A 60,948-nucleotide genomic window follows, 5' to 3' on the forward strand; every position below is an offset into this window, starting at 1 on the left:
TGTTATGGCTATGGTGCTCAATATTGCTAGCTGTTAGCCACAAGACTCCTAACTAGCTAGCTTGGTACACCGTTTACACAAGCTGATATTTGCTAGAGACTCTCGTCCCATACAGCCCCGATAAAATAACTACTCCCCGCAGTACCAGCTTTCCTCAGGGAAGCTAAGAGCTCATGGGAAAAAACCCTCACTAGCAGGATTCTTGCTAAGTGTACCCCAAACCTGGACTTATACAATATGGAGGAATCCAGGTTTGGCAACCCTCCCATGGTCGAGCCGTCACTGGCTCACCACCTCAGCCCCTTGCTCCGTGTCACTAACGACACCAGCACCTCACTCCCTGGGAAGGCGGAACGCTTTACTTCCTCTGCTTTTCAAAGAAGACGTACAAGGCCTAAGCCCAAGCAATTAGAGCTCTCAAAGTGACATTTTTATTGTTGTCATATCAGGCTGAGTTACTGGAGGAAGTGGGGAAGCAAGTGGACTTGGACACCCTAGACCCAGATGCTTGGTAGATTACAGACCTGAGCTGCCGTGCCTCCAGTAGTGCCATCCAAGGCTGTGGTCTAGCCTTGAGCCTAGCAGTAGTGGGAGAAAGGGCTGAGCTTATGCAGCTTAACAGACAAAGAAAAAGTGGACCTCCTGGATGCCCCAGTGACACCAAAGGAGTTGATCGGGCCCACTGTCGCCGCCATGCGGCAGAAGTGTGACATGCGCAGGGAAGTAGTCTTACGATGCAGCCGCAGCAAGGATCCGCCCCTCTGTCCCTCCTAAAGGAGGTAAGAAGGGTCAACCATCCTAGGGCGCAGCCCTGGCAGCTGAGGAGGATAGTGTGCAGGGCCTACGGCTCTCTGCCCTACCCTCTCTCTGCGGGTTTAACAGTTGCTACTCCTTTCCCTCTCCGAGTTTCACAGCAGTGGGTAGGCAGGGCTGTTTTAAGACAAAACCCTATTCTCTCTGCAGCAGCTCACTTTTGTGACCGTGCTCATATGAGGAAATGGAGGAGACACACTTTTTGTTTCCCCCCAAGTGCCTCCCTCAGGCTCTCCCCCCGGGGCTTTCACAGTCAAGCCAGTTATGGTGTGCGCCACTCCGGTTTTCCCACCATATGGCACTGCTACTCTGTATGACAGGCAGGGGAACCCTAACCATTCCGCTCCCCCGTTCTACAGGAGGACAGGTTTCCAGGTTTCACTGGTAAACCCTCTCAGCCCTTTTTAGGATTCTGAGGGTGTCACAACCTGATCTGTTTCACCTGTCTTTGTGATTGTCTCCACCCCCCTCCAGGTGTTGCCCATCTTCCCCATTATCCCCAGTGTACTTATACCTGTGTTCTCTGTTTGTCTGTTGCCAGTTCGTTTTGTTTCGTCAAGCCTACCAGCGGTTTACCTCTGCCTGCCCTGACCCTGACCCTGAGACTGCCTGCCGTTCTGTACCTTTTGGACGCTGATCTGGATTACTGACCTCTGCCTGCCCTTGACCTGTCATTTGCCTGCCCCCTGTTTTTTGTAATAAACTTTTGTTACTTCAACACTGTCTGCATCTGGGACTTCTCCTGAAACGTGATAGAGGGGCTTTTTTTTCTCTACTTGGCAAAGACAACTTGTCTCTGTAATGGAGAACACTCTCATATCAAACAGTATAGTTATTCCTTAGTTTACTTTCTGGATCTTAGGGAAAGGGGCGGCACACTCACAGGCATCAGAGCCTCAGACAGCTATCTGGTACTCCCGAGTCCACAAAGCTTTGGCTTTACCTCATCGATTTGGCTTTACCTCATCGATTGGTTCACGCAACAGGGCCACTTCCTGCTCTACCTCCCCATCTTACGGGAGCGAGTGGCTGAGGAACCGTCATTGCTCTTGACAACCCTCCTCCATGGAGCAGGGCCAAGTCTTACCAGTGATGTAGCTGTCCTACTGCCCACGATTAGGAATACTGTGCTGCAGGTGTTTCCTTCTTCCTTCAAGCTACATTGCCTGGTGTCTTGCATCATGGTGCTGGCTGCTCTGTCCCGAGAGAGCCCGCTTCCCACATCCATCCAGACTGAATTACTGCAGCCTGGTAGAAGTGACAACCCTATAGGGCCCTCGGTGACCTGATCCCAAAACCCGGTGACCACACCGTTTGGGGTGGAAGAGCTGACACTCCCAGGAGAAGTGGGTGATGCCGTATGCTTTCCCTCCTCATGTTTGAGCGCTTCGATGACCAGTGATTTTCCGGTCGGCAGTTACGACCCTGCTTACGACCAGTCTTGGCAGCTATCTTCATGCAGGGCCTATACCCTTTTGTGACAGTGCAAATGAAGCAATTCTCCATCCTCACCCGGATGCTTTAGCCTTCGGGGCATAGCCGGTAAAGAACAAAACAAGGTAAAGAGAGACCTGCGACTCTTGGAAAAGAGCGCCAGACCCTTATACACGCTCTCTGCTTTCACAGTTGGTGCATTTTTGTCGTGGAGAAGTGGTGTGACTACACAGACCATTCCTCCCTACACTCCATTGTCCATGGACCTATGCTCCTTGCATGATTTTTGGGATGGAGAGAAGGTTCATATTTGCTAAGGTCCTTTAGCCGCTTTCTCGGCTTGCCAAGGCCCCGACAATGATACAGTTTATCCATAACTGGTTATCAGCCAGTCCTGGCAACGTGGCATCAGAGTGGGGGGGTACTGTCACGACTTCCTCCGATGTTGCCTCCTCTCCTTGTTCGGGCAGGCTTCGGCGTTCGTCGTCACCGGCCTTCTAGACACTGCCGCTCCTCATCTCATCTTTCCATTTGTTTTGTCTTGTTTATTACACAGACCTGGTTCATATCCCCTCATTAGTATCTTATAAGTGTTCCCTCTGCCCTCCTGTCTTTTTGTGTGATTAGTTATTGTGGAGGTGACTCTAGCTCGGTGGAGCTACTTTGTATTTTGTATCGCCGGGATATTCACCCGTGTGCCTTGCTTTTCTCCAGTGCGCCGTATTTACCGCACTGGAGTGTTTTACGCATTGCTGCGTACCGCTGTGTTCCTGAATAAACCATATATTCTGTGAATTACCCTCCTGCGCCTGACTCCGTCCAAAATCACCCACTACAGAATCACACACCCGAATCATGGAGTCAGCAGGAGCGGAGAACATGCCTGGAGTTGTGGAGCGGGTCCGGGAGCACTCCAACATGCTAGCCAGCTTGGGAGAAGCTATGGATCGGGTTCTCCAGGTCGTCCAATGCCTGGAGAGGAGAGGACCTGACCCTTCGGGACCAGTTGAGCGACCGGATCAAGCCACCGACCGAGGGAGTATGACGGGACAACGGTCCATTGCCAGGGATTCCTCCTGCAGCTGGACCTCTATTTTTCGACCATCAGCCCGGCTCCATCGGAGCGGGAGAAGGTGTCCGCCCTCGTCTCCTGCCTCTCGGGGAAAGCCCTGGAGTGGGGCAACGCGGTCTGGAGTGAAGGAGGAGACGCGTTGGACAACTACAGGGTGTTCGCTCGCCTATTCCGGGCAGTCTTCGATCACCCCCCCAAAGGAAGAGAGGCGGGCGAGCGGCTAGTCCACCTGAGGCAGGGGATGAGGACCGCTTAGGACTTTGCCCTGGAGTTTCGAACTATAGCGGCTGGGTCCGGGTGGAACGAGCGGGCCCTCATCGACCACTTCCGGTGCAGCCTGCGAGAGGACGTCCGAAGGGAGCTAGCCTGCTGGGATACCACATTGACTTTCGACCAGCTGGTGGACATGGCCATCCGGTTGGACAACCTGCTAGCTTCAAGAGGACATCCTGGAAGTGGCCTGCCCATTTTGTTGTGGAAATGAATCACTATACTTTATTAAAAATCAAAGTTCTTCCAGAGTTTTTGTAGAATCAAGATTTGACTTTATTTCAATTCAACAAAGCCCGTGCTGGTCTGCAGAGTAGGCCCCTTTTTTCTCTCTCTCTCCCCCAGCTATATAGTCCCATTCACATCTCTTCTAGCTCAAAATCCCTCCTTCTTCAGTTTCCCGCTCTTTATCGCTCCACCCACTTACTTTGTCTATGATGGAGGCTAAATTTGACTTTCATTCAGTTCAGAATCAATAGTAATACAATCAATCAATCCCTTATCTTGCAAAAACACTCATGTTTAGTTTAAACTCTGTTCAACCCCGGCTCTCCCTCCACTTTGTTTGAGGAGAGGGGCAAAAGGCCACAGTCTGGTTCCAGTCTCTGATAAGGTAGGACAGCCATGAATTTAAGTAAGAGCGAGCAATTCGACCCTAGGTCAGATTCCCACTTCACACACACACACACAATGAAATAACCCAATTAAGTTCCTGCCTAGCAACAAAAGATTCTAACTATATGTTCGTGATTAACTCAGTTTTATCTCATAGTCCACTAAAAAATCTCCCTCAGTTTCACCCCCCTTCAACCCGGATTCCATTTCGATGGAGCTGGGTGGTGCAGTGATCTGGGAGAGCAGAGGACGACAGCTCCAGTGTCACTCTTGTGGCAGGAGAGGACATTCTGCTACACGCTGTCGTCAGGTTTCTTCTGGGTCTGGAGGCGGCAGGCAGGGCACTCTTGCGTAGCGCAAACCCACACTCGTTCAGAGCCCTCTGCTGCACACTGCACCATACATGTCAACTTCCCTGATTAACCAGTAGTTCCCCAGTGTAAGGCGCTGGTCGGTTCAGGTGCAGCTGGGAACTTTATGGACAGAACTTTAGCTAATAGTCTCTGTATTACTTTGGTTCCCTACCCATTCCATTACCCATCAAAGCACTTGACAGTCGACCATTAGGGTCAGGTTTTGTTAGGGATGTTACAGCACCAGTCACGATGATCATGCAGGAGACCCATAGGGAGCAAGTCACCTTCTATATTATTGAGTCCCATGATTTCCCTGTGGTGTTGGGTCTTCCCTGGCTCGCACTACATGACCCCACCTTTTCATGGCCGCAGAGGGTTCTCACGGGGTGGTCGCGAGAGTGTCACGGTAGGTGCCTAGCTGTTTCCATTGGTGCAACCACGGTGGAAAGTCCAGACACTACCTCCAACGTGCGCATTCCCCCCCGAATACCTCGATTTGGCGTACGCGTTCTCCAAAACGCAGGCGACCAAATTACCACCCCATCGGGTGGGGGATTGCGCGATAAACCTCCAGGTAGACGCTGTGCCTCCCAGGAGTCATGTATATCCCCTGTCGCAGGCTGAAACTGAGGCTATGGAGACATACGTCTCCGAGTCCCTGTATCAGGGGTTCATAAGCCTCTCCACTTCGCCCGCCTCCTCGAGTTTCTTTTTCGTGAAGAAGAAAGACCGAGGTCTGCGCCCTTGCATTGGGGCCTCCTGTAGCTCAGTTGGTAGAGCATGGCGCTTGCAATGCCAGGGATGTGGGTTCGATTCCCACAGGGGGCCAGTATGAAAAATGTATGCACTCACTAACTGTAAGTTGCTCTGGATAAGAGTGTCTGCTAAATGATTAAAATGTTAAAAAAATTACCGGGCACTTAATCAAACCACCATTCGCTATAGCTACCCTCTACCCCTCATCTCCTCTGTTATCGAATCAATGCATGGGGCGTGCTTCTTCAAAAAATTTGATCTCTGGAGTGTGTACAACCTGGTGCGTGTTCGGGAAGGGGACGAGTGGAAGACAGCATTCAGTACAGCCACGGGGCATTATGAATACCTGGTGATGCAGGTTGATGAATGCTCCATCAGTCTTCCAGTCCTTTGTGAACGAGGTGTTTCGGGACTGGGTCGTGGTGTGGTGGTCTACATCGATGACATTCTGGTGTATTCCTCTACGCATGCCGAGCATGTGTCCCTGGTTCGCAAAGTGCTGGGCTGACTGTTGGAGAATGACCTATATGCCAAGGCAGAAAAGTGTGTGTTCTTCCAACAGTCCGTCTCCTTCCTTGGATACCACATCACCACCTCAGGTGTGGAGATGTAGGGAGACTGCATTTCAGCCGTGTATAATTGGCCGACTCCAACCACGGTAAAGGAGGTGCAGCGCTTTATTGGCTTTGCCAACTACTATCTGAGGTTTATCCAGGGCTTTGGCAAGGTCGCAGCTCCCATCCCCTCCCTTTTGAAGGGTGGGCCGTCCTGGCTCTGCTGGTCTGCTGAGGCTGACAAAGCTTTCAGTAACCTGAGGACTCTGTTCACCTCAGTCCAGGTACTGGCTCATCCCGATCCATCATTACCATTCGTAGTGGAGGTGGATGCATCCGAGGTAGGGATAGGTGCTGTCCTTTCCCAATGCTCGGGCACGCCACCCAAGCTCCGCCCCTGTGCCTTCTTCTCGAAGAAGCTCAGCCCAGCGGAGCAGAACCACGACGTTGGTGATCGGGAGCTGTTGACTGTTGTCAGAGCCCTGACAGCGTGGTGGCACTAGCTCGAGGGGGCGAAACACCCTTTCCTCGTCTGGACTGACTACCGTAACCTGGAGTACATCCGGGCAGCAAGGAGACTGAACCCTCAACAGGCCAGGTGGGCCTTGTTCTTCACCCGGTTTGATTTCACGCTGTCATACATACCAGGCACTAAGACCGTGAAGGCAGACGCACTGTCATTTCTGTACGACACAGAGGAGAGGCCCATAGATAACACCCCCATACTTCCGGCCTCCTGCATTGTGGCGCCAGTAGTGTGGGCGGTGGATGCGGACATAGAGCGGACGTTACGCACAGAGTCATCTCCACCTCAGTGCCCAGCTGGGCTGTGGTAGGTGCTGTCTCTTGATCGTCTTATCTATTGGGCACACACGTCCCCTCCTCTGGTCACCCAGGTATCAGCGGTACAGTGCGCTGCCTGACCGGGAAGTACTGGTGGCCTACCATGGCTAAGGACGTGAGGATATATGTCTCCTCCTGCTCGGTGTGCGCCCAGAGTAAGGCACCTAGGCACCTCCCAGTGGATAAGTTACATCCCTTGCCAGTTCCACAATGGCCATGGTCCCACTTGTCAATTGACTTCCGTACGGATCTTCCCCTCTCTCAGGGTAACACCATCATCCTGGTCGTTTTGGACCACTTTTCTAAAGCCTGCTGCCTCCTTCCTCTGCCCGGGTCTCCCCACGGCCCTGCAAACTGCGGAAGCCCTGTTTACTCATGTCTTCCGACACTACGGGGTGCCAGAGGATATAGTGTCTGTCCGGGGTCCCCAGTTTACATTCTTGGAACGTCTGGGGGTCTCGTCAGCCTGACCTCTGGGTTCCACCCCGAGACTATTGGGCAGGTGGAACGCGTGAATCAGGATGTGGGTAGGATCCTGCGGTCCTACTGCCAGGACCAGCCGGGGGAGTGGTTGGCGTTCTTGCCATGGGCCGAATATGCCCAGATCTCTCTCCGCCACTCCTCCACTAACCTAGCTCAATGTCTTTTAGGTTATCAGCCAGTCCTGGCAACGTGGCATCAGAGTGGGGGGGTACTGTCACGACTTCCTCCGATGTTGCCTCCTCTCCTTGTTCGGGCAGGCTTCGGCGTTCGTTGTCACCGGCCTTCTAGACACTGCCGCTCCTCATCCATCTTTCCAAAGTACAAAACAACAAAACTAACTCTGGTAACTTTGAGGCTGATACGCTGACACAACATACGGTTCATGGCTAACGATCCGGCAGGGAATGGATGTAAGGTCAGAGCTTATGAAGTGGAGAGGTGATGATCAGGACCAGGTGTGCAGATAGCTGATGAGATGCAGGTGCGGGTAATAGAGAGATCTCCTGCCTAGCTTCGTCGCCCGGCAACCAGACAGGGTGCGTTCAGGAACCTCAGGAAACAGACTCCAGGACAGAAAACAGGCAACACAGGCAGAAACAGACTCAGGAAGCGGGATTCATGACAGTCTTTGTGTGTGATTAGCTATTGTGGAGGTGACTTTAGCTTGGTGGAGCTACTTTGTATTTTGTATCGGCGGGATATTGAGCAGTGTGCCTTACTTTTCTCCAGTGCACCGTATTTACCGCACTGGAGTGTTTTACGCATTGCTGCGTACCGCTGTGTTCCTGAATAAACCATATATTCTGTGAATTACCCTCCTGCGCCTGACTCCGTCCAAAATCACCCACTACAGAATCACCCACCCGAATCATGGAGTCAGCAGGAGCGGAGAACATGCCTGGAGTTGTGGAGCGGGTCCGGGAGCACTCCAACATGCTAGCCAGCTTGGGAGAAGCTATGGATCGGGTTCTCCAGGTCGTCCAATGCCTGGAGAGGAGAGGACCTGACCCTTCGGGACCAGTTGAGCGACCGGATCAAGCCACCGACCGAGGGAGTATGACGGGACAACGGTCCATTGCCCTGGCCGTGAGAGGCCTGTTGTCTTTAGTTGGTTTGGTCAGGGCGTGAGTTTCTATGTTATATTTTCTATGTTGCAGTTCTAGGTTGTGTGTCTATGTTTGGCCGGGTGTGATTCCCAATCAGAGACAGCTGTCGCTCGTTGTCTCTGATTGGGGTTCATACTTAAGTAGCCTGTTTGCCTAACATAGTTGTGGAATCTTGTATGTGTATAGCCTGGGGACTTCACGTTACGTTGTTTCTTGTTTTGTTTATGTTTATTGAGTTCAATAAACATGTATGCTTTTCACGCTGCACCTTGGTCTGACCCGTCTCTTAACGATCGTGACAGCATTGCTGCGTATCGCTGTGTTCCTGAAAAAACCTTATATTCTGTGAATTACCCTCCTGCGCTTGACTCCGTCCAAAATATCACCCACTACAATAACTGTTGTGTAGTCTCTAAGGGGGGCACGTCGCTTACGCCCAGTAACTAAGCTTTTAGCTGGTCCTGGGACATGTCTATTGTGCTTAAAATCATTTCACAACAGCTATTAGCCGCTGAAAAGTGTGGAGACGCAATATTCCTCCTTCTTTCGCTTTACTACTACCCTTGGCGTCCCTAAGTGTATGTGTGAACTGTGTTCTTCTAGCCACTGTTCGCGCCCGCAGTCTGCCCAAGCGTTTTTCAGGTTAATGTACCTAACCCTATCTTTGGCCCTGTCGACATTTTACCATTGTCACAACACGACGTAAATATACACCTGACCTTTACTCCCTAAGGAAACGATCCGCACAGGGTTGATCACTGTTTTCTCTTGTTCTTTCTCATTGATGTAATTATGCAAAAACCATGATGTAATGATACAAAAATATCTACACAAAACACAAAGTATTCAAAGACATGTTTTTATTTCATTATACTTATCAACAAAAAAAGCTAGGTAGTTGGCCATCTTAATATGTTCATCTGTCTTGTAAAGCTAGCTGGCTGCTATGGGAGACCATCGACATGGTGATGACCTCTTTGGCTTTAATTGAATTTTGTCTGCTGAATGTCTCATAGTTTGTTGTCTAAAATAGTGGTTTTACCATAACTTTAGACTACATTTGACATATTACACTTTCCTTTGAGGTTGTTGTCTTTTTACACTACAGAAAATAGACATGAGGCAGAATCTGAGCCCAGTTGTCAAAAGCTGAGGTGTATGCGGCGGTGAAGTCAGGCGCAGGACACAGAGGGTCAGTAACGACTGTTTTACTTTCCAAAGTAAAATACGCACAAAACAAAACATTTAAGTCATTTTAGCAGACGCTCTTATCCAGAGCGACTTACAGTTAGTGAATAAATATTTTTTTTATACTGGCCCCCCGTGGGAATCGAACCCACAACCCTGGCGTTGCAAACACCATGCTCTATCAACTGAGCTACATCCCTGCCAGCCATTCCCTCCCCTACCCTGGACCAATTGTGCGCCGCCCATGAGTCTCCCGGTCGCGGCCGGCTGCGACAGAGCCTGGATTCGAACCAGGATCTCTAGTGGCACAGTTAGCACTGCGATGCAGTGCCTTAGACCACTGCGCCACTCAGGAGCCCCAAACACAAGAGGAGAAAAGTATGCGGAGTGCGTAATAAACAAGATAGTAAATGCCGAACATACATCCAAGAGACGCGGACAATTATAAACACAAAGGCAAACATAAAACAAGGGAACTTATATGGTACATAATCAATACAGAATACGAAACAGGTGTACCAACTAGACAATACAAGACAAACATCGAAACATAGAGCGGCAGTAGCTAGTACTCCGGGGACGACGAACGCCGAAGCCTGCCCGAGCAAGGAGGAGGAGCAGCCTTGGCGGCATCCGTGACAGTACCACCCACTTGACGCGCGGCTCCAGCCGTGCGCCGACCCCGGCCTCGGGGACGGCCAGGAGGACGCGGAGCAGGGCGCGTGGGATGACTCCGGTGGAACTCCGTCAGGAGGGAGGGATCTAAAATGTAACCTCCTAGGCACCCAGCACCGTTGCTCCCTCCCACTCCACGAGATACTGCAGACCCCCCATCCGACGTCTCGAATCCACGATGGACCGGACTGAGTACGCCGGAGCCCCCTCGATGTCCATTGGGGGCGGAGGAGTCTCCCGTATCTCCTTGTCCTGGAGTGGACCAGCTACCACCGGCCTGAGGAGAGACACATGGAACGAGGGGTTAATGTGATAATCATTAGGCAGTTGTAACCTGTAACATACCTCGTTCAATCTCCTCAGGACTTTAAATGGCCCAACAAACCGCCGACCCAGCTTCCGGCAGGGCAGGCGAAGGGGCAGGTTTCGAGTCGAGAGCCAGACTCGATCTCCAGGTGCGTACACTGGACCCTCACTGCGGTGGAGATCGGCGCTCGCCTTCTGCCTCCGGATAGCCCGCTGCAGATGTACATGCGCAGCATTCCATGTCTCCTCCGAGCGCCGAAACCACTCATCCACTGCAGGAGCATCGATCTGGCTCTGATGCCATGGTGCCAGAACCGGCTGATACCCCAACACACACTGGAAAGGGGTCAGATTCATAGAGGAATGGCGAAGGGAGTTCTGGGCGATCTCTGCCCAGGGGATATACCCCGACCACTCCTCCTGCCGGTCCTGGCAATAAGATCTCAGAAACCTACCCACATCCTGGTTCACTCTCTCCACCTGCCCATTACTCTCAGGGTGGAAACCCGAGGTAAGGCTAACCGAGACCCCCAAGCGTTCCATGAACGCCCTCCAGACTCTAGAGGTAATTGGGGACCCCGATCAGACACTATATCCTCGGGTACCCCGTAGTGCCGGAAGACGTGGGTAAACAAAGCCTCAGCAGTCTGTAGGGCAGTAGGGAGACCCGGCATTGGGATGAGGCGACAGGCCTTAGAGAAACGATCCACAACGACCAGAATAGTGGTATTCCCATGGGAAGGGGGAAGGTCCGTGACAAAGTCTACCGATAGGTGAGACCACGGCCGTTTTGGAACGGGTAGGGGTTGTAACCCACACCACCGGTGCCACCAGACAAGACTCCGGCAGTATGGGAGTGGCCTCAATGGACCTCTCCTCTGTGTCATATCGCCGGGACAGGGCGTCTGCCTTAACGTTCTGGGACCCTGGGATGTAAGTGAGTTTAAACACAAACCGGGCCAGAAACATGGCCCACCTAGCCTGACGAGGGTTCAGTCTCCTAGCTGCCCGGATGTACTCCAGGTTACGATGGTCAGTCAGAATGAGAAAAGGGTGTTGAGCCCCCTCAAGCCAATGCCTCCACACCTTTAGGGCTTGAACCACGGCTAGCAGCTCCCTGTCCCCCACGTCATATTTACGTTCCGCCGGGCTGAGCTTCTTCGAGTAAAAAGCGCGGGGCCGGAGTTTAGGAGGCGTGCCTGAGCGTTGAGACAGTACAGCCCCAATACCGGCCTCTGACGCGTCCACCTCCACCTGGAACGCTAAAGCGGGGTCCGGATGCGCCAGCACCGGAACCGAGGTGAACAGGTCCTTCAGTTGTCCAAACGCCCTGTCCGCCTCAGCCGACCACTGCAAACGCACCAGGCCCCCCTTCAGCAGGGAGGTGATGGGAGCTGCTACCTGTCCAAAACCCCGGATAAACCTCCGGTAGTAATTGGCAAAACCCAAAAACCGCTGCACCTCCTTAACCGTGGTTGGAGTCTGCCAATTACGCACGGCTGAAACGCGGTCAATCTCCATCTCCACCCCTGACGCGGACAACCGATGGCCCAGGAAGGAGATGGACTCCTGGAAAAACAGACATTTCTCTGCCTTGACATACAAGTCATGCTCCAACAGCCTACCCAACACTCGGCGCACCAGGGCTACATGCTCAGCTCGTGTAGAAGAGTATACTAGAATGTCGCCTATATACACCACTACACCCTGCCCATGCAAATCCCGGAAGATCTCGTCCACAAAGGATTGGAAGACTGAAGGAGCATTCATTAACCCGTATGGCATGACGAGATACTCATAGTGACCCGAGGTGGTACTAAATGCTGTCTTCCATTCATCTCCCTCCCTAATGCGCACCAAGTTGTAGGCGCTCCTGAGATCCAGTTTTTTGAAGAAACGCACTCCGTGTAATGATTCCGTCATACTCGCAATCAGAGGGAGAAGATAACTGTATTTAACAGTGATCTGATTGAGACTACGGTAATCAATACACGTGCGCAACCCTCCATCCTTCTTCTTCACAAAAAAGAAACTCGAGGACGCAGGAGAAGTGGATGGCCGTATGTATTCCTGTCTCAGAGACTCGGCTATGTATGTCTCCATAGCCGCCGTCTCCTCTTGAGACAGAGGATACACATGACTACGCGGAAGTGTAGCACCTGCCTGGAGGTCTATCGCACAATCCCCCTTTCTATGAGGTGGCAGTCGCGTCGCCCTCGTTTTACTGAACACGTGTGCCAAATCATCATACTCAGGAGGAATGTGCAGTGCGGGCATTTGGTTCGGACTTTCCACCGTGGTCGCCCCTACGGAAACACCTAGACACCGCCCGACACACTGGTCAGACCACTCCTTGAGAGCCCTCTGTTGCCACGAAATGGTGGGGTCATGGCAGATTAACCAAGGTAGTCCCAGCACCACGGGATACGCAGGAGAGTCGATCAGATACAACTGAATGATCTCCTCATGACCCCCCTGCGTCTTCATCTTTAGTGGTGCTGTGACCTCCCTAATCAACCCAGATCCCAACGGACGGCTATCTAGGGCATGAATAGGAAAGGGCACATCTACTGGTAGGAGGGGAATCCCTAACTTAACACAAAAATTACGATCAATAAAATTCCCAGCTGCGCCTGAATCGACTAGCGCCTTATGCTGGGAATGAGATGCAACCTGGGGAAATACTACTTGTATACACAGGTGAACAACAGAGAGCCCTGGGTGAGTTGGGCGCCTACTCACCTGGAATGACTCCCCAGTGTGTGACCTGTTGCCTCGATCCCCTGGAGACCCTCCCCAGCACCGAACCGCAGTGTGTCCTCTACGGCCACAGTTGGTGCAGAGGACGGCCTCCCACCGGATCTCTCTCCTCCTCTCTCTAGCGCCAGCACCCCCGAGCTCCATAGGACTCGGCTCGGAGGTGCTGGGGGATGGAATGGACGGCCCCAACTCCGGACGTCCGCGGGTAGCCAGCAGGGTATCCAGACGGATCGACATATCCACCAACTGTTCGAAATTTAGATTGGTGTCCCTGCAGGCCAACTCTCGTCGAACGTCCTCTCGCAGGCTGCACCGATAGTGGTCGATGAGGGCCCTCTCATTCCACCCCGCATCCGCCACTAGAGTCCGAAAGTCCAGGGCGAACTCTTGTGCGCTCCTCTTCCCCTGTCGGAGGTGGAACAGACGCTCCCCCGCCGCTTTACCCTCTGTGGGATGATCGAAAACAGCCCTGAAGCGGCGGGAGAACTCCGCGTAGCTGATGGTGGCGGCGTCTATTCCCCTCCATTCGGCATTGGCCCACTCCAAAGCCTTGCCGGATAGACAGGAGATGAGGGCGGAAACGCTCTCGTATCCCGAGGGCGCCGGGTGTATGGTTGTCAGGTAGAGTTCCACTTGAAGTAGGAAACTCTGACACCTGGCTGCGGTGCCATCATATGCCCTCGGGAGTGAGAGCCAAATCCCACTGGACTCCGGAGATGGTACGATGGGGCTGGCCGATGGTGGTGGTAATGTAGGAGGAGGTGTGGGCAAGCCTCCTCTTTCCCATCGGCGCAGAGTGTCCATCACGTCTTGCATGGCGGAGCCGCGTCTATGGATCATAGCGTCCTGGCTGCTGACCCGATCCTCCAGTGACTCGGTCACCGCCGCTGCTCCTGCTGACTCCATGGGTGGTGTGTTATTCTGTCAAAAGCTGAGGTGTATGCGGCGGTGAAGTCAGGCGCAGGACACAGAGGATCAGTAACGACTGTTTTACTTTCCAAAGTAAAATACGCACAAAACAAAACCTCCAAACACAAGAGGAGAAAAGTACGCGGAGTGCGTAATAAACAAGATAGTAAATGCCGAACATACATCCAAGAGACGCGGACAATAACACACAAAGGCAAACATAAAACAAGGGAACTTATATGGTACATAATCAATACAGAATACGAAACAGGTGTACCAACTAGACAATACAAGACAAACATCGAAACATCGAGCGGCAGTAGCTAGTACTCCGGGGACGACAAACGCCGAAGCCTGCCCGAGCTCGGCGGCATCCGTGACACCAGTTCGGTTTCTCACCCTGCTTCTTGACGTGTGCACTCATTTACTCCCCCCAAGGATTTAAAAGCAGGGGGTTAATAACTACTTGGAGTGTCAAATTAAATGAAATAAAAGTGTATTGGTCGCGTACACGTCAGTATAAACAATGTAACTAAAATGCAATGTAGAGTAGTAGAAATATTAGAATGAGCAATGTCGAGAATACATTATTTACATTCACAGTACAACACTACATGACAAAATTGATAGAATTACAGGAAATTTGCTTCCGGACCAGAGTCCGGAATATAAATATATATTTATGTGAACGGTGTGTATAAATCGTATGAACAGTATGTGAATAGAAAATGTGTGTACAGCAGTAGTTATATAGGATTAGCCATGACTAGAATACAGTATATACATATAAAGTGGGTAGAACAGTATGTCAACATTATTAAAGTGACCAGTGTTCAATGATGTACATAGGGCAGCAGTCTCTAAGGTGCAGGGTAGAGTACCGGGTAGTAGCCTGCTAGTGACAGTGTCTAAGGTTCAAGGCAGGGTACTGGGAGCAGGCCAGCTAGTGATGACTGTTTAACAGTCTGATGGAGATAAACAGATTCTATCAGTCTCTCGGTCCCAGCTTTTATACACCTGTACTGTCTCCGCCTTCTACATTGAACAAAAATATGCAACAATTTCAACGTTTTTACTGAGTTACAGTTCATATACTGAAATCAGTCAATTGAAATAAATTAATTAGGCCTTAATCTATGGATTTCACATGACTGGGAATACAGATATGCATCTGTTGGTCACAGATACCTTTAAAAAAAAGTAGGGGCGTGGATTAGAAAACCAGTCAATATCTGGTGTGACCACCATTTGCCTCATGCAGCGCGACACATCTCCTTCGCATAGAGTTGATCAGGCTGTTGATTGTGGCCTGTGGAATGGTGTCCCACTCTTCAAAGGCTGTGCGAAGTTGCTATGAACACGCTGCCGTACACGTCGATCCAGATCATCCCAAACATGCAGAATGAGTGACATATCAGATGAGTATGCAGGCCATGGAAGAAGTGGGACATTTTCAGCTTCCAGGAATTGTGTACAGATCCTTGCGACATGGGGCCGTACATTATCATGCTGAAACACGAGGTGATGGCGGCGGATGAATGGCACAACAATGGGCCTCAGGATCTCGTCACGGTATCTCTGTGCATTCAATTTGCCATTGATAAAATGCAAGTGTGTTCCTTGACCGTAGCTTATGCCTGCCCATACAATAACCCCACCTCCACCATGGGGCACTCTGTTCACAATGTTGACATTAGCAAACCACTCGCCCACACGACGCCACACACGCTGTCTGCCATCTGCCCGGTACAGTTGAAACTGAGATTCATCCATGAAGAGCACACTTCTCCAGCATGCCAGTAGCCATTGAAAGTGAGCATTTGCCCACTGAAGTCGGTTACGACGCCAAACTGCTGTCAGGTCATGACGCTGGTGAGGACGACGAGCATGCAGATGAGCTTCCCTGAGATGATTTCTGACAGTTTGTGAAGAAATTATTTGGTTGTGCAAACCCACAGATTAATCAGCTGTCCGGGTGGCTGGTCACAGACGATCCTGCAGGTGAAGAACCCGGATGTGGGCTGGGCTGGCATGGTTACACGTGGTCTGTGGTTGTGAGGCCGGTTGGACGTACTGTCAAATTCTCTCAAATGACGTTGGAGGCGGCTTATGGTAGAAAAATTGACATTTAATTCTCTGGCAACAGCTCTGGTGGACATTCCTGCCGTCAGCATGCCAATTGCATGCTCCCTCAAAACTTGAGACATCTGTGGCATTGTGTTGTGTGACAAAACTGCACATTTTAGAGTGGCCTTTTATAGTCCACAGCACAAGGTGCACCTGTAATGATCATGCTGTTTAATCAGCTTCTTGATATGCCACACCTATCAGGTGGCTGGATTATCTTGGCAAAAGAGAAATGCTCACTAACAGAGGGATGTAAACACATTTGTGCACAACATTTGAGAGAAATACGCTTTTTGTGCGTATGGAACATTTCTGAGATATTTTATTTCAGCTCATTAAACATGGGACCAACACTTTACATGTTGTGTTTATATTTTTGTTCAGTGTAGATGGTAGCGGGGTGAACAAGCCGTGGCTCGGGTGGCTGAGGTCCTCGATGATCTTCTTCACCTTCCTGTGAGACTGGGTGCTGTAGATGTCCAGGAGGGCAGGCAGTGTGCCCCTGATGATGCTTTGGGTGGTCCGCACCTGCGGTTGTGGGCGGGGCATTTGCAGTACCAGGCCGTGATACAGCCCGACAGAATGCTCTCTATGGTGCATCTGTAGAAGTTTGTGATGGTCTTAGGGGTCAAGACAAATTTCTTCAGCCTCCTGAGGTTGAAGAGGCACTGTTACGCCTTTTTCACCACTCTGTCGGTGTGAAGGGACCATTTCAGGTCCTCAGTGACATGCACGCTGAAGAACTTTAAGCTTTTGACCCTCTCCACTACGGCCCGTCGATGTGGATGGGGGCATGCTCTCTCTGCTGTCTTCTGTATTCCACGATGAGCTCCTTCGTTTTGTTGACGTTGAGCGAGAGGTACTGTTCCTGGCACCACTCCACCAGGGCACTCACCTCCTCCCTGTAGACTGTCTCGGCATTGTTGTGTCTTCAGCAAACTTGATGATTGAGTTGGAGACATGCGTGGCCACGCATTCATGGGTGAACAGGGAGTACAGGCAGGGGCTGAGCACGCACCTCTGTGGGGCCCCTGTGTTGAGGGTCAGCATGGCAGTGTCAGTACGACGTGTATGCGGTGGGTGAAGTCAAGAGCAGGACACCGAGCTACTGGCACATACTTTACTGTACACAGTAAATACAAAGTAACAAAACAAACCTCAAAACAGAGAGGAACAACTAACCCGCACACAAAATAGCAACAGCCGAAAATGACGAAAAACAATCACACACAATACACAATGAGAGACAGAGGGTTATAAAGGGAATACAATACAACAATAATTGGAAACAGGTGTAAACAATAAAGACCAGACAAGACAACCACCGAAACATAGATCGGTAGCAGCTAGTACTCCAGGGACGACGAACGCCGAAGCCTGCCCGAGCAAGGAAGATGAGCAGCCTCGGCTGAATCTGTGACAGGCAGAGGTATTGCTGCCTACCTTCACCACCTTGGGTTGGCCCCTCAGGAAGTCTTGGACCCAGTTGCACATGGAGGGGTTCAGACAAAGGTTCCTGAGCTTATTGATGAGCTTAGAGGGCACTATGGTTTTGAAGGCTGTGCTGTAGTCGATGAACAGCATTCTTACATAGGTATTCCTCTTGTCCAGGTGGGTTAGGGCAGTGTGCAGTGCAATGGCCATTGCGACGTCCGTGGATCTGTTGGGGCGGTATGCAAATTGTAGTGGGTCTAGGGTGTCGGGGAAGGTGGAGGTGATATGATCCTTAACTAGCCTCTCAAAGCACTTCATGGTGTCAGAAGTGAATGCTATGAGTAGATAGTCATTTAGTTCAGTTACCTTTGCTATCTTTGGTACAGGAACAATGGTGGACATCTTGAAGCAAGTGGAGACAACAGACTGGGATAGGGGGAGATTGAATATGTCCATAAACACTCCAGCCAGACTTGGCCATGGAAATCGTAAGCACACAGTCCTTGTGAGTGGCGGGGGCCAACGTTGGCTGCTTGTGTTGCTTTCTATGAAGCAGGCAAAGAAGGTATTTCACTTGTCTGGGAGCAAGGTGTCGGTATTTATGACGTGGCTGGCTTCCCCTTTATAATCGGTGATTGTCTGGAGTCCCTGCCACATGCGTCTCATGTCTGAGCCTTGGAATTGCGACTCCACTCTGTCCCTGTACTGTCGTTTTGCCTCTTTGATTGCCTTACAGAGGTCAAAGCTAGTCTGTTTGTTTGCGTCCATGTTCCCAGTCACCTTGCCGTGGTTAAATACAGTGGTTTGCGCCTTTTTCTTTGTGCGAATCCTGCCATCTATTCACGGGTAGGAGCAGGATGGAAGCGTGATCTGATTTGCCGAAGGGAGGACGGGGGAGGGCCTTATAGCCGTCCCGGAAGGGAGAGTAACAATGGTCAAGCGTGTTCTCTCCGCGTGTAGCACAGGAGATGTGTTGGTAGAATTTCGAGTGCATTATCCTCAGATTTCCTTTATTAAAGTCCCCAGCAACAATAAATGCGGTCTCAGGATATATGGTTTCCAGTTTGCACAAAGTCCAGTGTAGTTCCTTGTGAGCCATCGCTGTGTCGGTGTGGCAATGAAGGAGTCAGGCGCAGGAGGGTAAATCACAGAATAACAGGTTTATTCCGTTGACACAGCGGTACGCAGCAACGCGTCAAACCCTCGAGTGCGGAAATATACAGCGTACTGGAAACAACAAGGCACACAGGTGAATATCCCAGCGATACAAAATACACCGAGCTAAACTAACCTCCACAATAAGCAATCACACACAAAAACAAGGGGGCAGAGGGAACACTTATACAGGTACTGATGAGGGGAATTGAAAACCAGGTGTGTGTAATAAACAAGACAAAACAAATGGAATGATGAGATGAGTAGCGGCAGTGGCTAGAAGACCGGTGAAGACGAACACCGAAGCCTGCCTGAACAAGGAGAGGAGGCAGCTTCGGAGGAAGTCGTGACAGTCGGCTCGGAGGGAAATATACACGGCTGTGACAATAACCAAATAACATTTTCTCGGGAGGTAATGCTGTCGGCATTTGATGGTGAAGTATTCCAGATTGGAAGAACAAAATGAATTGAATTCCTGTACGTTACCACAATCACAACATGAGTTGTTAATCATGAGACATACCCCTCCATCTCTGTTTTTCCCAGAGAGTTCTTTCTTCCTGTCCGTGCGAAGAACGGAGACCACCGCTGGCTGTATGGACGGGGACAATATATCCGGAGAGAGCCATGATTTCGGAAAACAGAGTATGTTACAGTCCCTTATGTCTCTCTGAAAGGAGATCCTCTACCATATTACCCAAACCAGTCCTTTCTTTGAAGGTCCATGAGGGAGTGAACAAGTGCACACTTTGGGAAGGATGTAGTGGGAGAAATGGAATTGGCCTCATGTTGCTTGCATGTTTGCTTGCAAGGCCGGAATTCAATCACAGTGTGCATACAACCTTTGTTTCAGATGCAATTATGGCACTGCTGCAACAATAAAGAGTATTCTGGGAACCTTATAACAAGACACCTTATAGCTAGAATCCTTAGTAGAAACAAAATCAAAGCGGACACCCTGCCTCTGTTTTGGTAAAAAGCTGAGGGATAGGCCTGGATAAATGTAACCACTCTCAAATTCATAGACGGAGCCATGGATGCAAGGAATCCATGATATAACATTTTTTGTTGTAACCATGTTTTAAGGCTAAACAGTGTTTGCTTACAATTACATTGTTTACAAATATGGAGTCAAACAAGCTTATATTTTGGGTTATGATGGGGTACGACAGTTGAACTAAGCTCATGAGGCATGTATAAGTTATATTCTTGAAGAAACAATGGGTATATATCAGGGGTATTCAAATCTTACCCTATGAGGTCCGGCGCCTGCTGGTATTCTGTTCTACCTGATCACTAATATCCCAGGTCAAAATTAGTCCTTGATTAGAGGGGAATATTTTTTTTCAAGCAGTGGAACTGGCTTCAAGGTCCAGATTTGAATTTGAGGGGTATATATAATTTATTTATGAGTCCAAAAATGGATGTAGCAACTGCAGATTCTAGCTTTGAAAATTATAATGGCATTGGGTAGTGATGAATGATGTGTTCACCCACTTTCAAAGTAAAACATTTACTAAGCCATTCAATGCTAAATAACAATACATTAGATAGAAATAGATGCTAAATACATTTTTGTTTTGATACGTTTTTTTATAAACAATAATCATTATTAAGCATCTGTACAACATCATGTATTGGATGATATCAGACAATTGCAAAACTATTTGTGTAGTAGAGTAGCTAAATCATTAAGATACAGCAGAGACACTCTCTTTCTGTGGATCAGCTGATCTTCAGAAATCTTTTCATCAAGCTCTGTTTTATATATTTTGTGTTGAAACAGTATATCAGTGGATTGATCATAGGAGGGAGCAGGCTTTACAACACGATAATAACAATACGTAAATCAGTGCTGAATCTAATGCCGATATTACTGGACAGATAAATACAGAACCTGGGTAGAATATAGAGGGCAATGATGATCAGCTGACCACTGCAGGTAGAAAAGGTTTTGAGGCGGCCTTGGGTGCTCGCAATCTTAAGAACTACAACAATAATGCAGTAAGCAGTCGAGGGTGTAGATCAGATTGTATTTGACAGGTAATACTGCAATAATCCAATTGTGATCCGTTACTATATATGCTTTACGCTAACACTTGAAATTTTATTAAAAGTGCATTTAACAGTAGATAACATTTCATACGGTTCGAATGGGCTAAAATGTTAGATCAAAATCAAATTATGACTGACATTTAATTGAGTCGTCAACAAACATCAAAATAATCTAAATCAGGAATGTCAGTGTCTACTGATTTTTTATATTTCCTTACAATTTGAGTCCTATTAAGACCTAGAGTATCAGGTGAGAGGAGTTCCTAACTAACCAGTGGCCTTAAGTGATCAGTCCTAACTAACCAGTGGCCTTAAGTGATCAGTCCTAACTAACCAGTGGCCTTAAGTGATCAGTCCTAACTAACCAGTGGCCTTAAGTGATCAGTCCTAACTAACCAGTGGCCTTAAGTGATCAGTCCTAACTAACCAGTGGCCTTAAGTGATCAGTCCTAACTAACCAGTGGCCTTAAGTGATCAGTCCTAACTAACCAGTGGCCTTAAGTGATCAGTCCTAACTAACCAGTGACCTTAAGTGATCAGTCCTAACTAACCAGTGGCCTTAAGTGATCAGTCCTAACTAACCAGTGACCTTAAGTGATCAGTCAGGTACAAGGCAGGAGTGAAAACCCGCAGACACTTTGCTCTCCATGGAATGAGTTTGACACCTGTGATCTAAATCAACCAAACCTTGACACTCTATTGATGATTCACAGTTGAAACCTGATGTGTTAAATTGAGATGAAACCGCTGATGACTTTGAGCAAATTCAATCAAAACTCAACATTGATGCAACGTGATTACATTGATGATGAAAAACATGGAAACAATGTTGACTCAACCACTTTTGCTTGGAACAAACAAGAGACAAGAAATGGCTTTGGTAACCCTAACCGTTACATATTTGGAGTAATTTCAGTTCTCTTGAAAATATTTTTCAGGCGCCCTCGGATCTCCTTGGTTTTGAGACAATACACAAATGGGTTCACAAGAGAGGGCCCCAGAGTAGAGCCAATGATTAGGCCATTTCTTTGATAAAGCGTGAGAACCAAACCAAACCTGGTGATCAATATTAACAACACCTTGGGGATAAAGAAGCAAGCCACCACTATAATGTGAGACACACAGGTGTTAAACGTTTTCCCTCTGTCTTTCGATGAAGACATTTTCATCACTTCATAAACTATCTTCATGTATGAGAAGAATATCAGGGCAATATTAACCGAAAATATAGCAGTCCCCACAGTAGAAGCTACGGTGAAATAATATGTAGGATTAACACATGCTGCTCTTACTAAGGCTGCATATTCACAAAAGCTGTATGGGAGTTTATTTGAGCCACAGAAGGGCAGATTGTTCACCATGCCAGTCCACAAACCGGCAAATAAGCAGCCTACTGCCCAAGTGGCTATTATAAGTAAGCATACACTTGTCTTAGTTAAGATGGTCTGATATCGAAGAGGATGTGAAATTGCAATAAGGCGATCATAAGCCATCAGCGCAATAGTAAAGGGTTCCATAGTGCTTCCTAAATGAAACAGGAAGCACTGTATCATGCAGGGTGCATAGGGGACTCTTCTCTCCTCACCAAGAAGAACGTTAAGCATTGTAACACTAATACCGCTGGTGTAGACGATGTCTACCATTGCCAGCGTGCAAATAAAAAGGTACATGGGGGTGTGCAGAGGCTTGTTGAATGCTACAATACAAATGTTGGTGATGCATCCGATCAGAATGAGAAAGAGGATGAACAGAATGGCTGCTCCAACCAGCTTTGGGTGAGGCACATCATCCAATCCTGTGATGATGAATTCTGTTACCGTATATGTTGTTCTGTTGTTTGGCTCCATGTTCCTGTAAAATAATTACAAAAAAAAAGAGGCAAAAGATTGTAACTTGATCTACAGTGATTTGCAGAATCTCTAATGGAGAGTGTGCTAGACATGTTTTAAACGTAGGCCAACATCACCAACTCCCAGCACATGCTTGAATATCCCAGCCATGTACCACTATCAGGACAGTATAACTCTGTGATCACTGATACGATCTGTGAAAATAATTGCACAAAAACAGTCTGCATTGTCAAACTGGTGTATTGATTGTAACATCAATTATATAATGAGAATCATATAATTTAGAAAACATACTTTTGGTTACAAGGTCAAGTTTTGTTAATGGATTGTTTAGTTCTATACTTACCAGTGCAGCCTTTGTACGCCAGGCTTCTATGCTCTCTTTAAGTGTCAGACACACAGCTGATAGACGACACTCTGACCAGACTGGCATTGGATGTCTCTGAATGTATTCAATTTCTGACTTTCTTATAGTGAGCCACCTTCTCTCAGCCACTTGAGGAATCCCACGTCATGATTCTCATTAGGCAACTACATACTGATTGGTATCCAAAAACAGGTGTAAAAACTGCACACTAGAACATGCATACATGCTGATTGGCTCAAAGGCCTATAAGACACATAAAGACAGACATATTTTGAGTTTTCCTTTTTTCTGTAATTGGTTGAATTGGGCCCTGTGTCCTTTCATGAGTGAACTGTAATCATTGAGGGCCAAATCCCTAATTAGACAACCCAATCTTTCTCATAAATCTTGCGTTGATGACAATGGTGAATTACATGCACAGATCTCAGGATAGGACCTAGTTCTGTGAGGACGTTCCTTCCTCCTCCACATAATTCAGTCACAACACAAATTATCGGCACCCTTGATAAAGATGAGCAAAACTTACTATAAAATAAATAATACAAATACTGAGCTATAATGTATGTACATTTTTTTAAATTAGATTATTTTATAATAACACAATTGCTCTAAGAAAAATATTTTCTTTAATAAGTAATACAAAAAATCTAAAAAAGATAGGTGTCAAAATTCTTATAAATGTGTTCTTCAATCTAATAAAACATTATAAAAAAAGGCAACGTGCCGTTATCCCCGCAAGGGGAGGGTGCAAAAAGTATTAAAAACAGGGGTGCCAATCATTTTGACACCTATATATTTTTTTTTTTTGATTTTTTGACTTGTTTAACAACATATTTTTCTCTGAGCAATTGTATTAGTATAAAATAATATATATATATTTTTTTTTTCAGCATAAAATATACAGTAGCTCAGTATTTATGTGATTTATTTTAGACAGTATTTTTTGCTCATCTTTATCAAGGGTGCCAATAATTTAGGTCGTGACTGTATTATTTTTGATGATGACTTTGGCTGCTACCTTTTAAAAATTGTATTCCCTTGAGCTCCCCTCTCTCTCAACCTTTCATTCTCAGTGAGTAGGTTTGGACAAGGTCATGTTATTCAATAGTGTAGTCACCCTTTCACAGACAGTGCAGTGCCAGGGGATCGCTAAGGGTCAATGGGAAAATATATTGTAATCCCAATGCCCAGCTTGTCTAATGATATTAGTAAACCATTTATAAATTCCCTAGGAACAGCAGGCAGCAGCAGTCTGTTAAACCACCCAAGAGGGTTTCAGCATTAATAATTTGTTAAAGTAGGTGACAGCCCCAGAGACTGTTCTGAGGTGTAATGTTCTGAGGTGTAATGTTCTGAGGTGTAATGTTCTGAGGTGTAGTGTTCTGAGGTGTAATGTTCTGAGGTGTAATGTTCTGAGGTGTAGTGTTCTGAGGTGTAGTGTTCTGAGGTGTAGTGTTCTGAGGTGTAATGTTCTGAGGTGTAGTGTTCTGAGGTGTAGTGTTCTGAGGTGTAATGTTCTGAGGTGTAGTGTTCTGAGGTGTAATGTTCTGAGGTGTAATGTTCTGAGGTGTAATGTTCTGAGGTGTAGTGTTCTGAGGTGTAATGTTCTGAGGTGTAACGTTCTGGGGTGTAACGTTCTGAGGTGTAGTGTTCTGAGGTGTAGTGTTCTGAGGTGTAGTGTTCTGAGGTGTAATGTTCTGGGGTGTAACGTTCTGAGGTGTAGTGTTCTGAGGTGTAGTGTTCTGAGGTGTAGTGTTCTGAGGTGTAGTGTTCTGAGGTGTAATGTTCTGAGGTGTAATGTTCTGAGGTGTAGTGTTCTGAGGTGTAATGTTCTGAGGTGTAACGTTCTGGGGTGTAACGTTCTGAGGTGTAACGTTCTGAGGTGTAGTGTTCTGAGGTGTAGTGTTCTGAGGTGTAATGTTCTGAGGTGTAATGTTCTGAGGTGTAATGTTCTGAGGTGTAATGTTCTGAGGTGTAATGTTCTGAGGTGTAATGTTCTGAGGTGTAATGTTCTGAGGTGTAATGTTCTGAGGTGTAATGTTCTGATGTGTAATGTTCTGAGGTGTAATGTTCTGAGGTGTAACGTTCTGAGGTGTAATGTTCTGAGGTGTAATGTTCTGAGGTGTAATGTTCTGAGGTGTAATGTTCTGAGGTGTAACATTCTGAGGTGTAATGTTCTGAGGTGTAATGTTCTGAGATGTAATGTTCTGAGGTGTGAACAGACCAAGAGAACAATGTGTGTGTGGATAAGCTATCATAATTAGCTTTCATTGCCCATTCAGAACCATAATAGTAGCAACCATACAGTGGGGAAAAAAAGTATTTAGTCAGCCACCAATTGTGCAAGTTCACCCACTTAAAAAGATGAGAGAGGCCTGTAATTTTCATCATAGGTACACGTCAACTATGACAGACAAAATGAGATTTTTTTTCTCCAGAAAATCACATTGTAGAATTGTTAATGAATTTATTTGCAAATTATGGTGGAAAATAAGTATTTGGTCAATAACAAAAGTTTCTCAATACTTTGTTATATACCCTTTGTTGGCAATGACACAGGTCAAACGTTTTCTGTAAGTCTTCACAAGGTTTTCACACACTGTTGCTGGTATTTTGGCCCATTCCTCCATGCAGATTTCCTCTAGAGCAGTGATGTTTTGGGGCTGTCGCTGGGCAACACGGACTTTCAACTCCCTCCAAAGATTTTCTATGGGGTTGAGATCTGTAGACTGGCTAGGCCACTCCAGGACCTTGAAATGCTTCTTACGAAGCCACTCCTTCGTTGCCCGGGCGGTGTGTTTGGGATCATTGTCATGCTGAAAGACCCAGCCACGTTTCATCTTCAATGCCCTTGCTGATGGAAGGAGGTTTTCACTCAAAATCTCACGATACATGGCCCCATTCATTCTTTCCTTTACACGGATCAGTCGTCCTGGTCCCTTTGCAGAAAAACAGCCCCAAAGCATGATGTTTCCACCCCCATGCTTCACAGTAGGTATGGTGTTCTTTGGATGCAACTCAGCATTCTTTGTCTCCCAACACGATGAGTTGAGTTTTTACCAAAAAGTTATATTTTGGTTTCATCTGACCATATGACATTCTCCCAATCCTCTTCTGGATCATCCAAATGCACTCTAGCAAACTTCAGACGGGCCTGGACATGTACTGGGGACACGTCTGGCACTGCAGGATTTGAGTCCCTGGCGGCGTAGTGTGTTACTGATGGTAGGCTTTGTTACTTTGGTCCCAGCTCTCTGCAGGTCATTCACTAGGTCCCCCCGTGTGGTTCTGGGATTTTTGCTCAAAAGTGGTTGAAAGTCTGTGGTGTGATTTCAATGAAGACACACACCATTAGAAATACATTTTAGCTAAACAAAAATGGACAACATGCAGAAGAAAAAATAGCTTAGTTATTATGATATGTACATTATATAAATATAATTTGTTGAGAGAAGGCCCAAGACCATTGTTTCTTGCATGCATAGTGAAATCATAACAACAAAACAGAAACACAGACACACACACATGCGCACACACACACACACACTCGCAAACACACAGACACACACACACACACACACACTCGCAAACACACAGACACACACACACACAATCCTCACTAATCACACACAAGGGAACTTAGTGTATGAAAAATACACTAATTAGACAGTAATCCTTCAAGACTTCATTTGTTGTATGTTGTTGAAAGACAGGGGTTCCCTCTGAGAATCATATACACTTCTAACAAACTTCTAAGTCTTGCAAGAACATGAAACAACATGTCAGTCACATCTACCCTTATACAAAGTAGCAACTTAGGTTTTATATACAGTATTTTTACTTGAAATTTATTTTTGTTTGGATAAATCATCAGAGGAAGTTTTAAGGGTTAAGTGACTACTTTTCAACCAGTAGGCCTATAGGTGCCTGACGATCACAAAAACACTAACCTCTTCTGAACAGTAGAGACATACCTCTCAAAGCTGTAGGTTATCCACAATGTGCTCCTTTTGTAGCTTGGTTGGTGCTTGTAATGCCAGGGTAGTGGGTTCAATTCCCAGGACCACCTATATATAAAATGTATGCATGCATGACTGTAAGTTGCTTTGGATAAAAGTGTCTGCTAAATGGCATATATTTATTTTATTTATGTTCACATGATCAACCTAGTGTCCACGCAAAATTCATGAAATGTGACATGAGAGTACTGACTGGATTGACCTCCTGCCCCCAGAGTGACTGCATTTGGTCACCCCATTCAGTCAGATGCAGAGCCATGTATTAAAAGTTGGGCCAACTTTTCAAATTCAGAAAATGGTTCTAATTCTAGACAAAGTGGAACTGACAGCATTTTAGCAACATTAAATCGTATTAAAATCTGTTCATGTACACCCCCAGGAAGAATATGACACTTTTATTATTTTTTTTAATTTTCTGACAAGCGAGCACTTAGATATGGCCATTTTCATGTTTTCTTAAATTCATAGAATGTTTGGGAATGACGTATAGTAAGGCAATTGTGAAAATGATATCACATTATAGAGTGGGAAAGCGGCCGTGCGTTTGGACCATTAATAGACACTGCAGTAAATAAAACCGAATAACAGCACAACTTTATATCTTTAGAATGCAGTCGCCAAAAGCCTCAAAATACACTGCAAATGTAAGTCTGCTTACATCTGGAAACTTCTCTCCCTCAGTTGCCTGTGCACATCAACAACAACAAGATCAACAACTACTGCTAGCCAGAGTGAGATAAGCTAACATCTAACCAGGGAACATTAGATAAACCCTCTCAAACTTTTTCAGCTAGTTGGCCATCAAAATAGCAATGATAAATGATGGGGAATAGTCGCCTGCTCGTCCTTCTGCAGCTTGCCTGCCAACGCATGCTTGTCCCAACCCACGTTTTGACAACTGAATGGGAACTTGCCTGCATGCCCACCCATTTGATCGATGCCAAATACATTTGATTGACAACTAAGAGATATGCCAACTGTGGATAACAGTCGTTCAAGTTCAGCATAATTAGCTAGCTAGCAAAGCGATTCACATTACTTGCTAGCTAACCAAATTACACCTGCAGCATCTCTAGCTGTAGCCAACAAAAAACGATATGAGGGGAAAAAGTTGGTCACTCACCCACTCCTTCAATGATATGACATCCTCGCAGCAACTAGCTAGCTAACGTTAGGCTCCGTGTTTTTTAGCTTGCTAAATAAACAGCTAGTTACATAAATAGATACGCTAACCCAAGGCTGTCAAACTCAATCAGTGCACGGGCCATATTGAAAAAAACGCAGGCCAGACATAGCCTATTTGTTTTTACAAAAAAACATGCAACTGTGACCCAAACTGGCCATTGTTTTATTAGAAAAGATATGGCCCTTTATAATGTCCACTTATGTACATATACTGTATATAGCATTTAAACAAAATCGATAAGTAATTTGTCCATCTTTTGCTGCTGTGCTTGTAGATGTGCATAATATGCTGCGACCCTAATCAAAAAGTTTTTAATAACTCCAAATAACAAAAACGTAGCTATACGTTGTTGTAACATTTAAACTTAAAACATGTTTTTCATTGAATGAAATAATCACTTTATGGGGTAAACACCCTATTCATGGGGTGCATGTTTTGTCACAATATTGTTTTTAACGTTCGTTTTGGACTGAGCATTCTACTCAATGCATCGTCAATGAGCGCTGATTTCATCAAAGGTGCATTACAGTGGATTGGAAATGCAATCACTTTCAAAAGGAGGCAAATAATTAGTAGGAAAACCTTTCGTCATCATTAATAATATCACCAGATTGACTTTAGATGCAGTATAAAGTTAGCTAGCTAGCTAAAATTAAGGGGAGGCCACCGGATTTTAGCTAGCTAAAGTTAGCATTGCTAGCTATTTTTGACGAATTTTGCTAGCTAATGATAAAATTGCCATTTGTCTAAAGTACATTTGATGACATGATAATGCTGGCAAAGTTGTTTCCTACTAAATAGTTGACTACTTTAGCAATGTCATCGTATTTCGAGGCACTATAGTGTAATTTAGACTAAACAGTAATTAGCCTCCGTCCAGACTGACTGCGCTTATCACCACTTTAGGGCACCACTATGGCGCTGCCGATAGAGGGCGGCTTGAGAAAGCTCATTACAATAGCATGACGCGACTGAGTGACGGAGGTGGAACCTATGAATAGTTTGTATTGATATTCCCAGCCTTAGTTACAGTCATCTGTTTTTGTTCAAAATATTGTCATTGAAACTGAAACGGTGCATCCCGAATGGGTGGTGGCAGCAAACAATATACTAGACCAGCTGTGATTTACAACCTGATTGCAATATTTTTTTGGACTACCAAGAAATGTGTTGGTGAATTATATTAATCATGCATTGAACTGCATCCATATATGCTGCCAACAATGCCTCACTGTACGTCATGGTATTTTGAGTCAAATAGAACCTATTTTTAAAACCTCTAATGAAGTTGGTTTTGAAGCATAAACTGCGAATTTGATATTGTTTTTAACTGATATTATGATTGTCTGTTTGTTTGATATCTGCAAAGTAGGTAAAACACTGTCAGTTCCACTTGAAGTTACATAGTATTATTTAAATATAAATTGTGTTGCCATATTGGCTCTAATCCTGGTCATTTGACTGGTACGGTACATTCGCAATGGCTGCCTGGTATTGTGATTTGCCAATAATTTCCATGGTATTTTGGAATGATCTGTCAACTGAAGCTGGATTGCCAACGTAATGAAGAATGTTCATTTAAATCATGCTAACTGATGTGGCTTATGCAATGGAATGTATTTTTTGTAATGTCAATTGAGTTGACTCAACAAATCAAAGCACAAATTGAAAGGGACACTTCCTGCTTTTACTTCCTTGCATGGGTCTAGGTCGAAAATATACAGGTTAAGACTACATTGTCACGAAGCTGGGAATGTGCTGTTGCTAGCTAGCATAGCTGTTGTCCCATTGTTGCAAAGAGTTATGGGATATGTCTTAACCTTTGTCATCTTCAATCTAGGCATGGGTACAATCAAAATGTCTGTCAATCCACCCATTATGCCATCATGACTGGAGACACTTTCTATTCATTCTATTTCTATGGGTTGACCAACTCCCTTACCAAAATGGCTGACCTTTATACCGCCAGACGATGGGTCAAGTCCATTCTAGTTTTCTAATTCCTAATTATTTGGCTGAGACCCTTCTCTCTTCGACAGGGACAAGGGGATGAAGATTCCAAAGCTGTGTTTTTCCCGCAATTGCATTTTGAAATGTAATTTCTCTCGAATGCTTGGGGGGAGAGGAGAGTGGCTCGCTCATCACAGCAGCAGGCCCCATCGAGGGCACAGGCACAGGGGCTGGACATACATGTTCATTACAGGAATCATGAGGATAATACACTTTACTGTTTGACCGTATCATGGTTTTAGCTGCCCCAAAAATAGGAAGTTTTGAGTGAGGTGACCAATGTAGAATGTGCTCTTTCTAAATTTATAGGCACCCTTTCCGTTTTTTACGGTCCATGATCTTGGCTGTCTAATTGATGACAGAGTCGGAGCAGGTCTCTTTGCTGATGCCGCGTTTTACTATAAATATGAGTGTGCGTGAGCTCATTTCAGCCTATCAGAAAAATGGGCCGGCCCAGTATAATCCTTTTATGATAGGGGATTTTGAGCGGTTCTGGTCTGGTTCCGACTGACATTTTTGGTGTACAAAGTGCTCTGTGAATGTCACAGGGTCCAGTGTCTTATTGTGCCAGAAAGCCCCATCTGTCTGCTTCCCGCTACCACTCTGTCAGTGGAGCTGACTTGAAGTGTCAGGTTCCACACCCCACATTTGCATAGGGAGCGACGTGTCACATTTTCTGGCCTATCCAGACAAAGAATCAATTTGTTCTACCTCTGATCAATGGAGCCCAGTCGGGGGGATGGCATATGAAAGGGGAGTGTCAAGCGATTTCAGCGATCATGGTCTCATCTCGCTGTGATATTCTCAGCCGGATTTAGTCAGAAAATAATTAGGTAGAATTGAAACACGACCACTTTCTCTTCGTCACTTTGTGCGTAAAGATGAGGTTGTAACGAGTATGAAGTCATTCGAATGGTGTCTCTGAGTTGCTCAGAGTAGGCTTGGCAGAAAATGATCTGTCGTCAGTTACAGTGGGGAAAAAAGTATTTAGTCAGCCACCAATTGTGCAACTTCTCCCACTTAAAAAGATGAGAGAGGCCTGTAATTTTCATCATAGGTACACGTCAACAATGACAGACAAATTGAGTAAAAAAAATCCAGAAAATAACATTGTAAGATTTTTAATGAATTTATTTGCAAATTATGGTGGAAAATAAGTATTTGGTCACCTACAAACAAGCAAGATTTCTGGCTCTCACAGACCTGTAACTTCTTCTTTAACAGGCTCCTCTGTCCTCCACTCGTTACCTGTATTAATGGCACCTGTTTGAACTTGTTATCAGTAAAAAAGACACCTGTCCACAACCTCAAACAGTCACACTCCAAACTCCACTATGGCCAAGACCAAAGAGCTGTCAAAGGACACCAGAAACAAAATTGTAGACCTGCACCAGGCTGGGAAGACTGAATCTGCAACAGGTGAGCAGCTTGGTTTGAAGAAATCAACTGTGGGAGCAATTATTAGGAAATGGAAGACATACAAGACCACTGATAATCTCCCTCGATCTGGGGCTCCACGCAAGATCTCACCCCGTGGGGTCAAAATGATCACAAGAACGGTGAGCAAAAATCCCAGAACCACACGGGGGGACCTAGTGAATGACCTGCAGAGAGCTGGGACCAAAGTAACAAAGCCTACCATCAGTAACACACTACGCCGCCAGGGACTCAAATCCTGCAGTGCAAGACGTGTCCCCCTGCTTAAGCCAGTACATGTCCAGGCCCGTCTGAAGTTTGCTAGAGTGCATTTGGATGTTCCAGAAGAGGATTGGGAGAATGTCATATGGTCAGATGAAACCAAAATAGAACTTTTTGGTAAAAACTCAACTCGTCGTGTTTGGAGGACAAAGAATGCTGAGTTGCATCCAAAGAACACCATACCTACTGTGAAACATGGGGGGTGGAAACATCATGCTTTGGGGCTGTTTTTCTGCAAAGGGACCAGGACGACTGATCCGTGTAAAGGAAAGAATGAATGGGGCCATGTATCGTGAGATTTTGAGTGAAAACCTCCTTCCATCAGCAAGGGCATTGAAGATGAAACGTGGCTGGGTCTTTCAGCATGACAATGATCCCAAACACACCGCCCGGGCAACGAAGGAGTGGCTTCGTAAGAAGCATTTCAAGGTCCTGGAGTGGCCTAGCCAGTCTCCAGATCTCAACCCCATAGAAAATCTTTGGAGGGAGTTGAAAGTCCGTGTTGCCCAGCGACAGCCCCAAAACATCACTGCTCTAGAGGAGATCTGCATGGAGGAATGGGCCAAAATACCAGCATCAGTGTGTGAAAACCTTGTGAAGACTTACAGAAAACGTTTGACCTATGTCATTGCCAACAAAGGGTATATAACAAAGTATTGAGAAACTTTTGTTATTGACCAAATACTTATTTTCCACCATAATTTGCAAATAAATTCATTAAAAATCCTACAATGTGATTTTCTGGATTTTCTTTTCTCATTTTGTCTGTCATAGTTGACGTATACCTATGATGAAAAGTACAGGCCTCTCTCATCTTTTTAAGTGGGAGAACTTGCACAATTGGTGGCTGACTAAATACTTTTTTCCCCCACTGTATATGGAATGAGGCCAAGTTTCTACTGTCACTAAATATGATAATATTTATTTTATAGTCACAAGAAAGGTTCAATCTTAAAGTAAGTTGTTTATAATTTTATTCTTACTATATTTAGAAACTTGGCAACCACCCCTTAACTAGACCAGAACTGTGACTTGGAGAAAAAGAAAATCTCTGCTTCAATGGCCCAACTCTCTAAATGCATGGCTCTGGTCAAATGTAACATGTGTAAAACCTTTAGTGACATCATATTCCAATCATTCAGAATAGTTTGATTTAGCAACCACTGAATGCCTAGTATTTTCCTTCTTCATTAGGGACAATATCCATCCATTTTCCTGCTTTGGACGTTAGGGAAATGATTATTATGTAGATGTATTATAATCTCAGTTTGAGATCAAGGATATGGTTGGTTGTTGGGTCTCTACCCAGAAGGTTCTCAGGTGAACCAACCATGTATAAATATCCCATGCCATCATAGAGAGGATAGTCATAGGATCTCCAGATAAGCTCATCCAAAGGAATTATGTAGGTGTCTTAGAGGTCCAGATATATAACTGTATCATCTCACTATGTGCCTATACATGCAGTATCCAAATAGCGTCAGGATTGTTGATATGAAAACATTCAATGAGTAGTATATTAGAACAGGATGATGGTACTTTATGTACATAATTACAAATCATGATTCTGTTTGAAGAGATTAACAGGATTCAATATAATCAATCTTAGTATTATTGTTTGTTTGGTGTACATTGTTTTCTCATTGTTTTGACTATATTTAATTAATGACCACTTTTTCTGATTTGAAAATGAAGAAACGTAAGAGAATGAGAATTGAGAATGTGCTTAGTTTTTTGTGCTTAAATGTTGTAAGATTTATTTATAACAGTTATTCGGTAATGCAGCACTCTTAATCACGTAAGAAGTGCCTGTTCAGAAGTCCCATTGAATGACACCTGTTTATTCCCTTGTAGCTGTTTGGACCTTCGAGGGACAGTGGAATATGTCCTTGGGAAATGTCTCTGGCAAAATAATACAACAATTTGTCATAGGTGGTTTTGACACAATTGACAAATCTCTGACAGTAGGGATTGTAATTCTGTGTATCTATGTCCTAGTCATGCTTGCTAATGTGGCAAATATATGTTTTATCCTTCATGATAAGCGTTTGCACAAGCCATTGTACCTTCTGATTTGAAACCTTGCTTTAGTTGATATGCTGTACAGCTCCAGTGTCAGTCCAACTATGATTGGTGTGCTGGTAGCTGGTGCTAAAACCATAGCTTATGTGCCATGCTTCATTCAGAAGTTTGTTTTCCACCTGGGGGGCGTAAAGGAGATGTTTGCTATCTCTGTCATGGCTTTTAATCGTTTGATTGCTATCCATAGTCCACTGAGGTATCAAAGTATCCTCACCAATGTTCGTACTCTGGTTCTGACGGGTGCTCTGTGGGTGGTTGCCTGTGCTTTTGTGGCTGTTATGCCTGCCACCACTGATTCCTCTCCCTTACTGCCACTCAACCCTCAAATACACCTTCTGTGATTATGCTGCTTTAGTGAGAGCCACTTGTGTCAATCCTAGCTACTATTTCAATATGATAACCATCGTCACCTTTCTCCTGTTTGGCACGTTCTGTTTTGTTTGCCTGTCCTACGTATGGATCATATTTGCTATGGTTAAAATGTCCTCCAAGAACGACAAGAGGAAGATGTAGTACTTGCTTTAGTCACTTGATAGTGATAGTGTGCAATTACGTTCCTTTATTTGTACGTATAGTCTTGACCAGGTTAGGTGTGGTACTGACCTTGGAAGAGCGTCATGGCTTGATGATCCAAGATATTCTCGGGCCCTCTCTTGTAAATCCCTTTGTATACTGTTTTAGAACCAAAGAGATCAAAAACTAAATGTTGAAGATGTTTAACAAAGTTGAACCCACTGAATAAAAATAAAAAACGTTTTTAATTAAGTCATCTCTTTGTTGTGTAGCCTATTGTATGAGTCAATGTGTAAAACCATTTCTGTTACCGTGCTCTGCAGAAGCATGCTAGCCTATGTTTTAGGTTCACGTTCATTATGTTCTCTATTGGCAATGGTAGACGTGAGGTATAAATCAATACAAATCAGGTGTCAATCCCCTGTTAATATATTAAAATGTAAGAAATATATAGATATTATATATAGATGGGATGTGTTAGAGAAACAATACACAGTGTATTGAGTATGGTTTAACCCGTAGGAGACGCATCCCTACAAATCTGGGCAATAGAAACCTATGGACACTGTGCTCTAAAAACAATAGGAACACAACCAAAAGGAGACCAGTCACTTATAACCCAAAGCCACTATTTCACCCACATTATCAGTAGTGGGAGAATAATACTGCATATTAACTCCACATGAAAACTAGGAGCATGTATCCTCTTGACCGGTACAGTATCAGCCCCTTCACTTGCTTTCATGTTTGCGTCAGCCTTCTGTCAGGTGGCCTAACTCGGATGCATGGTATTGCGACATCTGTCTCTTCAGATTACACTCGAAACCGTCAACACTTCATTAACGTAGCTCAATTAGCTGTGGAACACCTGAGCAGTGCGACAGTGCTAGCCATCACTCCTGCCGTATCTGTGCTTTCATTTCAGACTAACTCTCACAAATGAATGATGGATGCAACAGTGCACAATTATTTTGTAGTATACTTTACAACGAGTAAATAAATTGCACATAAGGTTTAATTTATTCAACCTAGGCAATACAAGTAGATTGTGTGATATCTTAGATTTTTCCTGAAAATGTTTTTTTGCAATATAATTTAAGAATGGTGTTATTTTTCTTACAATAAATTACCAGTTTGATTTTGTTTTTATACATCACATTACATCTAAGTCATTTAGCAGACACATCATCCTGAATGACTGGCTAAAATGTAAATCCTCCCTGTCTAGGTCTAGTCCCTGCCCCTGGAGTGATTCAAGGAGTCATTAGTGAGTTAATATTCCATTATCTCATGTGTAATTGAAATCTCAGGATACTTTAATGACATGGGGCTGCTTTTAAGCCTGGCAGCATTAGTTAGTCTAATTATTTATTTTGGGAGGTATTGATGCATATAGTGTCAGCATCAGTGGCGGCTCCTGAAAAAATTCTCAGGGGGGGCAATTTTTCTGATGATTTAGGTGACCTACACACATTTTTAAAAGTATATGTCCAGCAACAACATGAAGACAGGGGCAGCATATAAGTCAATACCAGAAGCATTTATTGACTGATCTCAAAAGTGTTGGCTTACAAAATCAAAATAAGTCATCACAGTAAAAATAATCAAGGGTGTTCTTTCACATTCCTCAACACTGCATAAACAATATGCATTTCCATAAACAAATGAAATATCAGCTGAAAATACAGCATCTTGGTATTTGTTCAGATTGCAGGATCAACAAGAGCTTTTACCACATTTTTTTGCCTCATGGTTGAATTGGAAATATGTGCACCTGAGCATAATTCACAACAAGCAAGCAGGAGCTTTTGATAGAGGCTACTGAAAACATTGATGCAAGTTATTGGTAATAAGACATTTTTATAGACTTCCATATTCTGCCCTCTTGTATAGATTTGTGAAAATGAACAGTGATAGACATTTTGCCTGAAAACAGAATTTGAAAGTAATTTCTAGAAAAGGTAAACACAGCTATCTGTATGGCTTTATAAAAATGAACAACCATATTCTGGCCAATTGTATAGATTTGTAAATATGAACAACCATATTCTGGCCAATTGTATAGATTTGTAAAAATGAACATTGAGAAAGATCGAATGATATTGTTTAATCTTACCTTATGGCCTGCACACTGCTTGTGAAGCTGTCGAGGGCACGTTTGATAAAGACAGCATCGATGTCCTTCTTCTGTAGCTTCTGGTACAGAATGTCGACGTGGGGCATGATTTTGTGAAAAAGCCGCAGGAAAAAAATTAAATCTTCATCATGTAGCATCCTCACGTAGCCAGATGCCTCTCTCACGGTGGGCTGGTCAAATGAACCCAATGAACCCGTCCGAATGGCTTCAAAACATTCTATGAGGTCGTCTCGATTCTCGTAGACAGTTTTCACGACTCTGCTTAGTAGAAACCTGTTGAATTATTAAATTTGGTCTGGGAGGTCCTAATTGTTTCGTTGCCAATTTATCTTGATTTGTTCGCCGACAAAAAGGAACTTCTTTCAAAGAGACAATCGAGTTGCACTGAAGGCTAGCCATTTTGACAGTAATAGTGAATTGATTGATGAGGCTACCCGCTCTTTTCTTAGTTACGTTCATGGTTATGTTACGTATGACGAAAGCGCGTAAGTGCAAGCCCTCAGAAACCCATAGAGATTGTATTGAAAGCTCTGATATTTGAAAAAAATTGATTTTACATTAGAGGCTATGAGAGACTTCTGGGCGATTTTCAACCTGACTGAAATCGCCCCAAAACGGGCGGGGACATTTGAAGCACGACTTTAGCCTGATTGGACATTTAGTGGCAGATCAGACGTCTAGATTAGAACACTGATAACTACTGTTGCCGTGATATAATTGATTAGAAAAAAAATCCCTTCCTTTTCCCGTTTGGCAGTGCGTCGCCCATATCGCCCTAATGAACACACCGCCCCTGGTCAGCATCATATAATGTATTTTGAGAAATACATTAAAAAAAAAGCAGGACTGTTCTTTCTGACCTGCAAACGACTTTATGGTCATGATCCTAACCCCCATATGACATGCACAGTAAAAAAAAATCTTAATCTGGTTGTAATTTGGTTACCTGAAGTCACATTACATTTTTTTAAATCAGAAAATAATGTTATTGTAATGTTGCATACCTTTGTTTCCATGGCAGCTGACTGCAGTGCCACTTTTTGTCCTGGGTTTCACACTCATATAGTTGTACATTAGCTGTCAATGTAAAATGATTAAGATTGGTTCTCTTTCAATTATTTGTTTCGATATCTCACATGGGGGCTCGCTAGGACCGCCTACTCTCGTGGAAGTACCTATCAAAAGCGTCTGTTGGAAACAGACAGTTAGAGTGGCGAATGAGGTGAGACCCTCACTTCCATAAAACGAACCACTCTCCTGCCCTCTGCTTATTCTCGCTTCTCTCCCTCACGAAGAGTGTCACTACTCTAGCTTTCCTCATATCGACTGGATACCTGTTTGCCTGCTAAACTGCTCACAAGGGAACCATGAAGGATATCGCTGCCGAGCGTAGGTGTTCAGACCCTGTTGAGAGGTTGAGAACTAACTGGAAGGTTTTTGTTTTCGTGTAGAAATTCCTTTTCTACTTCTCAGTCTCCATTGGTAGCTAGCATCACCTCTAGCAGTTGAGACTCGGTAAGCCCACACTGCAAGGCTTAAGCTAACTTGGCTAGCTTTCTGACAGGCAAACTAACCTCACTAGCAGTGGTATAAAGTACTTAAGTAAAAATACTTTAAAGTACTACTTAAGTCGTTTCTTGGAGTATCTGTACTTTACTATTTATATTTTGACATCTTTTACTTTTACTTCACTACATTCCAAACAAAATAATGTACTTTTTACACCATACATTTTCCCTGAAACCCAAAAGTACTCGTTACATTTTGAATGCTTAGCAGGACAGAAAAATTGTCCAATTCATGCACATATCAAGAGAACATGCCTGGTCATCCCTACTGCCTCTGATCTGGCGGACTCACTAAACACAAATGCTTAGTTTGTAAATTATGTGTGAGTGTTAGAGTGTGCTCCTGGCTACAGAATCTGTAAATTTAAAAAACACGAAAATCGTGCCATCTGGTTTGTTTAATATAAGGAAATTGAAATGATTAATACTCAAGTAGTATTTTACTAGGTGACTTTCACTTTTACTTGAGTCATATTTTATTAAGGTATCTTTACTTTTACTCAAGTATGGCAATTGGGTACTTTTTCCACCACTGCTCACTAGCATACCCTACCTGCAACAGGGTAACATTGATAGCTCCCTTCTCTCATGCTGTCGGTCGGGGGAGCATCATGGTGCCGTTGGTCGCAGGAGAACTCTTTCTGAAGGCGAACTCGGTCACATGGTATCCTTCAGCCAGCACTGAGCTAGCCATAGCATACCTTCACCACGAGGTCGCTTTCACCACGAGGTCGCTGCTAGCTAGCTAACAACCCACAAGCCTCGCTGTAGTGTTATGGCTATAGTGTTATATGGTGCTCAATATTGCTAGCTGTTAGCCACAAGACTCCTAACTAGCTAGCTTGGTACACCGTTTACACAAGCTGATATTTGCTAGAGACTCTCGTCCCATACAGCTCCGATAAAATAACTACTCCCCGCAGTACCAGCTTTCCTCAGGGAAGCTAAGAGCTCATGGGAAAAAACCCTCACTAGCAGGATTCTTGCTAAGTGTACCCCAAACCTGGACTTATACAATATGGAGGAATCCAGGTTTGGCAACCCTCCCATGGTCGAGCCGTCACTGGCTCACCACCTCAGCCCCTTGCTCCGTGTCACTAACAACACCAGCACCTCACTCCCTGGGAAGGCGGAACGCTTTACTGCCTCTGCTTTTCAAAGAAGACGTACAAGGCCTCAGCCCAAGCAATTAGAGCTCTCAAAGTGACATTTTTATTGTTGTCATATCAGGCTGAGTTACTGGAGGAAGTGGGGAAGCAAGTGGACTTGGACACCCTAGACCCAGATGCTTGGTAGATTACAGACCTGAGCTGCCGTGCCTCCAGTAGTGCCATCCAAGGCTGTGGTCTAGCCTTGAGCCTAGCAGTAGTGGGAGAAAGGGCTGAGCTTATGCAGCTGAACAGACAAAGAAAAAGTGGACCTCCTGGATGCCCCAGTGACACCAAAGGAGTTGATCGGGCCCACTGTCGCCGCCATGCGGCAGAAGTGTGACATGCGCAGGGAAGTAGTCTTACGATGCAGCCGCAGCAAGGATCCGCCCCTCTGTCCCTCCTAAAGGAGGTAAGAAGGGTCGACCATCCTAGGGCGCAGCCCTGGCAGCTGAGGAGGATAGTGTGCAGGGCCTACGGCTCTCTGCCCTACCCTCTCTCTGCGGGTTTAACAGTTGCTACTCCTTTCCCTCTCCGAGTTTCACAGCAGTGGGTAGGCAGGGCTGTTTTAAGACAAAACCCTATTCTCTCTGCAGCAGCTCACTTTTGTGACCGTGCTCATATGAGGAAATGGAGGAGACACACTTTTTGTTCCCCCCCAAGTGCCTCCCTCAGGCTCCCCCCCCCGGGGCTTTCACAGTCAAGCCAGTTATGGTGTGCGCCACTCCGGTTTTCCCACCATATGGCACTGCTACTCTGTATGACAGGCAGGGGAACCCTAACCATTACGCTCCCCCGTTCTACAGGAGGACAGGTTTCCAGGTTTCACTGGTAAACTCTCTCAGCCCTTTTTAGGATTCTGAGGGTGTCACACCCTGATCTGTTTCACCTCTCTTTGTGATTGTCTCCACCCCCCTCCAGGTGTTGCCCATCTTCCCCATTATCCCCAGTGTATTTATACCTGTGTTCTCTGTTTGTCTGTTGCCAGTTCGTTTTGTTTCGTCAAGCCTACCAGCGGTTTACCTCTGCCTGCCCTGACCCTGACCCTGACCCTGAGACTGCCTGCCGTTCTGTTCCTTTTGGACGCTGATCTGGATTACTGACCTCTGCCTGCCCTTGACCTGTCATTTGCCTGCCCCCTGTTTTTGTAATAAACTTTTGTTACTTCAACACTGTCTGCATCTGGGACTTCTCCTGAAACGTGATAGATGGGCATTTCTTTCTCTACTTGGCAAAGACAACTTGTCTCTGTAATGGAGGACACTCTCATATCAAACAGTATAGTTATTCCTTAGTTTACTTTCTGGATCTTAGGGAAAGGGGCGGCACCCTCACAGGCGTCAGAGCCTCAGACAGCTATCTGGTACTCCCGAGTCCACAAAGCTTTGGCTTTACCTCATCCCGTTATTTACTACGATTGGTTCACGCAACAGGGCCACTTCCTGCTCTACCTCCCCATCTTACGGGAGCGAGTGGCTGAGGAACCGTCGTTGCTCTTGACAACCCTCCTCCATGGAGCAGGGCCAAGTCTTACCAGTGATGTAGCTGTCCTACTGCCCACGATTAGGAATACTGTGCTGCAGGTGTTTCCTTCTTCCTTCAAGCTACATTGCCTGATGTCTTACATCATGGTGCTGGCTGCTCTGTCCCGAGAGAGCCCGCTTCCCACATCTATCCAGACTGAATTACTGCAGCCTGGTAGAAGTGACAACCCTATAGGGCCCTGGGTGACCTGATCCCAAAACCCGGTGACCACACCGTTCGGGGTGGAAGAGCTGACACTCCCAGGAGAAGTGGGTGATGCCGTATGCTTTCCCTCCTCATGTTTGAGCGCCTCGATGACCAGTGATTTTCCGGTCGGCAGTTACGACCCTGCTTACGACCAGTCTTGGCAGCTATCTTCATGCAGGGCCTATACCCTTTTGTGACCGTGCAAATGAAGCAATTCTCCATCCTCACCCGGATGCTTTAGCCTTTGGGGCATAGCCGGTAAAGAACAAAACAAGGTAAAGAGAGACCTGCGACTCTTGGAAAAGATCGCCAGACCCTTATACACGCTCTCTGCTTTCACAGTTGGTGCATTTTTGTCGTGGAGAAGTGGTGTGACTACACAGACCGTTCCTCCCTACACTCCATTGTCCATGGACCTATGCTCCTAGAATGATTTTTTGGATGGAGAGAAGGTTCATATTTGCTAAGGTCCTTTAGCCGCTTTCTCCACTTGCCAAGGCCCCGACAATGATACAGTTTATCCATAACTGTCATGACTTCTTCCGAAGCTGCCTCCTCTCCTTGTTCGGGCAGGCTTCGGCGTTCATCGTCACCGGCCTTCTAGACACTGCCGCTCCTCATCTCATCTTTCCATTTGTTTTGTCTTGTTTATTACACAGACCTGGTTCATAACCCCTCATTAGTATCTTATAAGTGTTCCCTCTGCCCTCCTGTCTTTTTGTGTGATTAGTTATTGTGGAGGTGACTCTAGCTCGGTGGAGCTACTTTGTATTTTGTATCGCCGGGATATTCACCCGTGTGCCTTGCTTTTCTCCAGTGCGCCGTATTTACCGCACTGGAGTGTTTTACGCATTGCTGCGTACCGCTGTGTTCCTGAATAAACCACATTTTCTGTGAATTACCCTCCTGCGCCTGACTCCGTCCAAAATCACCCACTACAGAATCACACACCCGAATCATGGAGTCAGCAGGAGCGGAGATCATGCCTGGAGTTATGGAGTGGGTCCGGGAGCACTCCAACATGCTAGCCAGCTTGGGAGAAGCTATGGATCGGGTTCTCCAGGTCGTCCAATGCCTGAAGAGGAGAGGACCTGATCCTTCGGGACCAGTTGAGCGACCGGATCCAGCCACCGACCGAGGGAGTATGACGGGACAGCGGTCCATTGCTAGGGATTCCTCCTGCAGCTGGACCTCTATTTTTCGACCATCAGCCCGGCTCCATCGGAGCGGGAGAAGGTGTCCGCCCTCGTCTCCTGCCTCTCGTGGAAAGCCCTGGAGTGGGGCAACGCGGTCTGGAGTGAAGGAGGAGACGCGTTGGACAACTACAGGGTGTTCGCTCGCCTATTCCGGGCAGTCTTCGATCACCCCCCCAAAGGAAGAGAGGCGGGCGAGCGGCTAGTCCACCTGAGGCAGGGGATGAGGACCGCCCAGGACTTTGCCCTGGAGTTTCGAACTATAGCGGCTGGGCCGGGTGGAACGAGCGGGCCCTCATCGACCACTTCCGGTGCAGCCTGCGAGAGGACGTCCGAAGGGAGCTAGCCTGCTGGGATACCACATTGACTTTCGACCAGCTGGTGGACATGGCCATCCAGTTGGACAACCTGCTAGCTTCAAGAGGACATCCTGGAAGTGGCCTGCCCGTTTTGTTGTGGAAATGAATCACTATACTTTATTAAAAATCAAAGTTCTTCCAGAGTTTTTGTAGAATCAAGATTTGACTTTATTTCAATTCAACAAAGCCCGTGCTGGTCTGCAGAGTAGGCCCCTTTTCTCTCTCTCTCTCCCCCAGCTATATAGTCCCATTCACATCTCTTCTAGCTCAAAATCCCTCCTTCTTCAGTTTCCCGCTCTTTATCGCTCCACCCACTTACTTTGTCTATGATGGAGGCTAAATTCGACTTTCATTCAGTTCAGAATCAATGGTAATACAATCAATCAATCCCTTATCTTGCAAAAACACTCATGTTTAGTTTAAACTCTGTTCAACCCCGGCTCTCCCTCCACTTTGTTTGAGGAGAGGGGCAAAAGGCCACAGTCTGGTTCCAGTCTCTGATAAGGTAGGACAGCCATGAATTTAAGAAAGAGTGAGCAATTCGACCCTAGGTCAGATTCCCACTTCACACACACACACACAATGAAATAACCCAATTAAGTTCCTGCCTAGCAACAAAATATTCTAACTATATGTTCGTGATTAACTCAGTTTTATCTCATAGTCCACTAAAAAATCTCCCTCAGTTCCACCCCCCTTCAACCCGGATTCCATTTCGATGGAGCTGGGTGGTGCAGTGATCCGGGAGAGCAGAGGACGACAGCTCCAGTGTCACTCTTGTGGCAGGAGAGGACATTCTGCTGCACGCTGTCGTCAGGTTTCTTCTGGGTCTGGAGGCGGCAGGCAGGGCACTCTTGCGTAGCGCAAACCCACACTCGTTCAGAGCCCTCTGCTGCACACTGCACCATACATGTCAACTTCCCTGATTACCCGGTAGTTCCCCAGTGTAAGGCGCTGGTCGGTTCAGGTGCAGCTGGGAACTTTATGGACAGAACTTTAGCTAATAGTCTCTGTATTACTTTGGTCCCCTACCCATTCCATTACCCATCAAAGCACTTGACAGTCGACCATTAGGGTCAGGTTTTGTTAGGGATGTTACAGCACCAGTCACGATGATCATGCAGGAGACCCATAGGGAGCAAGTCACCTTCTATATTATTGAGTGCCCTGATTTCCCTGTGGTGATGGGTCTTCCCTGGCTCGCACTACATGACCCCACCTTTTCATGGCTGCAGAGGGTTCTCACGGGGTGGTCGCGAGAGTGTCACGGTAGGTGCCTAGCTGTTTCCGTTGGTGCAACCTCGGTGGAAAGTCCAGACACTACCTCCAACGTGCGCATTCCCCCCCGAATACCTCGATTTGGCGTACGCGTTCTCCAAAACGCAGGCGACCAAATTACCACCCCATCGGGTGGGGGATTGCGCGATAAACCTCCAGGTAGACGCTGTGCCTCCCAGGAGTCATGTATATCCCCTGTCGCAGGCTGAAACTGAGGCTATGGAGACATACGTCTCCGAGTCCCTGCGCCAGGGGTTCATACGCCTCTCCACTTCGCCCGCCTCCTCGAGTTTCTTTTTCGTGAAGAAGAAAGACCGAGGTCTGCGCCCTTGCATTGGGGCCTCCTGTAGCTCAGTTGGTAGAGCATGGCGCTTGCAATGCCAGGGTTGTGGGTTCGATTCCCACAGGGGGCCAGTATGAAAAATGTATGCACTAACTAACTGTAAGTTGCTCTGGATAAGAGCGTCTGCTAAATGATTAAAATGTAAAAAAAATTACCGGGCACTTAATCAAACCACCATTCGCTATAGCTACCCTCTACCTCTCATCTCCTCTGTTATCGAATCAATGCATGGGGCGTGCTTCTTCACAAAATTAGATCTCTGGAGTGTGTACAATCTGGTGCGTGTTCGGGAAGGGGACGAGTGGAAGACAGCATTCAGTACAGCCACGGGGCATTATGAATACCTGGTGATGCAGGTTGATGAATGCTCCATCAGTCTTCCAGTCCTTTGTGAACGAGGTGTTTCGGGACTGGGTCGTGGTGTGGTGGTCTACATCGATGACATTCTGGTGTATTCCTCTACGCGTGCCGAGCATGTGTCCCTGGTTCGCAAAGTGCTGGGCTGACTGTTGGAGAATGACCTATATGCCAAGGCAGAAAAGTGTCTGTTCTTCCAACAGTCCGTCTCCTTCCTTGGATACCACATCACCACCTCAGGTGTGGAGATGGAGGGAGACTGCATTTCAGCCGTGTATAATTGGCCGACTCCAACCACGGTAAAGGAGGTGCAGCGCTTTATTGGCTTTGCCAACTACTATCGGAGGTTTATCCAGGGCTTTGGCAAGGTCGCAGCTCCCATCCCCTCCCTTTTGAAGGGTGGGCCGTCCTGGCTCTGCTGGTCTGCTGAGGCTGACAAAGCTTTCAGTAACCTGAGGACTCTGTTCACCTCAGCCCAGGTACTGGCTCATCCCGATCCATCATTACCATTCGTAGTGGAGGTGGATGCATCCGAGGTAGGGATAGGTGCTGTCCTTTCCCAATGCTCGGGCACGCCACCCAAGCTCCTCCCCTGTGCCTTCTTCTCGAAGAAGCTCAGCCCAGCGGAGCAGAACCACGACGTTGGTGATCGGGAGCTGTTGACTGTTGTCAGAGCCCTGACAGCGTGGCGGCACTAGCTCGAGGGAGCGAAATACCCTTTCCTCGTCTGGACTGACTACCGTAACCTGGAGTACATCCGGGCAGCAAGGAGACTGAACCCTCAACAGGCCAGGTGGGCCTTGTTCTTCACCCGGTTTGATTTCACGCTGTCATACATACCAGGCACTAAGACCGTGAAGGCAGACGCACTGTCATTTCTGTACGACACAGAGGAGAGGCCCATAGATAACACCCCCATACTTCCGGCCTCCTGCATTGTGGCGCCAGTAGTGTGGGCGGTGGATGCGGACATAGAGCGGGCGTTACGCACAGAGTCATCTCCACCTCAGTGCCCAGCTGGGCTGTGGTAGGTGCTGTCTCTTGATCGTCTTATCTATTGGGCACACACGTCCCCCTCCTCTGGTCACCCAGGTATCAGCCGTACAGTGCGCTGCCTGACCGGGAAGTACTGGTGGCCTACCATGGCTAAGGACGTGAGGATATATGTCTCCTCCTGCTCGGTGTGCGCCCAGAGTAAGGCACCTAGGCACCTCCCAGTGGGTAAGTTACATCCCTTGCCAGTTCCACAATGGCCATGGTCCCACTTGTCAATTGACTTCCGTACGGATCTTCCCCTCTCTCAGGGTAACACCACCATCCTGGTCGTTTTGGACCACTTTTCTAAAGCCTGCTGCCTCCTTCCTCTGCCCCGGTCTCCCCACGGCCCTGCAAACTGCGGAAGCCCTGTTTACTCATGTCTTCCGACACTACGGGGTGCCAGAGGATATAGTGTCTGTCCGGGGTCCCCAGTTTACATTCTTGGAACGTCTGGGGGTCTCGGTCAGCCTGACCTCTGGGTTCCACCCCGAGTCTAATGGGCAGGTGGAATGCGTGAATCAGGATGTGGGTAGGATCCTGCGGTCCTACTGCCAGGACCAGCCGGGGGAGTGGTTGGCGTTCTTGCCATGGGCCGAATATGCCCAGAACTCTCTCCGCCACTCCTCCACTAACCTAGCTCAATGTGTTTTAGGTTATCAGCCAGTCCTGGCACCGTGGCATCAGAGGGGGGGGGTACTGTCACGACTTCCTCCGATGTTGCCTCCTCTCCTTGTTCGGGCAGGCTTCGGCGTTCGTCGTCACCGGCCTTCTAGACACTGCTGCTCCTCATCTCATCTTTCCATTTGTTTTGTCTTGTTTATTACACAGACCTGGTTCATATCCCCTCATTAGTATCTGTATAGGTGTTCCCTCTGCCCCCCTGTCTTTGTCACAATTATCTAAAGCAGAACCCAGAAGCAGACCAGGACAAGGTGAGTAGAGAGAAGGGGAGTATTTATTTAACGACTCAAATGTGGAAGCAGGATAATCCAGGAGACGGAGCAGGCAGCGGAGGTGAGTTGGTGGAAGTGAATAGGCAGATCCAATGCTGTCACAGAAGCCACCGACGACCAGGCAAGGGTGGAGTGAATGTTACGGGAGAACAACTGTAGACAGAGTAAACGGAGGTAAGTACACGGCAAGCAAAAAGTACAAAACAACAAAACTAACTCTAGTAACTTTGAGGCTGATACGCTGACACAACATACGGTTCATGGCTAACGATCCGGCAGGGAATGGATGTCAGGTCAGAGCTTATGAAGTGGAGAGGTGATGATCAGGACCAGGTGTGCAGATAGCTGATGAGATGCAGGTGCGGGTAATAGAGAGATCTCCTGCCTAGCTTCGTCGCCCGGCAACCAGACAGGGTGCGTTCAGGAACCTCAGGAAACAGACTCCAGGACAGAAAACAGGCAACACAGGCAGAAACAGACTCAGGAAGCGGGATTCATGACAGTCTTTGTGTGTGATTAGCTATTGTGGAGGTGACTTTAGCTTGGTGGAGCTACTTTGTATTTTGTATCGCCGGGATATTCACCCGTGTGCCTTGCTTTTCTCCAGTGCGCCGTATTTACCACACTGGAGTGTTTTACGCATTTGTCACGCCCTGGCCGTTAGAGGCCTGTTGTCTTTAGTTGGTTTGGTCAGGGAGTTTCTATGTTATATTTTCTATGTTGCAGTTCTAGGTTGTGTGTCTATGTTTGGCCGGGTGTGATTCCCAATCAGAGACAGCTGTCGCTCGTTGTCTCTGATTGGGGATCATACTTAAGTAGCCTGTTTGCCTACCTTAGTTGTGGAATCTTGTTCCGTGTTAGGCTTGTATGTGTATAGCCTGGGGACTTCACGTTACGTTGTTTCTTGTTTTGTTTATGTTTATTGAGTTAAATAAACATGTACGCTTTTCACGCTGCACCTTGGTCTGACCCGTCTCTCAACGATCGTGACAGCATTGCTGCGTACCGCTGTGTTCCTGAAAAAAACTTATATTCTGTGAATTACCCTCCTGCGCCTGACTCCGTCCAAAATCACCCACTACAATAACTGTTGTGTAGTCTCTAAGGGGGGCACGTCGCTTACGCCCAGTAACTAAGCTTTTAGCGGGTCCTGGGACATGTCTATTGTGCTTAAAATCATTTCACAACAGCTATTAGCCGCTGAAAAGTGTGGAGACGCAATATTCCTCCTTCTTTCGCTTTACCACTACCCTTGGCGTCCCTAAGTGTATGTGTGAACTGTGTTCTACTAGCCACTGTTCGCGCCCGCAGTCTGCCAAAGCATTTTTCAGGTTAATGTACCTAACCCTATCTTTGGCCCTGGTTGACATTTTACCATTGTCACAACTTGGAGCCTACGGCTTTTCGTCTGTCGCCTTCCCTAGAAAGGCTTCCTCATTGTTGTCCAGTACGTGTGGTTAGCATCTACTTGGATTGTAGGATAGCTCGGGCAAGGGTGTCATGCTCTACGCTCGTTGGGCAACCACCCTCGGAAGAGCTTCCTTCTATTTTCGACGATATCCTGCCGGATCAAAGGGACCATTATATAAATTTTTAATGGTGAGGGTGATAGCCTTCGGAGGGGCCCGGAAGGGCCCTCTCCTACAGAGGAGTTGACCTCTCGGGCACTGTTTTCTGGGTCATATCTCATTAAACTGAGATGGTATGCTCTTGTTTTGGGCTTCCCCTCACTTTGTTTTGAGGTTTTTCCCATTGGGTTGTCTCTGCACCTTTTTCTGTGCATACTCCCTTAGTTTTGGGACCTCTGAAGGTTGCTGATGTTGGAACCTCCCTGGCTTCGGAGAGCATTTTTGCGATACGGGAGTTGGCTTAAGTTTAGTTGTGTAATCCCTGTTCTCTGATATTATGAGTGAGATATCTCACCACATTCCCCTGCTCGCAAGAACGTGAAGAAGAGAAGGATGCTTGAGACCAGAGGGCGGGAGAGGGGCTCCTTTTATGTAAGTGAGGGTCTCACCTCATTCGCCGCTCGCCACTCTACCTGTCTGTCTCTAACAGATGCTTTTGATAGGTACTTCAGAAAGAGTAGCAAACTCCCACGTGAGATATCTCACTCATAATATCAGAGAACCGGGGTTACGCAAGTAACCTTACGTTTTGTTCCAAATCAATGTCCTAGTCATGCTTGCTAATGTGGCAAATATATGTTTTATCATTCATGATAAGCGTTTGCACAAGCCAATGTACCTTCTGATTTGCAACCTTGCTTTAGTTGATACGCTGTACAGCTCCAGTGCCAGTTCAACTATGATTACGTCATTCCCCTGGGTGTTTTCAATATCCTATGACAGACATTTACAGCAAAGGACACATACATATAAAATGACACATGGCATAGACTTTTAACCACAGTTAAGTGGCTCGCCTGCAAACAACAGACCTTCACCTGCAATTACAGTGAATGCTTGGCTCAATTTCTTGCCACTGACTCCATCTGTTGGTAAGTTTGAATCAGTAACATTTACTGTGATTTGATCAAATGGCTAGTTTGTAATATTTAGCCTACTCTGGTTTAGACAATACATCATATATCTGAGAAGGCCCCTGTATCTCAACATGTTAGACGTAGAACAAGACTATAATTTAGTTAAGTAATTAATGAACATTGCATTCTATTATACGGTTACAACGTGTGTGAAATGACTAATAAAATGAGTGCAGGCCTAATGTACTTCTTAATGAAATTATTTAATTTATGTATTTTTAAATTACAGGTTGATGCAAACAATACCTGATGACCTGCGCTGCAATGAGCTCCATGATAAACATCATCAAGCAAAACAGCTCTTTTGTGCGTCCTCAATATTTCATCATCAATGGCTTCCATGATATTCCTCATGCCAAATTTTACTATATGTTCTTGTGCTTTGCCTATATAGTTGCTGTTTGTGGGAACTCCATTGTAATGTTCATAATATTCACTCAACGCAGTCTTCACATCCCAAAGTACATTGCCATTTTAAACTTAGCGGTAGCTGACTTAGGTGAGAGCAGTGCACTAATTCCAAACCTGATTAAGACCTTTCTTTTTGATTCACAATACATCACCTATGAAGCATGTCTGGCCAATATGTTTTTTGTGTTCTTCTTTATTGCTTTGCAGTCTATAACCCTTGTTGTTCTGGCATGTGATAGGTTTGTTGCCATATGCTTGCCTCTGAGATACCACACTCTGCTCACTAACACCACCATGTCTGTCATGATTACAGGGATGTGGGTCGTCGATGTGGTCATCACTGGCACAACCACGATGCTGATCACTAGACTGTCTTACTGTAAAACCATAGTCATTGACAGTTATTTCTGTGATCATGGGCCTTTGTACAGAATGGCCTGCAATGACAATTCAGCCAATTCCATCATGGCAAAAGTGAATACAGTACTATTCCTTCATGTACCGTTAGTTTTCATAGTCCTGTCTTATGTGTGTATTTTACTTGCCCTGTTTAGAATTACTACCTGGGAGGGCCGTTTGAAGGCTCTGAAGACTTGTATATCACACCTTCTAATAGTAGCACTTTTCTTTCTTCCATATATATCCACATACATTGCTGCGGTGACCTACTCTCTTCACCCCAACGCCAGGATCATCTGTTTGTCTCTTGCTTCGGCTCTCCCTCCCATGCTCAATCCAATCATTTATGTTTTGAATACTGAGGAAATCAAAGGGTTTTTGAAGAAAATGGTCAAACAAAACACCTCTAGCATAATACCAATAAATTGATCAGGTACTGGTGCTCTACACGGTATGTTTATATGTGACGCTATTCACTGGTAATTGTACATGTTAGCATTCATCACTGTCATAACAGAGTTGCATGTTATGTAACCAAAAACGAATAAGTGAATCAGAGGCTGATAGTGTATGTTTGGGATGTATGATAATGTACGATAATGTATGTTTCGGATGTGTGATAGTGTATGTTTGGGATGTATGATAATGTATGATAATGTATGTTTTGATGTATGATAATGTATGTTTTGGATGTACAGCTCTGAAAATGTATGGTGTACCATGGGATGCCTTTCCAGGCTCTCGCCTTATTGCAAAGTTGATATTGTCTACCAGAATAACTGGGTTTGTATCCTTAATTTATAATAAATTATCCTCAGATAATGTCAACACCCTCCCTATCACAAAGAAGTGGGAAAGAGACCTAGAGAACCTTGGGCTCAATTCGGACTGGCCAATGGTAACATTTCTTCTTCATCTAAAAACCTTTCCCATCAGCTGGACCTATTTCACGCCTGAGCATAGATTTAAAATATAGCTTGTAGATAATAATCAATGTTACAAATGATCTTGTTCTGAAATAGGAAACGTTCTGCAAATGTTTTGGCACTGTTTAACTGTGGATCTCTTTGGAAACATGTCTTTGACGTTTTAGGAAAAATTCTAAATAAGATCCTTCCAATATGCCCTGTTCTATGCCCTGTTCTATGCCCTGTTCTATGCCCTGTTCTATGCCCTGCTCTATGCCCTGCTCTATGCCCTGCTCTATGCCCTGTTCTATGCCCTGTTCTATGCCCTGTTCTATGCCCTGCTCTATGCCCTGCTCTATGCCCTGCTCTATGCCCTGCTCTATGCCCTGCTCTATGCCCTGTTCTATGCCCTGCTCTATGCCCTGCTCTATGCCCTGCTCTATGCCCTGCTCTATGCCCTGCTCTTACGCTGTGTCCCAAACGTGTAACTACACTGCTCCTTGTAATAGCTATGTTTATTCACCACAGAATAGAAGAACTGTGACTCTGTGTGTTTTTAGATCCTTTAATAGATTTATTCCTCATGTTGTCTCTCTTTTATTTCGATGTTTCTCCCCCTGCATACTGCTTGTATTAACTGCTTGTATGTTACCTTATACTGAATATATTAAAAATAAATACATAATTGTTCACAGAAATGCTTACGAAAATGATTATAATGCTTATACATGCTTACGAATGCTTACACATGTTTACAAATATGTATTTATTACAGGTTTATAAATAATTTATTAATCCTTATTCATGAAATGTATTATAAAGTGTTACCCATTTTACCTGTGAACAGAGCCCTACATTATGGCTCTGCCAGTGAATGTGTTTTAGTTCCATCTAGTGGAACTAATTAATGTATGCTATTTAATTTAATTAGAGTTGAACTCTTTCAACATAAATACTGTATATCTAGATACTTTGCATTTAAACTCTACTCTTTATACCATAATTGTATGTGATGATCACTATATGTGACAGATACCTGTACTCACTTATCATGCCCTGTGCTGTCAGTTATCACACTGTCAGTTATCAGAATGATTTTACCTCAACATGTTGTACTGTACCTTTCTGTTAATACAGTAGCTTTATGATGTTTGCAACATTAATCCATCCAATAATTGATGTTATTATAATATATAAACACTCCACAATTACAGCTGTGGCATAAAAATGTCTCTCTGAAATAGAGATTTAATCGTATTTACCCCAATAAAGTATGTTAAATCTATTATCTGCAAATATTGTGTTCAACAGAAGCATCGACAGAAATAGTTTTGTTGCAATTATCTTAAGAGTTAGTGTGTTTATAAAACAGTATCAACAGAAAAATGATGAAATGAAGGATATACAAAGGAGAAAGTTGCCTTGGAAACATTTCTTATATCTTGACTTGAGTTTTTGCTGCAGAATTGAACCCAAACTAAAGATCTGAAAACATAAGATCAACAACTCTCCTCATTTGTGAGGAGTAACTTTTGTCTTTACAATTTTTTTTCTCCCGCAGTTCCTCTGTCTTTAGGCTGTGGATGATAGGGTTGAGCATGGGTGGCAGGGTAACAGACACAGTGAGGAGGTCTGAGGACTGCACCACGCGCAGGTTACCTAGGAGGGAAGGGACAAACATACACACATCCAGTGGCTTTGAGACGATGATTGATAATATTAACAGTAAATGATCATATTCTGCAAAAATAAGAAGGAAATTGTGCACTGCGAAATGCTGTATGCTCCCGAGTCTGTTACCTTTTCTTTATTGCATTATTCCCACGCACCTGCAACGGGTTAACTCAGATGTGCCTAGTGGTTAAGAGTGTTGGGCCAGTAACCGAAAGGTTGCTGGTTTGAATACCCGAACCGACTAGTTCAAAAATCTGTTTATGTGCACTTGAGCAAGGCATTTAACCCTAGTTGCTCATGTAAGTCGCACTGGATAAGAGTGTCTGCTAAATGACTAAAATGTAATGTGTGACTGCTATTTTGAATGACAGTTTCTACAGTACAATATATACACACTTGGGGCAAATGTGTCAGAGTCCTCCTTTATTCCTGACCTACACTTAGGGAGCATGCAGTTTACAGCAGGGATAAAAGGTGTGGTGATAAACGCATGAGCATTTCACTAAACCTTTTATGCCTGCTGTAAACTGTGAATGTGACGAATACATTCGATTTGATTTTGAAGTGTACAGTCATCCCTGTGTTTACCTAGGACGTAGGCCACGATGACAGGGAGGTAGTACACCAGGACCAGCAGCAGGTGGGTGAGACAGGTGTGGAAGGCTTTGCCCCGCTGGGTGGTCGAGGCGATCTTCATCACCGCCACCACAGGTGAAGATGATGAAGAACAGCCAGAGTTTTCGCTGTCGCTAGTTTCCTGTTGAAAGAGATGTCAGAGCAGGCCAGTCTGTGTACAGGGCCGTGCTCACAGCAGCAGCTCCGCACCACCTTGGAGGCACAGTAAGGCAGGCTAGAGGCCAGGGCGACAGGGTAGACCTCCAGGAGGAAGGCCAGGGTCCAGATCCCTACCAGGATGAGCAGCATCCTCAGGTTGGTGTTGATAGTGAGGTAACGCAGAGGGAAACAGATGGCTATCACACGGTCATCCGCTAGGAGAGCAAGGGAGAAGGACTCCATGTCACCAAATAAATGCATGAAGAACATCTGAGATAAACACGTCCCAAAGGAGACGTAGTTAAGATTGAACACAAATACCGGCACCATCTGGGGGATGACAACACTGTTCAAAGAGATGTCCACCACGGCTAAATTGCACACTGCAACATATTTTGGATTTTGAAGGCTTGGGTTCATAATGAAGACTGCTAACAGATCAAAGTTACCCATTAGAGTGATGATGTATATTATAGATAGAGCTAGGATAAGGTAGTTCTTATTGCCCATTGTGTGGAAGGCTGTGATGTAGAATCCATCATCTGATGATTCCGTTCCATTGTAAAGGCGCACAGAAAAACCCATTTGAGCCTCTGTGTGTCTGGAGGAGAAAACATACAGATTACTGAAATGGAAAATTTATATAAAATCCATAAGTTATCCGAAGATACAAAATTAAGTTGTAAACCAAACATTGACCAAGGCAAGACCATCTCAAACTAAACAACTTTCCTGGTCATTTTATACCTCCCTGACGATAATTTACAATAATACTGAACACCCACTGTACCAACATCAATAATACTGAACACCCACTGTACCAACATCAATAATACTGAACACCACTGTACCAACATCAATGATACTGAACACCCACTGTACCAACATCGATAATACTGAACACCCACTGTACCAACATCGATAATACTGAACACCCACTGTACCAACATCGATAATACTGAACACCCACTGTACCAACATCAATAATACTGAACACCCACTGTACCAACATCAATAATACTGAACACCCACTGTACCAACATCAATAATACTGAACACCCACTGTACCAACATCGATAACACCAAACACCAATTGTACCTCTGCTTTTAACAACGTTTTATAAGCAGTCTGTGTGTGAACTGAAGGACAATTAGACAAATCCACCATTATAAAGAGTTGTGGTAAAGAATATAATTTTCATTTGGATTTAATTAAAGTGAGAAAACAAGTACATATTTATATATTAACAACTCATTAAAGGTAATGTTGTTAATAGATGAGGACTTAATTATCGGCATCTTATTTTATCATATCAGGGCCTAATGATCTCTTTTGACTATAATGTTTACACTCATTAGCCTCTCTGTTTAATTATGACAACAACAACTAAGGATAATCTAGCGGAAACCGCTTAGTTTTGCCTCAAGGGAAAGATTCATGACAATAAACGCCAACTGCGCCTTTAGCTCTTCCCATTTGCCTTTTGTAACTCTTGCTCTGGCCTCCATGCAAGAAAATGTCAAAACCCTAACCCCTGCCTTATCTTGACCTGTCTTCTAAACCCATACCCTATCCTTGACCATTGGAAGCGAGTTTGCTCAATGTAAAATGTATTTATAAATTGATCAAACAACCAGTTTAGATGGCTGAGACCCACAACTTCAAATACTGTGTTGGCTTAAAATAGATATGTTCTCCATAACATACAGTGGGGAGAACAAGTATTTGATACACTGCCGATTTTGCAGGTTTTCCTACTTACAAAGCATGTAGAGGTCTGTAATTTTTATCATAGGTACACTTCAACTGTGAGAGACGGAATCTAAAACAAAAATCCAGAAAATCACATTGTATGATTTTTAAGTAATTAATTTGCATTTTATTGCATGACATAATTATTTGATCACCTACCAACCAGTAAGAATACCGGCTCTCACAGACCTGTTCGTTTTTCTTTAAGAAGCCCTCCTGTTCTCCACTCATTACCGGTATTAACTGCACCTGTTTGATCTCATTACCTGTATAAAAGACAGCTGTCCACACACTCAATCAAACAGACTCCAACCTCTCCACAATGGCCAAGACCAGAGAGCTGTGTAAGGACATCAGGGATAAAATTGTAGACCTGCACAAGGCTGGGATGGGCTACAGGACAATAGGCAAGCAGCTTGGTGAGAAGGCAACAACTGTTGGCGCAATTTTTAGAAAATGGAAGAAGTTCAAGATGACGGTCAATCACCCTCGGTCTGGGGCTCCATGCAAGATCTCACCTTGTGGGGCATCAATGATCATGAGGAAGGTGAGGTATCAGCCCAGAACTACATGGCAGGACCAGGTCAATGACCTGAAAAGAGCTGGGACCACAGTCTCAAAGAAAACCATTAGTAACACACTACGCCGTCATGGATTAAAATCCTGCAGCGCACGCAAGGTCCCCCTGCTCAAGCCAGCGCATGTCCAGGCCCGTCTGAAGTTTGCCAATGACCATCTGGATGATCCAGAGGAGGAATGGGAGAAGGTCATGTGGTCTGATGAGACAAAAAAATAGCTTTTTGGTCTAAACTCCACTCGCCGTGTTTGGAGGAAGAAGAAGGATGAGTACAACCCCAAGAACAACATCCCAACCGTGAAGCATGGAGGTGGAAACATCATTCTTTGGGGATACTTTTCTGCAAAGGGGACAGGACGACTGCACCGTATTGAGGGGAGGATGGATGGGGCCATGTATCGCGAGATCTTGGCCAACAACCTCCTTCCCTCAGTAAGAGCATTGAAGATGGGTCGTGGCTGGGTCTTCCAGCATGACAATGACCCGAAACACAAAGCCAGGGCAACTAAGGAGTGGCTCCGTAAGAAGCATCTCAAGGTCCTGGAGTGGCCTAGCCAGTCTCCAGACCTGAACCCAATAGAAAATCTTTGGAGGGAGCTGAAAGTCCGTATTGCCCAGCGACAGCCCCGAAATCTGAAGGATCTGGAGAAGGTCTGTATGGAGGAGTGGGCCAAAATCCCTGCTGCAGATTGTGCAAACCTGGTCAAGACCTACAGGAAACGTATGATCTCTGTAATTGCAAATAAAGGTTTCTGTACCAAATATTAAGTTCTGCTTTTCTGATGTATCAAATACTTATGTCATGCAATAAAATGCAAATTAATTACTTAAAAATCATACAATGTGATTTTCTGGATTTTTGTTTTAGATTCCATCTCTCACAGTTGAAGTGTACCTATGATAAAAATTACAGACCTCTACATGCTTTGTAAGTAGGAAAACCTGCAAAATCGGCAGTGTGTCAAACACTTGTTCTCCCCACTGTATTTCCCAGTGTGCCTTTCAGCAAGTTGTATTTTACTTTATTTTATTACATTTACTTGTCAGGGACTGGTTTACAACCAAAAAATTGTCAGGCGGTCAGTGTGATGCGGTAGGACGAAGTCAGGCGCAGGACACAGAGCTAATCGAAAACGTACTTTACTCGTAGGTAACATAAATAACATAACCTCCACGCAGGGAGGAAACAAACCCGCTCACCAGACGACAACCAAACATGAACAAAATACAGTGGGATCCAGAGGGTTAAATAGGGAAGTAACAATACATAATGGGAACCAGGTGTGAACAATAAAGACAAGACAAGTAGAACACGGAAACATAGATCGGTAGCAGCTAGTACTCCGGCGACGACGAACGCCAAAGCCTGCCCGAGCAAGGAGGAGGAGCAGCCTCGGCTGAATCCGTGACAAACATATATTTCAGAGGCTGAAGTATAATGCATTAAACCAGATGTAGCAACAATGTATAGTGCCTTCAGAAAGTATTAATACCCCTTATCCAGATGTTGTTGTATTACAGCCTGAATTCATAATGGATTACCTTGATTTTTTTCTAACCCAACTACACACAATACCCCATAATGACAAAGTAAAAACATGTTTTTAGAATTTTTTGCCAATATATTGAATATTAAATACAGAAATATCTAATTTACATACAGTAAGTATTCACACCCCTGAGTCACTACTTTGTAGACGCATCGTTGGCAGCAATTACAGCTGTGAGTTTGTGCAACATTGGATTGTGCAACATTTGCCCATTATTCTTTTAAAAATTCTTCAAGCTCTGTTAAATTGGTTGTTGATCATTGCTAGACAACCATTTTCAGATCTTGCCATAGGTTTTCAAGTAGATTTAAGTCAAAACTAAAACTCAGTCACTCAGGAACTTTGACTGTCTTCTTGGTAAGCAACTCCATTGTAGATTTGGCCTTGTGTTTTAGGTTATTGTCCTGCTGAAAGGTGAATTAATCTCCCAATGTCTGGTGGAAAGCACACTGAACCAGGTTTTCCTCTAGGATTTTGCCTGTGCTTAGCTCCATTTAGTTTCTTTTTTATCCAGAAAAATGTCCCAGTCGTTAGCATACCCATAACATGATGGAGCCACCACTATGCTTGAAAATATGAAGAGTTGTACTCAGTAATGTGTTGTATTGGATTTGCCCAACATTTCTTGCAGTATTCCTTTAGTGCCTTGTTGCAAACAGGATGCATGTTTTGGAATATTTTTACTCTGTACATGCTTCCTTCTTGTCAATTAGGTTAGTATTGTGGAGTAACTACAATGTTGTTGATCCATCCTCAGTTTTCTCCTGTCACAGCCGTTAAACTCTGTAACTGTTTTAAAGTTACCATTGGTCTCATGGTGAAATCCCTGAGTGGCTTCCTTCCTCTCCGGCAACTGTGTTAGGAAGGACGCCTGTATCTTTGTAATGACTGGGTGTATTGATACACCATCCAGGGTCTAATCAATAACTTCAGCATGCTCAAAGGGATATTCAATGTCTGCTTTTTTATATTTTTCCCATCTACCAATAGGTGCACTTCTTTGCGAGGCATTGGAAAATCTACCTGGTCTTTGTGGGGTACAGAGATGAGGTAGTCATTCAAAAATCATGCTAAACACTATTATTGCACACGGAGTGAGTCTATGCAACTTATTATGTGACTTGTTAAGCGTATTATTACTCCTGAACCTATTTAGACTTGCCATAACAAAGGTGTTGAATACTTATTGACTCAAGACATTTAAGCTTTTTATTTTTAATTAATTTGTCAAAATGTCTTAAACATGATTCCACTTTGACATTATGGGGTATTCTGTGTAGGCCAGTAACATAAAAAAAAGTAATACATTTTAAATTCAGGCTGTAACACAACAAAATGTAGAAATGTTTCTGAAGGTACTGTATGTGGATTTGTTCTCACCGTTAGTGAGATTGTTGTACCTGTTAATATGGTTAATGGTTTAGGAGCATCCTCTGGCAGATTTCTGATTGGTCACTATCAATATCACTATAACTCAAACTCTACCTTTCTGTGCTGTGTGTTAGTGTGTGTTTAGAATCAGATACACTCTTAAGAAAGTGTGACAAAGATTAAGAGGTCTGTATAAGAAGTCATTAATCACGAAATAGAAAAAAAAGTGTTTCGACATCAGAAAGGTGTTCTTCAAATATTTGAGCTGTTCTAATGACATTGGTAACCAGTTTATAATAGCAATAAGGCACCTTGGGGTTTTGTGGTACATGGCCAATATACCACGGCTGAGGGCTGTATCCAGTCACTCTGCATTGCGTCGTGCGTAAAAACAGCCCTTAGCCGTGGTATATTGGCCATATAGCACCCCCTATAATGACAGAGCAAAGACAGGTTTTATTTTTTGTGTGCAAATGTATAAATAAATAAAAACTTTAATATTACATTTACATAAGTATTCAGACCCTTTACTCAGTACTTTGTTGAAGCACCTTTGGCAGCAATTACAGCCTCAAGTCTTCTTGGGTATGACGCTACAAGCTTGGCACACCTGTACTTGGGGAGTTTCTCCCATTCTTCTCTGCAGATCCTCTCAAGCTCTGTCAAGTTGGATGGGGAGCGACGCTGCACAGCGATTTTCAGGTCTCTCTAGAGATGTTAGATCGGGTTTGAGTCCGGGTTCTGACTGGGCCACTCAAGGACATTCAGAGACTTGTCCCGAAGCCACTCCTGCATTGTCTTGGCTGTGTGCTTAGGGTCGTTGTCCTGTTAGAAGGTGAACCTTTGCCCCAGTCTGAGGTCCTGAGTGCTCTGGAGTAGGTTTTCATCAAGGATCTCTCTGTACTTTGCTCCGTTCGTCTTTCCCTTGATCCTGACTAGCCTCCCAATCCCTGCCGCTGAAAAACATCCCCACAGCATGATGCTGCCACCACCATGCTTCACCGTAGGGATGGTGCCAGATTTCCTCCAGATGTGACAATTGGCATTCAGGCCAAAGACTTAAATTGGTTTCATGAGACCAGAGAATCTTGTTTCTCATGATCTGAGAGTCCTTTAGGTGCCTTTTGGCAAACTCCAAGCGGGCTGTCATGTGCCTTTTACTGAGGAGTGGCTTCCGTCTGGCCTCTCTACCATAAAGGCCTGATTGGTGGAGTGCTGCAGAGAAATTCCACAGAGGAATTCTGGAGCTCTGTCAGAGTGACCATTGACCATTCACCTCCCTGACCAAGGTCCTTCTCCCCTGATTGCTCAGTTTGGCCGGGTGGACAGCTCTAGGAAGAGTCGTGGTGGTTCCAAACCTCTTCCATTTAAGAATGATGGAGGCCACTGTGTTCTTGGGGACCTACAATGCTGCAGACATTTTTTTGTACCCTTCCCCAGATCTGTGCCTCAACAAAATCCTGTCTCGGAGCTATACGGACAATTCCTTCGACCTCATGGCTTGGTTTTTGCTCTGACATGCACTGTCAACTGTGGGACCTTATATAGACAGGTGTGTACCCTTCCAAATAATTTCAGTTGTTTTTTTGTTTTTTTTTGCAAACATTTCTAGAAACCAGTTTTTGCTTTGTCATCGTGGGGTATTGTGTGTAGATTAATGAGAGAGAAAAAACAATTGAATCCACTTTAGAATAAAGCTGTAAAGTAACAAAATGTGGAAAAAGTCAAGGGGTAGGAATACTTTCCGAAGGCACTGTATCTACCTCAATTGCCTCTTACCCAATTGCATATCGACTCGGTACTGGCACCCCGTGTACAGTATATAGCCAAGTTATCATTACTCCTTGTGGATTTATTCCTTGTGTTATTATTTATTTTTCCTATTATTTTTTTGATGTTTCTCTCTGCATTGCTGGGAAGGGCCCCGTAAGTAACCATTTCACTGATAGTCTACACCTGTTTTGTAAGAAGCATGTGTCAAATAACATTTGAAGGGTGCAGATAGATGGGGGAGCTCTGGAGGAGGAGTAGAGGGTCCTCAACATTTGCATCTACTCTGTGGCTCAGTGACATCCTGCTCCAGCTCTTCAATGCAACCTTCAGCCCGCCTTTACGTCTGCTTTAAGTTTCTTCTCAATCTCCACAATGAGCTGAGCCTGGCTATTCTCAATGGAGTACAACAGAGCAGTGAAGATCTGCACCCTGTCTGCCATCTTTCTCTCTGCATCTCTCTTGCTGAGTTCTA

General features: G+C 45.3%; 2 protein-coding genes and 1 pseudogene across 2 annotated transcripts; 1 reads left to right on the plus strand and 2 right to left on the minus strand.

Annotated features, from left to right (window-relative positions):
• Positions 1-21,845: 21,845 nt before the first annotated feature.
• Positions 21,846-22,758, minus strand: LOC123484476 (olfactory receptor 480-like). The gene is made up of 4 exons (XM_045214861.1): positions 22,530-22,758; positions 22,336-22,436; positions 21,968-22,095; positions 21,846-21,864 (listed from the first exon to the last, which is right to left on the minus strand). The coding sequence occupies exons 1-4, from the start codon at positions 22,756-22,758 to the stop codon at positions 21,846-21,848; spliced, it is 477 nt and encodes a 158-aa protein (XP_045070796.1).
• A 26,403-nt stretch (positions 22,759-49,161) lies between these two features.
• On the plus strand, positions 49,162-50,525 carry LOC123484478 (olfactory receptor 51L1-like). Its single transcript, XM_045214865.1, has 2 exons — positions 49,162-49,241; positions 49,516-50,525. The coding sequence occupies exon 2, from the start codon at positions 49,536-49,538 to the stop codon at positions 50,523-50,525; it is 990 nt and encodes a 329-aa protein (XP_045070800.1). The 5' UTR covers positions 49,162-49,241; positions 49,516-49,535.
• A 1,991-nt stretch (positions 50,526-52,516) lies between these two features.
• LOC123481253 lies at positions 52,517-54,037 on the minus strand (annotated as a pseudogene).
• Positions 54,038-60,948: the final 6,911 nt, after the last annotated feature.

This window comes from Coregonus clupeaformis, chromosome 5, assembly GCF_020615455.1.
Source record: "Coregonus clupeaformis isolate EN_2021a chromosome 5, ASM2061545v1, whole genome shotgun sequence".
In the NCBI taxonomy this organism is placed as follows: domain Eukaryota; kingdom Metazoa; phylum Chordata; class Actinopteri; order Salmoniformes; family Salmonidae; genus Coregonus; species Coregonus clupeaformis.

What these genes read in the sequence shown, in the direction of transcription:
- LOC123484476 (XM_045214861.1), bottom strand. Translation starts at nt 22,758, where the DNA reads ATGGAGCCAAACAACAGAACAACATATACGGTAACAGAATTCATCATC. An exon ending in AGACATCGTCTACACCAGCG is followed by an intron (nt 22,437 to 22,529) that starts GTATTAGTGTTA and finishes TGTTTCATTTAG; the next exon opens with GAAGCACTATGGAACCCTTT. An exon ending in CCATCTTAACTAAGACAAGT is followed by an intron (nt 22,096 to 22,335) that starts GTATGCTTACTT and finishes TCATACATGAAG; the next exon opens with ATAGTTTATGAAGTGATGAA.
- LOC123484478 (XM_045214865.1), top strand. Translation starts at nt 49,536, where the DNA reads ATGACCTGCGCTGCAATGAGCTCCATGATAAACATCATCAAGCAAAAC.